General features: G+C 44.3%; 1 protein-coding gene and 3 non-coding genes across 5 annotated transcripts; 3 read left to right on the forward strand and 1 right to left on the reverse strand.

The window, feature by feature from the left end:
- Positions 1–5,564: 5,564 nt before the first annotated feature.
- On the forward strand, positions 5,565–13,056 carry LOC136612826 (ubiquitin-like protein 5). 2 transcript variants are annotated; one of them, XM_066593530.1, is made up of 5 exons: positions 5,565–5,719; positions 9,827–9,890; positions 10,187–10,270; positions 11,864–11,901; positions 12,802–13,056. In XM_066593530.1, the coding sequence occupies exons 2-5, from the start codon at positions 9,835–9,837 to the stop codon at positions 12,843–12,845; spliced, it is 222 nt and encodes a 73-aa protein (XP_066449627.1). In that variant the 5' UTR covers positions 5,565–5,719; positions 9,827–9,834; the 3' UTR covers positions 12,846–13,056. The 2 variants fall into 2 exon arrangements, with proteins under 2 accessions (XP_066449627.1, XP_066449626.1); XM_066593529.1 differs by lacking the exon at positions 5,565–5,719 and adding an exon at positions 5,945–6,091.
- Positions 13,057–24,273: 11,217 nt separating this feature from the next.
- On the forward strand, positions 24,274–24,345 carry TRNAE-UUC (transfer RNA glutamic acid (anticodon UUC)). Its single transcript has one exon. It is a non-coding gene; the product is annotated as a tRNA-Glu (tRNA).
- A 287-nt stretch (positions 24,346–24,632) lies between these two features.
- TRNAM-CAU (transfer RNA methionine (anticodon CAU)) lies at positions 24,633–24,705 on the reverse strand. The gene has a single exon. It is a non-coding gene; the product is annotated as a tRNA-Met (tRNA).
- A 211-nt stretch (positions 24,706–24,916) lies between these two features.
- On the forward strand, positions 24,917–24,988 carry TRNAE-UUC (transfer RNA glutamic acid (anticodon UUC)). Its single transcript has one exon. It is a non-coding gene; the product is annotated as a tRNA-Glu (tRNA).
- The last annotated feature ends 47,101 nt before the right edge of the window (positions 24,989–72,089 follow it).

The following is a 72,089-nucleotide window of genomic DNA, read 5'->3' on the forward strand; positions in this document are numbered from 1 at the left end:
GAGCGGCCGGATGGTGTACGCAGTCAGCGAGGACACTGAGCGGCCGGATGTTGTACGCAGTCAGTGAGGACACGGAGGGGCCGGATGTTGTACGCAGTCAGTGAGGACACGGAGGGGCCGGATGTTGTACGGAGTCAGCGAGGACACAGAGCGGCTGGATGTTATACGCAGTCAGTGGGGACACGGATTGGCCGGATGTTGTACGCAGTCAGCGAGGACACGGAGCGGCCGGATGTTGTACGCAGTCAGCGAGGACACGGAGCGGCCGGATGTTGTACGCAGTCAGCGAGGACACGGAGCGGCCGGGTGTTGTACGCAGTCAGCGAGGACACGGAGCGGCCGGATGTTGTACGCAGTCAGTGACGGTTGCTGTACTGACTCACCACACAAGAAACTGCAAATTACATGTAATTATATGGAAAAGACACATAACAACCTGCATATTAGAGAGGTCCTGGAGGAGCCGGAGGCAGCGGATAGCTATATGTGTGCGAGAGGGAAGACGTATGGAGCGCCTCAGTATATATATATCTATCTGTCTCATACCTACTTTCTGTCTGTGGATCCTAAACCTATCCATCCGCATGATTTATCTAGGAGGGTCGTACCGAACGTAATGCAGCAGTGGCCAGAACCTCTTTAATAAGGGAGGTAGGTGGCTCAGATTGCTCCTGCGGTTGGAGCGACTCTTCCTCTATACAGGCGGTCCTTGTCTTCTTTGCAGGTGAATACTAGATGCCAAGCAGAAGCAAGGTGCTGTCACTGATGGAGGGTGCCGGCTGTCCGCCATCCACAGAAGGCTACAGACCGAACAGCACACCCACAATCCATTATGTGGGAGAAACAGAAAATGGTGCCCGATCCTTAAGGTCACACAGCCCATTGTGCCGCGGCCGGCATCAGGCACTGCATTAGAATGCGCATGTGCAGGACTGGTCCCAGAATGAAAGCCGATCCCCACCATAATCTATCAGCTGGAACTAGTCACATTAGCATTTCCATGCCAAACAAGGGGCGCAGCCCATAAGTGTTACCCTCTGGGGGTATAATTTGTAATGTCTGTGCCGGTAACAGCCTGTCATGTCAGCACTCCTTTGCATAGCATAGCTCTCGCCGATATGGGCTGTATAGGCACATCAGATGTTAGGCATATGCTTCACAAAATCATCTTCTTCATATAGGGATAGTAACAACGTCTCTTGATTTATCCTAAACGGCATTAATAGATACAATAGAATGATCCGGACAAAAGGTTTATTTAGAAGGAATCGAGCAATAAATATTCAACCCCTCTGAGTAAGATATTCTTCATATCAAACGCATTGATCCATAATGGGCCGGAACAACTCAGCCGCGTGATCCAGACGCATGAACGCCAATCTGGGAAGAACAAAAACATGATAAATACATGAGATACAAAAGATATATATATACCCAATACATTTCTGGACCCCCAAATCCCAGCAACAATCCAACAATAACCCTTCAGGAAAAAAAGCAACGAATATCTAAATCTTTTCTATATAAATGGTGTGACATTGTATTCGAGGTTAAGCCCCCCCGGCTTTCATTCTGGGACCAGTCCTGCGCATGCGCATTCTGATGCGGTGCCCGATGCCGGCCGCGTCACAATGGGCTGTGTGCTGACGCCTGTGCAATGGCCAGGACTGATACTGTTGTGTCTCAGATATTAGAGATCATGCGAGGGTAATAGTCCCGCGCATGCGCAGTACACATCTATGTGCAGTTACTGGTATGGGCAGCGATATGATTGGCTGTGTGCTTGCATGTGCGCAGATGCTGCAATGTGACGCCGATATGATAGATGTCCATGATATAGGCGCACAGGGTGGGGGATAAGCTTAATTATTAACCCGAGGGAAGACGCCTGTGCCGCAACGATCCGGACCTATGACAGCCAGGGTGGTGGAGGTATGTGTGTCCTGTGTTGTCCTATTGGTGTATGCTTTATATATATATATATATATATATATATATATATGTATGTATATATATATATATATATATATATATATATATATATATATATATATATATGTTGTTACTTACTGCATGCTTGAAAAAGACCACACAGAGGCTACAGATGGTGTATGGAGGGGACCCCATTGACAAGAGCCATGTTCACAGGTGGATGAAGACGTTCACGGAAGGGAAAGCAGGTTGGAAGACAAACCACGCTGGGAGACCCCCAACTGCGACCGCGGGCACGAATCGTGGATTCAAGTGAAAGAAGCGGATACGACGGTGAACACCGGACTTTTCTCAAAGAGGATTGGAGAGTTGGGTTCAATGGGGGCACAAATGCATCGATACTAATGGAGACTGTACTGAGTAGCAAATGTGTATAGAGGAAGAGTCGCTGCAGCTACATGTGCAATATGAACGAGCCACATCAGTTAATAAAGATGTTATCAACACTTATGTATCACTCTCTATCTGGTATCACTTTATCCCATATCTGTCTTTGTACCTATTAAAGTTCTAACGACCTCTTGTCCGTGAGTGAGTTACATGTTCTGCCCCTGATCACATGATGGTGACTCATCGCAGGTCCTAAAGTATAAAACATGCAGAGCCTGACAGCAGGTGTGTGCTAACACGACCTGTGATGATGTCAGTGTCATGTGATCAGTCACTTGGGCTCTGATCTCCGCCTGTGATCACATGACGGTCACATCATTACAAGTGCTTCACTTTGAGAGATATGAGATAGACAGATATGTTTTATTAAAAATCTGCAAAGCTGGACAGAGGTGCTAACAGGCCCTGTGATGATGTCACCGTCATGTGATCAGTCACCGGATCTCAGCTCCGCCCCCTGATCACATGAGGGTGACATCATCACAGATCCAAAACAAGCAAAGGCTGATGAACAATGTATGTAGCAGAGCCGTTGGTGCCGCGTGCGCATATAGCAGAGCCGTGGGTGCCACGTGGATTGTGTGCATGTAGCAGAGCCATGGGTGTCGCGAATTGAGTGTGTGAGGCACGTGCATGTAGCAGAGCTGCGTGTGTGAGACAGATCCTACACTGCCAGCTCCTAAAACAGCCATTGTGTGCTTACAACTCCAATCACTTTCACTATATCAGTTGGTGATGCATTGTGCCACCAGAAACACTGGCACTATAATTGCCTAATAATTACTATCTATTTCATATCTACTTTCTGTATATCAGATCTATCTATCTATCTATCTATCCATCTCATATGTATCTATCCATCCATCTCATTTCTATCTCATATCTATCCCATATCTATCTATCTATCTCCTATCTATCTTTCTATCTATCTATCTTTCTATCTATCTCATATCTATCTATCTTTCTATCTATCTCATATCTATCTATCTATCTATCTATCTTTCTATCTATCTCATATCTATCTATCCATCTCATATCTATCTATCTATCTCATATCTATCTATCTTCTATCTATCTATCCCATATCTATCTATCTATCCATCTCATATCTATCTATCTGTCTATCTCCTATCTATCTATCTATCTATCTAATATCTATCTATCTATCTCATATCTATCTATTTATCTCATATCTATCTATCTATCTATCTATCTATCTCCTATCTATCTATCTATCTATCTCCTATCTATCTATCTATCTATCTAATATCTATCTATCTATCTCATATCTATCTATCTATCTATCTCCTATCTATCTATCTATCTCCTATCTATCTATCTCCTATCTATCTATCTATCTCCTATCTATCTATCTATCTATCTATCTATCTATCTATCTCATATCTATCTATCCATCTCATATCTATCTATCATCTATCTATCTCCTATCTATCTCCTATCTATCTATCTATCTATCTATCTCATATCTATCTATCTATCTATCTATCTTTCTATCTCATATCTATCTATCTATCTATCATCTATCTATCTCATATCTATCTATCTATCTCATATCTATCTATCTATCTATCTATCTATCATCTATCTATCTCAAATCTATCTATCTATCTCATATCTATCTATCTATCTATCTCCTATCTATCTATCTATCTATCTCATATCTATCTATCCATCTCATATCTATCTATCTATCTATCTATCTATCTCATATCGATCTATCTATCTATCTATCTATCATCTATCTATCTCATATCTATCTATCTATCTATCATCTATCTATCTCATATCTATCTATCTATCTATCTATCTATCTATCTATCTCATATCTATCTATCTTTCTATCTCATATCTATCTATCTTTCTATCTCATATCTATCTATCCCATATCTATCTATCCCATATCTATCTATCTATCTATCCCATATCTATCTATCTATCTATCTATCTATCTATCTATCTATGTCATATCTATCTATCTATCTCATATCTATCTATCTCATATCTATCTATCCCATATCTATCTATCTCATATCCATCTCATATCTATCTATCTATCTATCTATCTATCTATCTATCTATCTATCTATCTATCTATCTATCTATCTATCTATCTGTCTATCCATCTTTCCCAATCAATTTAAGACCCTGTCAGGTACACCGGGTGTCTATTATCAGGTACACAGGGGCAGAGTATCCGTCTCCACAACCCTTGTGTCCGACTCTGCCAGAGCTCACAGGTTTCTTGTAGATTCAGGACCCCACGGCCCAATGCCCGCTACCCTACAGATATTACATACTGAATTCACGGATGGTTTTCAACCCCGGCAGTGTGACTGGCACTACTATGGGGACACTAAGCTGGCACTACTACACGGACACTAGGCGGGCACTACTACACGGACACTAGGCGGGCACTACTACGGTGACACTTGGCTGGCACTACTACACGGACACTAGGCGGGCACTACTACGGTGACACTTGGCTGGCACTACTACACGGACACTAGGCGGGCACTACTACACGGACACTAGGCGGGCACTACTACACGGACACTAGGCTGGCACTACTATGGGGACACGAGGCTTGTGCTGCTACGGGGACACTAGGCTGGCACTGCTAGGGGACAGTAGGCTGGCACTACTACGGGGACACTGTAGCATGTAGTGTTATGGGGACCTTGTGGCTGGCACAGTTATGGGGACACCTTTGCTGCTATTACTATGGGGGGGGGGGGGGGCTGTTCTGGGGGCACTGTGGGTAACTCCTCAGGACTTTGTTATCAGAACGCTGCCATGTATACCCGGGCAATGCCAGTTAGGATTTCCCAATTATAAGTACTCAGCTTAGCCATAGCAGGCGCCCCAGTGCCCCAGTGCCCCAGCCCATAGTAACACAGCAGAGCCCCCATAACAAGAGCCTGTTCCCATTTGCTATGCTGCACTTAACAGATGAAGGTGACAGTTGGCGCCTCCTGAGGACATCACCTCGTATTCCCCTTATTCCCATCATGTCAGCTAGTATTACTGCTCCATTACAGACTGATGGACTACAAGAACCACAAGAACCTGACAGGCTGCTCTAATCTTCTCTTCTCGGCCTGTCACACCGGCGCCCTCTGGTGTCTCAGATATAAACTGCACCCACTGGAGAAATCAGCGCCCAACGGGAAGCATATTTGTGATGGGACCGCATACACAAACGGGCTGGAGAGTCTTCCGTTAATAACCATAGAGCGCGGCCTGCTCGCTTCCGCCGGAAGTCTAGTGACCATATCTTAACACTGACTGCCGTACGGCGATTCCTACTGCTGCACCGGTAAGGGGGGCTTATTATAGACCCTGCGGAGGGGTTAACCATTTGTGGGGCGGAGCACTGGCTGTAATATCCTGACAGTTTTCGGCGGGACTGCAAGTCCCAGCATGCTGCATATGTATGTAGTGAGTGACGGTGCAAGGCATGCTGGGACTGCTGCTGGGACTACAGGCTCCCGTCTGCACGCCCTTTAGGGTGTGCCTCGATGGCGTCGTTCACACCCACGTCTTGCTCTGCGGTTTGGTTGCGCCCGCGCCGCGCTCTGTTTCCCTGTTCGCGCACCCAGAGTATTCCTCGCGGTCAGCAGGGACGTGTAAATGTGCGCGGAGAGGCGTGAAATACTGCGCAGAAGGGCGGGGCTCACACGGGCGTTAGGTGCGTATTACGCTGCGCTGTATGTGCTGTGAAGCGCGGTATTCGCAGACCGTCACATACAGCGCTGCTCGCTGTTTCGCTCATATTTGCGTGTAAGCATTGTGTAATATGTGCGCAAAAAAAACTAAGCGCAGCTTGTTGTAGTTTGGCGCCAGCCGCCCATTGTTCTCTAGCGGCCCGTAGTAGGTGTGTGCGCCAAGGGAGAGCGGGAGACCTAAAGAGAAAAACGGGAAGGCTGCGCAATATAATACCGGCGCCACAGCGGTAAAACACCACGTGGGCCGCAGGGTCTGCGCGGACAGAAGACGACATCCGGGCCTCATTATGTGTCATTTAAAGTGTTGGGTATTTTATTTCGCTACACACACATGCCCGCGGGCGCGAGATGGGCAGTAAAGTATGCCGCGACACACACAAAGCAAGCATATGTTATTACGCAGCGCTCGGTGTGCGCCAATACTCCTCCTCGTCTACAGGGGGCAGTAATCCGCTGTGAGGGGATCTGATAATCCGATATTCTGGATTATGGGACCATCTTCTAAATATCACTGACAGAAAACCGCCAAGCGGGCGCCATAATACAGTAAGGGCTGCGTGCCACGCCGTGTGGGGGCAGCGCAGACCGTGACAGAGGTAACAAGATAGAAAATGGCCATAGGCTGATATAGGGGAGGGCGCGTACATGCTGAGACAGGCGGATGGGAGGAGCCACATGGTGTCGTACCACATGGTACTTGTAGTGCACCATGCAGGCCTACAGCCTATTGGTGACGCCATATTTGAATCTAGTGACCCACCCTGGCACCCCACAGGTGACCCACGCTGGCACCCTGGGCTCCCGCAGCATTCAAAGCCACACTTAATGTTACTGGTAAATACGAGGTATTATTTAAAGGGGTTTTCCCGTGAAATACGATGAATGTCCAATCATCAGGATCGGTCATCAATAGTTGATCGGCTGGCGTCCTCATAGTGGCCAGCGCTTGTAACTGCAGGCATGGAGGCTTCTGCTCCAAATACACAGAGGTCATAGTGGAAGTCTCTGCGCCGACCTCCTCATAGTGGCCAGCGCTTGTAACTGCAGGCATGACTCCCATTGATTCCAATGAGAGCCGTTCCTGCAGTTACAAGCGGCGCTGACAGCATGCACCCACTCAGCTGATTGGTTGGGGTCCCGAGCGTCGGATACCGGCCGATCAACTATTGATGACCTAACCTGATGATGGGTCATCAATAGTATTTCCACGCGAAACCCCTTTAATATTTTGGCTAAAATGCGTGAGCCCACTACCCTCATCACAGGTCCTCGCTTATTGTGGGTCCCTACACTGACATCAATCAGAATCACAGATCATACTGATATACCAACACCAGAGGGCAGTAGAGAGGTTCTAGTGATGTCTGCACTCCAAGGAGGAAGAGCAAAGTTGTGGAATTGTGGAAAATCCAGATGCCAACTATGAGAAGGCCGCCTGCCGGATGACGGGACTCCACACCGAGGGTCGGGTGTAGCAGAAGCATGTCACCCCGCCAGTTGTTAGTAGCTGGGAGAGCGTCCGTGGAAGCCCCCGGGGCTGGAGGACCTCGGTCGTGGACAGTGGAGTAGTCACAGGGTGAACAAAGAAGGGGTCACAGAGTGAGGAAAAAGTTTTCAGCGCTACTACAGTGTCCCCCCCCCCCCCCAAAAAAAAATAAGACCCTGTCTTATATTAATTTTTGCCCCAAAATAGGCGCTCGGTCTAATTTTTGGGGGATGCCGTATTTAACTTACCTAGCCAGCGCCGACAGACCATCACTTACTGGTTGTGGGGTTTATAAATCCCGCTTCCAGGAAGCGATGACTCTGATTCAGCAAGTGCTGCTCTAAGCCAATTATTGCAGTGCTCGCTGAACCAACACGACAGCTGTGATTGGCTGAGAGCAGCGCTTGCTCAACCAATCAGAATCATTGCTTCCTGTAGGCCGGATTTATGAACCCCACAACCAGGAAGTGATGTTCTGTCAACAACTGAAGAGTACAGGGTGCGTGGCGGAACTTCGGAGACCAGCTGGAGGGACCAGGACAGCGCCGGCTAGGTGAAGTGTTCTTTTTTTTTTTTTTATTGTGGTATAGCTAGGACTTAATTTCAGGGTAGGACTTATATTTCAAGCCTCCTCAAAATTATGGTAGGGCTTATTTTTGGGGTGGGTGTTATTTTTGAGGAATCACGGAGTATGAATCCAGTCTAATAAAGGACTTACTTTTATAATGATTTCCATGAAAGTAGGTCCGGTCCTGTAACGGAGCCGGGCACCTTATGATGACGGCACACGGCATGTCCATCACCTGACCATAATGTGGAGGTTTCCTGGCTTCAACACAATCCCAGTGATGGGGCGATTATTGGGTGGAGCGCAGAAACAACTCTGCGCTCCACGGGCGGGTCAGTGGGGGTTCTCGGCGCATCACAGCCGAGCGCCACGTGTCTACGTGATGACGCAACCCTCATGTAGTAGTCATTAGTGTTGCTCTCCGGCCGGGCAATAAAATCGGACTAATGTATGGTATTCATTCAGGGTTCGTATGGATCATCCCCATCTGTGGTTTTTTTTTTTTTTCTTTCCTTTTAGCAAATATCCCCAGTATTGGCTTTCTGCTTTTGAGCAAGAAAGGTGTTTTGTTCTAGGTCTGAAGCTGACCCTGATGGGGGTTTGAACCTGGGACCCCACAACTTGCAAGGCAGCAAGTTCCAATGAACCTGCAGTATAAAGTTATTGTTCTGTAACCCACATAGTAAATGCCACAGAACAACCTCCTCCCAAATGGTGGGATTCCTTTTATTTTTGGTTGTTTTTTCTCCGCCCCTTGTACAAAAAAATGTTACATAATTCATCATACAAAAACCCAAAAGTCCATTTCCCGCCGCTGACGCCTCCTGATGGGGATATAAGTTTATCATCATGTTTGACCCCATAAACTACATTATGGGGCTCAGAGGTGAGAGGACGGGGGGTCCGGGGAGCGGCGTTTCACTGGGCGCCCCATTCTAGGGTTGTCTGCGGAGTTCGCGCTTGCAAGCAGCTTGACTCTTTCTGCAAACACTTCGCCCATTCATCTCTATGGGGGGGGGGGGGGGGGGGTTCGCACGCAGAAGACAATGAGATGGGGCCCAGCGCTGGAACAAGGCACCCAGTGAGTATGAAGCACCGCTCTGCAGACTCCCCGTTCTCTCACCTCCGATCCTAATATAGTTTATGGGGTTCAAACTTGATAACAGTTTCCCTTTTAAGTAACCATCCCCACCCCCACCCTAGGGCTGGACAAACAAAGATGGACGCAACCCCTTCTCTGACTACCTGAAGCGCACTCTGCATTAGTATGCGACACCACCCCTGCTGTGATGAACCAGATCTGTCCACAATACACAGGAGGAGACCCCTGACTTCTACGGGAAACTATCTTAGTGACCTGATCAAGGAGGGGGAGGAGGTGAGCTGTGACCCTCACCTGTCACAGTGATGTTGGTGAGATGACTGCTGAGACGTTTCCTCTACAGAACAGGAAGTACCAGACTCGGGGTGAGAACTGCAGGATTTCAGGATTCTTTCACTATAGATTATGAGATGGAAATATTCAAAAATAAGGAACACCAAAAAGTATTAAAAATATCTAAACCTAAAATCTTGATTTCTACAATAAGTTGTTTTTTGATGCCGCGGTCCCTTTACATCTGGCTGACTGTGTTTTCTCTCCAGGACTCATCATGATTGAGGTTGTCTGCAACGACCGCTTAGGGAAGAAAGTGCGAGTAAAGTGCAAGTATCCTTCAGATATCCGCGCTGACAGGAGCTGATCACCCCCCGGCTGGTATCGGAGGGGGCGGATGAAACCCAGTGACCGTGGGCCGAGGAAGTCCTCCCCGGTGACTGGGCTTCCTCCTTCCCCTAGTGGTATGGTCCATCTCTCCCTGCAGAAGTAGTCCCAGGCGGCTCCTGTGGTGCAGAGAAGGCTCTGCGCTCCCCTGGATCGGTCGGGGGGTTGACCAGATATCCTCTTGTTATATCTTGGTGCGGGCGATCGTGTTTGGGTTATTTCCTTAACTCTGTGTTGTGTAGCTCAGAAGACACCATCCAAGACCTGAAGAAGCTGATAGCCGCCCAGACGGGAACACGGTGGGAGAAGATAGTCCTGAAGAAGTGGTGAGTACCTGTGACGCTTGGGGGAAAAAGAAACCCACACAATATAGGGTTAATTAGACTCCGGAAGTTCTGCTACACATTACAGTTCATAGTCTCGGCTGTAGAGGGCAGTATTTTACTGGTTAGTGCTGGTGTAGCCTGCACTGTTTAGTCTATATGGGGGCAGTTATTTGGGCAGGGCAGTTGTGGGATCACAGCAAGTATTTTGTACCGATCCTCAGTTACAGTCTGTATTATTACCCACAGCTGCATTCACAGTGTTGGAACCTTCAGAGCAAAACTCTCCCAGCATTACCTGCCTGCATTGTTCCTGCGCAAAGATTGCTGTGATTTGAGCCCTGAGAAATGTCCCCTCTCCGGCGAGCTCTGTGCACACATCTGATGTTGGGAGTACGGACTGTACCCCTCTGCTATAGGAGCTCCGCTAAGCTGTTAGGGTTATGCCTGTTAACAAGCTTGATGACTTTTTCCAATGAGAATCATCAGAATAGTGAGTGCAGCTCTGGAGTACAATCTAGACAAAGACTCAGGATAAGTAATATATGTACACAGTGACCCAATCAGCAGAATAGTGAGCGCAGCTCTGGAATATAAGACAGGCTATAACTCAGGATCAGTAATGTATGTATACAATGACCCCCACCAGCAGAATAGTGAGTGCAGCTCTGGAGTATAATACAGGATGTAACTCAGGATCAGTACAGGATAAGTAATGTATGTACAGAGTGACTCCACCAGCAGAATAGTGAGTGCAGCTCTGGAGTATAATACAGGATATAACTCAGGAGCAGTACAGGATAAGTAATGTATGTACGCAGTGACTCCACCAGCAGCAGAATAGTGAGTGCAGCTCTGGAGTATAATACAGGATGTAACTCAGGATCAGTACAGGATAAGTAATTTATGTACGCAGTGACTCCACCAGCAGAATAGTGAGTGCAGCTCTGGAGTATAATACAGGATGTAACTGAGGATCAGCACGGAAGTAATGTTTTTACAAAATGACTAAACTTTTTGTGTAGATTATATATAACTTGTAAAACGATGTTCAAATGTGGAGGCGCCTTCTAAGAAGGAGTCTGATCCTTAAAGGGATTGTACCAGAATTTCGGGTTACCCTCTCCACAGGATAAAAGATAACTTGCTGATCGGTATAGGTCTCACCACTAAGACCAACACCAATTTCAGGAATGGGACTCCCGTGTCCTGCTCTCTTCTGGCTGCCGGCTCGCTTCATTCCTCACAGCGGCGTTCACATGGGGGGAGCGCTGGTTTAGCATTCGCAGTCAGCACTCCGATCATTTCATTGTGGCTGACGGAAATACCTGAGCGGTTGCTCTTGGCTATCTCCGCAGTCCCATTGGATGCGATAGGAGCGCTAGTGCCCTTGTGCAACCAGCGATCCATCCAGGCTCCTCTCTTATACGGGATGGGGACACGACCCCACCCCGGAGACCAGCGGGGAGACCCCCACCGGTCAGCAAGTTATCGCCTGTCCTGTGGGTGGGAGTATGACTGGACCTTCTGGCACACCCCTCTTAATAAGCATGTACAATATCTAAGTTACATGTTGTGTGTGTTCTCCATTTCTAGGTACACGATATTTAAGGACCACGTTACACTTGCTGACTGTATCCTTCTTGTAGAATTCTCAGTGCCCTAATACTCTGTGACTCTATTACCGGGTGAGCAATGAATTGGGACGATGCTGTCCTCCTCCAACTTCAAGTCCAAAATGGAGCAGCCCTACTGCCTTGTTCTGCGGGCACAAAACAGGACGGAATGTAGATGCATTGAACCTGGCAAACGCCACGCAGCGGCTCCGTTGTACGTGGTTTTCAGAACCGGCGTGGTACGATCTACGGAGGGGAGTGCCATAGCTACAATGATGCTCTTTTTGCCGCACTTTGTGACCGAGCCCTAAGGCCTCATGTCCATGGGGGAAAATCAGGCCTGCGCGGATATTTCATGCGGATTTCCGCAGCGGATACACTGCAGGTCATCTAAAAATGGATTTTTTTTTCCCTTGCTGGAGATGGCGGATGATCCGCGGTGCATCCGCGCTTAAAAAATCCGCAATCCCACCTCTCAGCCTTTTCCCCACCTCCCTAATTGCTTCTAAGCTTCATATCTGCCGCGGATCCACAAATGCATTTGAATGTATCGTCAGATGCTCTGTGGATCCTAAGCTCCCATAGAGATGAATGGAGCCAGATTCTGCGTGATCCGCGGTAAAATAGAGCATGCTGCGATTTATTATCCGTGCGTGGCATCCGCAAATCATTTAAGATCAGATCCGCACGACTTAAATGAAGTGCGGACGCCCAATGCTGCTTTATGGCTGGCTATTGCTGCGGGAGACCCAATAAATAAACTCCGCCTGTGGACATTGGGCCTAATGGTTGATGTGATCACTGGGAGCCATCCGGGTATTTGCACTCATCAGTCGGCCGCGGCTCTTGAGTAATGTCTCCATCGTCCATAGCTTGTATGCATCCAAACTAAGATTTCCTTAACCGTTTCCCCTCCAGATGAGGTTCACGATGGGATGAACCTGGAGCTGTATTACCAGTAACCCGGCACTTTCTCGCTACCCCCCCGCCATCCACCACCACCACCCAGTTCTCTGTTTTATGGTGTGACACAGTCTGGAATTCGACTGCTTGGATCAGTGGAGGAATGCATCCTATCATATGCTGACCATAAGAAAGACTGCAGCCGCCATTTTGGCTTACGTTGTTTTTGGATAATTTTTTTTTTTAATAAAGATAATGTTCTGTACATAACTGAGGAGTCTTGGGTTACTGTTAAGGCCCTTTTACACACAGCTATTTTAATTGTTGCGTGTAAATGTGTGCCCATTGTGCACTTTTCATCCATCGCTGTGTTCAGTAAACTCCTTTGTCCCTGATAACAGGGACCACACGCTGAGTTCTCTGTGGGCAGCGCTGATGGGATTCTTTCAGCTGCTGTCCTGCTGGAGAACAATAGCGATGAATTTAGAGAACAGACCACCCGCTGTTCTCTAAATACATGCAAATGAAGCTAGTTAGCTACTAATGGGCTGATTAGCCCATTAGTAGTTAATGCAAAATGATCACTTAAAACTTGTCAGTTTCTGATGAATTTTGAGCGCTCCTCTGTGTGTAAATGGGGCTTTAGTCGTCTTACAACACGGATGAGTGAAGTAACATTTTAAAACCAGAGGAATACATGGAGTAGGAAGCAGTTTGGGCAACACCTGCCCTTCTTGCCCCTTATCTGTACTCAACGTGGCGCAGGGGTTGTGCAGGACTCTCATGTGGATGGCCTAGCCTTCCAGGATAGTCTATCACTTTTAGGCCTCATGTCCACGGGGAAAATCAGGCCCGCTACGGATTCTCCATGGAGAATCTGTAGCGGGTCCCTCCTGCCCCACGGACATGAGAGCTGAAAATAAGAATAAACTTACCTCTCGCCCGCTCCGGATCTTCCCTTTCTTCGGCCTGGCGGATGCGCAGGATGACGTCGGTGACGTGCCCCGCGCATGCGCCGGCCCGAAGAAAAAAAGATCCGGCCGCGACGGAGAGAAGATGGCGCCGCGGCGAAGGGAAGATCCGGAGCAGGTGAGTAAATTCCGATTTTTGTCTCCCGCGGATCCGGACGGCTTCCATAGGCTTCAACAGAAGCCCGCGGGCGCCGTCCCTGCGGGAGACCCGCATGAAAATGGAGCATGGTCCAGATTTTTTCATGCTCCATTTTTTTTTAAATCACTTTTATTGACCATCCGCGGGTATTTATCTACCCGCGGGTGGTCAATGCATCCCTATGGGGTGCGGATCCGTGGGCAGGAGAAGAGTTAAAATCTGCTGCGGATTTTAATTCTTCTTTTGCCCGTGGACATGAGGCCTAAGGGCTCATCCCCATGGGCGGACACATGCATCGTATTACGCAGTGAATAGAATCCATCGATTGCAACGGATTTATTCACAATTGCATATTTTGGACACTATTTTTGGTTGCGTGAAAAGAACGCAGCATGACCTATTTTGTCCGTTTTAAGGAGAGAAATAGGCCATAGAGGTGAGTGGGACCGCGCAAATTCATTGTGTATTTGTGCATAAAGACAATTGTGTTTTTTTTGCACATGTAATTATGCAGCACTTACACATGCACAAATAATAACAAGAAGGTCCTACATATGCCTTTAATAGGCGAGGTTCGGTCCGTGAATGCGCTGCAAATCAACTATACAACGACGTCTTCACTAATTCGACTTCTAATTAAAACAGAACTTTTAATCGTAACTTATAAAAATGTAAAAAAAACCTCAGAGAGAGAACAAATAGATGCTTCACTAGTACAATAAGCACCGCAGTCTGCCGATTGGAATTGGCCCACAAGATGGCGCTGCAGTGGAGGAGTGATTGCACAGTGCCGATCGATATGGGTCTTCCGTGCTTTTATGTTATTTTACTCTAAGGTCACTGGGGGCCATGGTGACTATTCCATCAGTAGGAGGTGGCCAGTCAGAAATATGATGCCTGCATGCCCATTCGCACCGTAGGACAAAGAAAGTGAAAACGGGTACATTTCCCTTTCCAAAAACATCTCGGCTTGTCGACTATTGAAGCGGTACGGACCACGTCTATACAAACGCTTGGTTTAGTTTATTCTGATGATCAAAGCAGAAAATAGATCAAAGAACAGGTGTGTGTGTGCCCAATCGCAGTCACTAAGTATTCTGGATCTAGCGCTACCCAGAAAGCTTTGCTGGTAAGAGAACCAAAATAATAAAATGGAGACCTAGCAGAGCCTTCAGCCTTGAAGGTAGGCTGGAGGCATATACCTATACTAAGTGCGCTACATATTCTCGGACCAACTTATGCCCATGTGAATGGGCCCTAATATTGATGGAAGTCTAATGGTCCTTTTTACACAAGCCAATTGTTGAACTCTTCGTTCGCCCGAGAATCGTCGCATGTAAAGGGGCCAGCGAACAAGCAATCGCTCACGCCAGTTTATTGGCTTGTTTATGTGAGAATAAAAATGCTTGCTGATTGGCTGCACATCTACCTGTGTGAACCGGAAGACGTGCGCCTGGTCAACTGACAGCTGTAGGGGACGAATGATCATGTCAACGATCGGTCGTCCCTACAGCACTGATGATAAGCCGGGTACACGTAGGTAACAAGTGCTGGCCAACATGTTTATTGTCGGTCCGCGGTGGCTAGCACGGGTAGATTATCGGACTATGTAAAAGGACCAAAGCTCTCGGCATCACCCTTTTATCAGGTACTTAAAGAGACCCCTTCACTATGTACCGGGTATAGCTCTGTAGTGGAAGTGGTTGCTGCTCAGACCTATTCAGTTGGATAGGAGTGAACTGCAATACCAGGCTTTGCCACTATCAAATGTATAGAGCTGTGCCTGATTAGCAATGAAGGTCTTCAATCAGCTGCTCATCGGAGATATCAGAAGTCGGACTCTCACTGATGTAACATTGATGACCTATTAAAGGGAACCTGCCAGAGCACCTTTTGATACTCTCAGTGAGGGCAACATGAAGTAGTGACAAACATGCTGAATACAGTTGACCATTTGCATAAAGAAGCTGTATGAAGAAATGAGCCCCGATTATTCATGAGGTGCCACACGCTCCGCCCACCTACCATGATCCACACTTGTTAGTATGCAGTGTAACAGCTAGAAAAGTGTCAATCACAGCGGGTGGCCGGGCAGGCAATGCCTCATGCAGAATTAGGACTCCTTTTTCGCTGGGTCTATATGTGTGTCCTGATTATTGATGAGATGCTGCCCCCCCCCTCTTGCCAGACTACCCTTTAGTGCTCTGGATCTACTAAACTTTGTCCTATAAGTGACAGACCGCTGGAATCAGCATGCCTGTCACTACTGTATGTAATGTAACGCTGAAGGTAGGAGTAAGCTAACCAGGGACAAAACCTTAGAGGGCCACTCTGGCAACAACACCTTTCTCCATGCCTGCCCTGCCCACATGACTGCCTGTCACTCTGGAAGTCTCCTCTGTATAGTAAGGGGCACTTCCATGCAGTGCAGACTCCTCCTGTCTGATGCTTATCAGGCACCATCTTGATGCTGACATTTTTTACTTTGTTTCACATCTATCCCATGATGTATCAGCACAGCATTAGCTGAGGCTATACCATTTCTGCCTACTGGGTGGGACCGCTTAATTAATATCTTTTATAGTCACATAAATAAGCTACAGACCTTAAGTATACAGTCAGGAGGATGAGCTGCGATCTCCTCTATTATACCTGTGTGACAGGAGTTGTGTGATCATTATTAGAGATGAGCGAGCGTACTCGGATAAGCACTACTCGCTCGAGTAATTGGCTTTATCCGAGTATCGCTGTGCTCGGGTCTAAAGATTCGGGTGCCGGCACGGAGCGGGGGAGCTGCAGGGGAGAGCGGGGAGGAACGGAGGTAAGATCTTTCTCTCCCTCTCTCCCGCCCGCTCTCCCCTGCTCCCCACTGCGACTCACCTGTCAGCCGCAGCGGCACCCGAATCTTTAGACCCGAGCACAGCGATACTCGGATAAAGCCAATTACTCGAGCGAGTAGTGCTTATCCGAGTACGCTCACTCATCTCTAATCATTATCAATAACTGGGATAGGGGTGCCTGTGTTCCTCTGGTGGCAGTTTATGTGGTAGGATTCATGTCATAGCATCACCCAAATTAAGAAATTGACTAGAAAGTGAATACATAACCCCAAGTAGAACTGAGATGGTGAGAATTAAGATCACATGACAGTCTGAGGAATAAGAGGCCAGGAGTTTCAGATAGAAATAAGTAAGATAACACCAGGCCACTTATGTAAAACTTGGTGGGATAGCTACATAATGAATACATTTTTTAAAAAATCACCGTCATGGCCCTTTAAATGGGGTCCAGCAGCAATACCAGGTACAGACTCAAGTGCCAGTACTGTGTCTGGATAAACCTGGAAGGAGTGCCGCTGCCCCTACATTCTGTTGTTTCATTGTTGGTATGGACTGGAAAAATACTGCTTGTCAGTCGAAACGTCGTCTGCTTGTGCACTTTTTTTAATAAAGATGGGCACTTAACCATGTGAGTACTGTGCTTTTTGGAATTTTTGATGCGGCTCTAACTACATAAGGACTTTATTACATTTTGCTAACCGGTGTGAGGCCTTTGGGTGTCCCTCCACTAATCACACATTAATGTCCTTTTATAAATATAAGTCCCTAAAGGAGTTGTCCCACTTCTAGCTGTTTTGCTGCAGGAAGCAGACAGCTCCATACATTGCACAGTGGCCTGGGTTGGTACTACAGCCTGAGTCTCGTTCACTTCAATAGGATCCAGCCTTCAATACTAACCCAAACCACTTCATAATGTATGGAACTGTCTGATTCCTGCAGCAAGAAGTGGGACAGCCCCTTTAAAGTGTATTCCAGAAGCTCCCATTTACAAATAGAGGAATGGGAAGGAAGGTCTGCAATACTATGGTGGGAACTGCAGGATACAGTAAGCTGTATATACTCATTGTCAGTAACACCCCTCCTCTAGAAGAAGTATATATATACACTCATTGTCAGTAACACCCCTCCTCTAGAAGGAGTATATATATACACTCATTGTCAGTAACATCCCTCCCCTAAAAGGAGTATATATATATATACACTCATTGTCAGTAACATCCCTCCCCTAAAAGGAGTATATATATATATACACATTGTCAGTTACATCCCTCCCCTAGAAGGAGTGTGTGTATATGTATATATATATATATATATATATATATATATATATATACACTCATTGTCAGTAACACCCCTCCTCTAGAAGGAGTATATATATATACACTCATTGTCAGTAACATCCCTCCCCTAAAAGGAGTATATATATATATATACACTCATTGTCAGTAACATCCCTCCCCTAAAAGGAGTATATATATATACACTCATTGTCAGTAACACCCCTCCTCTAGAAGGAGTATATATATACACTCATTGTCAGTAACACCCCTCCTCTAGAAGGAGTATATATACACTACCGTTCAAAAGTTTGGGGTCACATTGAAATGTCCTTATTTTTGAAGGAAAAGCACTGTACTTTTCAATGAAGATAACTTTAAACTAGTCCTAACTTTAAACAAATGCACTCTATACATTGCTAATGTGGTAAATGACTATTCTAGCTGCAAATGCCTGGTTTTTTGTGCAATATCTACAAAGGTGTATAGAGGCCCATTTCCAGCAACTATCACTCCAGTGTTCTAATGGTACAATGTGTTTGCTCATTGGCTCAGAAGGCTAATTGATGATTAGAAAACCCTTGTGCAATCATGTTCACACATCTGAAAACAGTCTAGCTCGTTACAGAAGCTACAAAACTGACCTTCCTGTGAGCAGATTGAGTTTCTGGAGCATCACATTTGTGGGGTCAATTAAACGCTCCAAATGGCCAGAAAAAGAGAACTTTCATCTGAAACTCGACAGTCTATTCTTGTTCTTAGAAATGAAGGCTATTCCATGCGAGAAATTGCTAAGAAATTGAAGATTTCCTACAACGGTGTGTACTACTCCCTTCAGAGGACAGCACAAACAGGCTCTAACCAGAGTAGAAAAAGAAGTGGGAGGCCGCGTTGCACAACTAAGCAAGAAGATAAGCACATTAGAGTCTCTAGTTTGAGAAACAGACGCCTCACAGGTACCCAACTGGCATCTTCATTAAATAGTACCCGCAAAACACCAGTGTCAACATCTACAGTGAAGAGGCGGCTGCAGGATTTTGGGCTTCAGGGCAGAGTGGCAAAGAAAAAGCCATATCTGAGACTGGCCAATAAAAGAAAAAGATTAAGATGGGCAAAAGAACACAGACATTGGACAGAGGAAGACTGGAAAAAAGTGTTGTGGACGGATGAATCCAAGTTTGAGGTGTTTGGATCACAAAGAAGAACGTTTGTGAGACGCAGAACAAATGAAAAGATGCTGGAAGAATGCCTGACGCCATCTGTTAAGCATGGTGGAGGTAATGTGATGGTCTGGGGTTGCTTTGGTGCTGGTAAGGTGGGAGATTTGTACAGGGTAAAAGGGATTCTGAATAAGGAAGGCTATCACTCCATTTTGCAACGCCATGCCATACCCAGTGGACAGCGCTTGATTGGAACCAATTTCATCCTACAACAGGACAATGACCCTAAACACACCTCCAAATGGTGCAAGAACTATTTACAGCAGAAGCAGGCAGCTGGTATTCTATCGGTAATGGAGTGGCCAGCGCAGTCACCAGATCTGAACCCCATTGAGCTGTTGTGGGAGCAGCTTGACCGTATGGTACGCCAGATGTGCCCATCCAACCAATCCAACTTGTGGGAGATGCTTCTAGAAGCGTGGGGTGCAATTTCACAAGCTTACCTCAACAAATTAACAGCTAGAATGTCAAAGGTGTGCAATGCTGTAATTGCTGCAAAAGGAGGATTCTTTGACGAAAGCAAAGTTTGATGTAAAAACAATGTTATTTCAAATACAAATCATTATTTCTAACCTTGTCAATGTCTTGACTCTATTTTCTATTCATTTCACAACGCATGGTGGTGAATAAGTGTGACTTTTCATGGAAAACACAAAATTGTTTGGGTGACCCCAAACTTTTGAACGGTAGTGTATATACACTCATTGTCAGTAACACCCCTCCTCTAGAAGGAGTATATATATATATACTCATTGTCAGTAACATCCCTCCCCTAGAAGTTGTCAGATGGAAGGAAACTTTCTCTGTGATTGTAACTCTGATATAACTGATCACAATAAATTCTCCTTTTGCTCTGATATTGTGGAGAACCGACCCCTTCGGCCTCCTGTCCACGGGCGAATTTTCACTGCGTTCCCCACGGCGATAATCCGGACGCGGGGAACGCAGTGAACGCTTTCCATAGACTTACTATGAAAAGCACATCCCCCCTGTCCACGAGCAGAGTATCATAGTGATTGTCCCCTCGTGGGAATTATATCGCAGCATGCTGCGAATGGTCACGCTTCTCCGCGGTGAGCCTATCTGTCAAATAGGCTCAGCGCAGAGAGTCATCAGCTCTCCCCTGCTTCCCGACAGCGGCTCCCGCGGCGGAGATCTGCCGCAGGATATCTCTACGTCCGTGGACAGGAGCCCTTATAGGGAGGCTCTAGTACCCTGTTGTACCGTCTCTAGCTTGGATACAAGATGTGATACAGGTGGGCATGAAGGCTCTAGTACCCTATTGGGCCGCCTCTAGCTTGGATACAAGATTTGATACGGGCGGGCATGGAGGCTCAATACCCTGTTGTACCGCCTTCAGCTTGGATACAAGATTTGATACGGCTTGGCATGGGGGTATATGGGTTCTGTATGGTATCCTGTGGCATATCGGTCCACATTTGCTGTAACTGAGGCTCTACATCCTGTAAATATGTAGGCTGATGAAGTTGGCCCCCCAGATGGTCCCATACATGTTCTGTTGGTCATAAATCTGGCGCCCGGGCAGCTATCGAAGTGTGACAATGTTGTGGGGGCTCCTGTGACCCCCTTGTGTGCGGCCGAGCATTATCCTGCTGGAAGCCGCCATGAGAGGAACACATGTGGCTGCAGGATGTCCTGAACATATCGCTGAGCTGTCATTGTCCATCGTACAACTACTGGGAGGACCGACTGTCGTACGTAAGTATGTTGTAGTTAGAGAAGCGGTGCGGCCATCTTTGTTTGTCCAGGCCTGATGAGTCGCTTTAATAGAGACCTGTTTGCTATTGTGTGGCTAAAGATACAAAGACCTATTTACAATGCAGTCTATAGTGTGAGGTCACTGGGAAGACCCTAAATGCTGTCCAGCTTTCTATCCAGCCGTGATCATATAGTGGTTAGTACTCTGCGTTGTGGCCGCAGCGAATCCGGGTCACGGCATATTTTAGTTTTCTCTATATTTTTGTCTCTAAAATGTATGTAAATCATTGAATGTATAACTGCAGCTAATATTTTTGACTCGTTCTATTGTCTGCAAACCTACACTGGGTGAGAATGGGTCAGGGGTAAATTTTGTTGGAATGAGATAACAGCAAATGCATTCACAGTATAGCGTCATCTAGTGGTTAAATCAGTGTTGGTGTAGACCATCGTTCGTCAACCTGCGGCACGGGTACCCTGGTGGGCATGTGCTGCCGCCTCCGGGTGTATGCCGGGCTGGAGAAAAAAAAATTAAAAAACAAAACCTTGGGTCTATAATTTTATGGGGTCTGTATGTATTGGGGGTCTGTATATTCAAGAAGGAACTGCTGTGGGGTCTGCATACCGGATCTGGCCGGGGTCCACATCTGTGGTGTATATCTACACCTGTTAAAATCTGCATGTCTTTACTTCAAAACTGCAAGATTAAATGGCGCATCAGAAATTAACCCCTTAATGACACAGGACGTACAGTTATGTCCTGCACGTTCAGGGTATGTATGGATTGGAAATCCCCGGTCGACCCAACTTCATACAACGCGGGTGCTGGCTGTTTTTTATAGCTGACACCTGCTTGCAACAGCTTCGATAAATCGCACTGCTTATCGGAGCTGTTAACCCTTTAAATGCCGCGTTTAAATGCCCCGACCGATGTTCTGTGGTCCCATATGCCCCCCCATGATGAGATCGCAAATCGCCGTGCGGCTGGGGACCTTCTGAAAGACCTCAGGGCTGCCATTGCAGAGTACCTGTCAAGCAATGCCATTGCATTACATCATACTACAGGAGTGATCAAATCATCGTAAGTTCTTGTCCTCTCTGGGAACTAAAAAGAAAGTAAAAATTAAAGGGGTTGTCCCGCGAAACAAAGTGGGGTTCAGCACTTCTGTATGGCCATATTAATGCACTTTGTAATATACATTGTGCATTAATTATGAGCCATACAGAAGTTATTCACTTACCTGCTCCGTTGCTAGCGTCCCCGTCTCCATGGTGCCGTCTAATTTTCAGCGTCTAATCGCCCGATTAGACGCGCTTGCGCAGTCCGGTCTTCTCCCTTCTGAATGGGGCCGCTTGTGCCAGAGAGCGGCTCCTCGTAGCTCCGCCCCGTCACATGTGCCGATTCCAGCCAATCAGGAGGCTGGAATCGGCAATGGACCGCACAGAAGACCTGCGGTCCACCGAGGGTGAAGATCCTGGCGGCCATCTTCACAAGGTAAGTAAGAAGTCACCGGAGTGCGGGGATTCGGGTAAGTACCACCCGTTTTTTTTTTTTATCCCTGCATCGGGTTTGTCTCGCGCCGAACTATTGAAAAAAAAAAAAAACCCGTTTCGGCGCGGGACAACCCCTAAGTTTAAAAAAGTTTTACTATTAAAAAACCCTTTTGCCATATTTATAATAAAAGAATCTAAATAAAAAAAAACATATCTGGTATCGCTGCGTCCAAAAAAGTCAGATTTCTGAAAGTTATGCATTATTTACCGGGCACGGTGAATGTCGTCCGCAAAAATAAAAAATAAAGAACGCCAGAATTGCACCGTTTTGGTCACTCGTCTCCAAGAAAAAATGTAATAAAAAGCAATTGAAAAGTCATAGGACTCCAAAATGGTATTAATAGAAACTACAGGACGTCCCGCAAAAAATGAGCCCTCTCACAGTTATGTTGACGGAAAATAAAAAAGTTATTTTGCGCAGAAGATGGCGGAAGAAAATAATTTAAAAAAAAATTAAATATCTTTGAAAAAAAATAAAAATAGTATAGGAAATAAAACCCCTGTATGTTTGGTATTGTAGTAATCGGACCGACCCCTAGAATAAAGTTATCAGGTCACTTTTGTGGCAGTTTGTGCGCCGTAGAAACAAGACGCACCGAAAGATGGTGGAATATCATTTTTTTCCATTTCTCTCCACTTAGAATTTTTTTAGTTTTTCAGTACATTATATGGTACATTAAATAGCACCAGTGCAAAATACGACTCGTCCCGCAAAAAACAAGCCGACATACAGCGACGGGGATGGATACATAAAGGAGTTACGATTGTTTAAAAGGGGGGAGGAAAAACCAACAATGGAAACAAAAGGGCCGCGTCCTTAAGGGGTTAAGGACTTTGTTGTGGATTTCTAACGTACAGGAGATGGAATTCCGGAACTAAAGCCGTAGAGAAAAATGCCAGAAATTCCGTAGAACACACGCCAGTTAAAAACGCAACCAAACCTGCACTAACTGACCTAATCCACACCCGCGCTGCGTCCAAATCCGTCCAGTGAGAAAGGTCTGTGAGGGGTTAATAGGCCCAGAGCAGCGGGTGCAAAAGCTCCTTAATTTTCGAAAGCGCCTCAAGCAGATCCCAAATTGCGCCACATGTAAGGTTGGCTTCACACGGACACAATTGCGCATGCCTTAGCGCAAGTTTTTTTAAACTATAAACAGGGCTTTTTTCCGCACGCGTTGGCGCACTTTTTTTTACCCGCAGGGCACTTTTTAGCGGAGGGGACACAAACGCACACCGATTAAAATGACTAATTTATCTAATTAGTTCCAGATTGTTCTTTTTCCAGAAATCAATGGGTTCTATTCTCTGCGATTGGCGCACGCAGATACGTCCGTGCGAAGCCGGCCGTAAGGGATTTCCCAGGGCAGATTTCTGGCGCACACCACTAAATTTGAAAGTGTGAAGAAGCAGATTACATCAGCCCGATCAGCGCTGTTTTGTATGTGGTGCCTACCCTCCTCTGGTTGCTATATTGGCAGTAGTACTATAGCGCCCTCTAATTTACCATTATGCAAAACAGGTTCCCAAATTTCTGCACACTTCCCCTTTAATAAGCTGCACTACTGAGGTGGATCCATTTCTAATACTTGCACACTTGTGTAGACTAGCAGGTCAGCAATCGCCCCAGCTGTCCTTTAATACTCACTAGTGCTGCCCTCCCAGCCCCACTGTCTCATTGCAGCCATCTAATTTGCTAGCATATATCATGTGACTGATCTGTGGTACACTGTCTACCAGAGGGAACATTTCGGGCACATTTGTAAGCAGTCCCATATGGTCTAGCGGTTAGGATTCCTGGTTTTCACCCAGGCGGCCCGGGTTCGACTCCCGGTATGGGAATGTAACTTTTTTTCTCAATGCATTCATTTATTTAATGTGAATGTATATGAGTGCTTTTAAATAAATAAACACAAACAGCAGCCATTTTTATATATTTTTATATACAAGAAAACATTATGTTAATTATGCCTAAATCTAAGCCAAATACGTTTTTGAGCATGCTAATCTTCTATGTATTGAACACAAAACACATTATTGAATGCCCCATCACTAATAACGTCACATAGTTGTCACTTTAGTAATTTACAAGTGTATTTCCACATACAATAAAGAATAAAAAAAATTAGTGCCCCGTGTGAGGATCGAACTCACGACCTTCAGATTATGAGACTGACGCGCTACCTACTGCGCTAACGAGGCAGCTTATCAGAGATCCTCTGTACAGGCGTTTTATGGGAACTTAGATTTAACTCTTTAGTATAGGGAGGGATCCGAACTCCTGATTATAGCAACTGCTGAACAGACCTCGGTGAATGAAAAGGAGCCTCAAAATATACTGAATAAGTCACATGACTCCTCTACCGTACAGTACATTATACCAGCAGCACTAGATGCACTGCCAAAAAGGTGCTCCCATATGGTCTAGCGGTTAGGATTCCTGGTTTTCACCCAGGCGGCCCGGGTTCGACTCCCGGTATGGGAACATACAGTTTTTCTTACTCTGCACTGCATTTTGTATTACTTTGTGACAGTAGTTTCATCAATGGGGTTACAATGTATTTTTACGCTGTAATAGGTGATTAGTGTTATAATAAAAAAGGATTTTATTGTAAGAGGTTGGAATAAATGGTGGTTAATATAGCTGCTGCTATAGGGTATAGGCAAGATCATGTGAAGTGAATGAGCACACGGCTCAGAATATTACACAGCACTGCAAGACAGAGGTCTTTGTGTATTGAACTTTTTGCATTTTTTTGCAAACTTTTGCTGCTGGAGTGGTGTGGCTTTTCTACTATTGGTACATTAAACTAAACTACTTTTTTTTTGCACGGTACAAGATTTAAAAACGGTAACTGGGCTTTCCAAAAACTTTTGACATGTCATGTGGAGAGGGGAAGGGGGGGGGGGGGGCTGAGACACTGTAGGTTTTTTTGATGCGCATAGAGGAAGCAGACGCTTCAATCACAATGCAGCCTTAGCCTTCAGGGAATTAGCAATGCTAATCTCGCATTGTGTCGCATCGCACTCGCGTGTATCTCGCACGCCATGCGATGCTTTGCCAACCCTGTTGAAAACAATTGGTGATGCGAGGGAGCGCACCAACATAGGACATGCCGCAATTTGTTTTTCAATGCAGTGCAGGAAAAAAATTGCTCCAATCAAAAGAATGGGTTTCATATTCAATGCAAGACTTTTACGTCTGGCTACGCACAAACCTGTGCAATTTTTTTGGTCATGTGAAAGCAGCTTCAGGGTGTATTCACACAGGCGTACTACGCATGTGTAATAAGCTCACCAATCAGCTGTTTGCTGGGCTTGTGCACACATGCACTGAGCTGATTTCTGCAGGGAGCAGACAGCTCTGTTCTTATTGTGGTGGCTAAGCTTGGTATTGCAGGCCAAGTTCACATTGACTTCAATGGGAGTGGTGCCTTCTATTACACTTCAAGCTCCTCATTGCAGCCAGAGACGGAAATGCAATAGATGGCATTGCTGCCACTGATTTCAATGGAAGTGAAGCCATCTATTTCACTTCCGACCTTAACCGCCAATGTAGACGTGCAACCTTGCTACAAAGACAGCAGGCCAGAGAATTAACTGATCGACAGGGATCCCAAGCAGTGAACCCCTATTGATGACCAACTCTGAGGATAGGCCATCAATACTAAATGCCCAGAATCCCCTTTTAATATTAGACACCCCTCGATTGACTCAGAATGCCCTAATAGGGTATTTGAAAGTAGATTTTTCTAAACCAGACATCCCCTTTAATAGGACCCCTTTTAGTTAGAGCAGAGAATCACTACAATTAGCGCACATGTTGTGGAAATTATGGAGTAGTTACAGTACAAGCCACGTGGAAGGGATTTCAAAAATCTGCACCAAAATCCACGTCTAACATGTGGATTGTGATGCGGATTTGAAAATGGCTTTATTTTGCATCAAAACCCACAGTTAGAGTGGCCTCGCATGGTCATATTTGTGGCCGCAATATCTGTGCACCGAATGCGCAGCGAATAGAACCCATTGAATTAAATGTGTTGCTTCACATTTCTTTTTTTTCTGTGTGCATTTAGGCTGGGTACACACAGGGCGGATTTGTTGCAATTTTGCTGTGTTTTTTCCGTTGCGGTTTTGCCGCAGCAGAACTGCTTCTGCGGCAAAACCGCTTCAAGGGTTAATTTTGTCTTGCGGAAAAATCCGCCAGCTTTTTTTCTGCAGCGCTTTTTTAATTTTTGCAGCGTATTTTGGTGCGGATTTTGCTGCGTCCATAGACGTCTATGGACAAAAAAGCGCTGCGGAAAAGACTGAAGAATGGACTTGCTGCGTCTTGAAAAAACGCGCTGCAGTTGCATTTCCGCACTGCGGCTGTGCGGAAAAAATCTGTCCTGTGAGAACAGCTTTTTGCCCAAACACATTTGTGCTGCATTGCACTGCAAACGCAGCGCTTTTGCCACAGTGCGGATATGCAACGGCAAACCGCAGCAAAACCACAGCAAATCCGCCCTGTGTGAACCCAGCCTTAGAGCGTTGGGGAAAACCCCAACATGCTCTATTTTGGTGCTCAATTGCGCATGAAAGGCCCTCATCTCCCTGAAATTACGCAATGAATTGCGCGATTTCGTGGTCTTAAACGATAACACCTGGGCCTACAAAGTCAGCCACCCTGCGTACTCTAACTGGCGGTCCCTGCAGCACAATAAAGTACAGTAAAATGCGCAGATACAAGGCCAATAGTCCACAATCGTGCGCCCTGCCTGGAACATGTACATCTCGCCTAGCGAGTGTATATACGCTTATGCCCATCTGAGACCACCATTAGAGATTCAAATTTTGACTGCACAATATTCTAGTATGTATGAAAGTGCCCTAACAAGTCAGCGTGCCATCCCTCTGCAGGCGGTTGCACATGCAGACATGAAAACCGCCTGTGTGCATGAGCTCTAAGGCTGGGTTCACACACGCTGTAATCCCGGCGAAAATCTTGCGGTTTGGCCGCAGCGAAAAACCACGAGATTTTCACCGGGAAAGCGCTGCTTCATAAACCTGTGGCACAGCCGCAGGTTTTGAAGCGGTCTGACCGCACACCTTTCCGCTGCAGCTGGTGCTCCCATAGAGGAGAGCGCGGCCGTAACGGTAAAAAAAAAAAGAATATGCTGTGGCCAGGGAATCCGCGCTGCAACGCTGGCTTCTGCCGGCTTTGCCACGACGGATTCGCCGTTACGTAGTGTTTCACGTTACTCCACTCTGAGTACGATCACTCAGCCAGTTGTGAATCCACCTAACAATTGTCTTGTCAATCCCATATTTGGTCATTTTTTCAATAAGTATGGTATGAGATACTTTGTCAAATGCTTTACTAAAGTCAAGATATACTATATCCACTGATTTTCCCTGATCAACCCAGTTGGTGATTCTGTCAAAAAGGGAAATTAGATTAGTCTGGCATGGCTTGTTTGTTACAAACCCATGCTGGCTCTGGTTAATTACTCCATTTTTATCCAAGTACTTGCATACGTGCTGTTTAATAATTTGTTCAAAGATGTTTCCCAGTATAGAAGTCAGGCTCACAGGCTTGTAGTTTCCTGGATCCACATTTTTCCCGTTCTTGAAGATAAGGTCAACATTTGACCTTTTCCAATCTTCTGGGATTTCTCCTGTTCTCCAGGAATTTTCAAAGATTATGGCGAATGGTTCAGCAATTGCCTCTGCTGCTTCCTTTAGTATCCTAGGATGTCATTCATCTGGACCTGGAGACTTAAATTCATTTAAGTTAGCTACGTGTTCCCTCACCATCTCTCTGCTTACAGATAGCCTGCATTCTTTTATTCCCCCAATAGCACAGTGTAGATCATTTGATGTTCCATCTACTTTCTGAGAGAAAACAAATACAAAATAGGAATTTAAACGTTCATCCTTCTCAACATCATTCTTAACCAATTCACCATTTTCATCGTGTGAGCATCCAATAGCATCTTTGACTTTTCTTTTGCTTTTGACATACCCACAAAATTTCTTTTTTATTGCTTTTGGCCTCTGTTGCAAGCCTCAATTCATTATTAGCTTTAGCTTTTCTGACACTTGTCCTACAGTTTCTGCAGACAGCATTATATTGGTCTTTAGTAGAGATGAGCGAGCACCAAAATGCTCGGGTGCTCGTTACTCGGGACGAAATTATCGCGATGCTCGAGGGTTCGTTTCGAGTAACGAACCCCATTGAAGTCAATGGGCGACCCGAGCATTTTTGTATTTCGCCGATGCTCGCTAAGGTTTTCATGTGTGAAAATCTGGGCAATTCAAGAAAGTGATGGGAACGACACAGCAACGGATAGGGCAGGCGAGGGGCTACATGTTGGGCTGCATCTGAAGTTCACAGGTTCCACTATTAAGCCACAATACCGGCAAGAGTGCCCCCCCCCCCCCTCCTAACAACTTTTACTTCTGAAAAGCCATCATTAGCATGGCATACCTTAGCTAAGCACCACACTACCTCCAACAAAGCATAATCACTGCCTGCATGACACTCTGCTGCCACTTCTCCTGGGTTACATGCTGCCCAACCCCCCCCCCCCCTGCACGATGCAGTGTCCACAGCGCACACCAAACTGTCCCTGCACAGCCTTCAGCTGCCCTCATGCCACGCCACACTCATGTCTATTTATAAGTGCGTCTGCCAGAGGAACCGCAGGCACACACTGCAGAGGGTTGGCACGGCTAGGCAGCGACCCTCTTTAAAAGTGGAGGAGCGATAGCCCACAATGCTGTACAGAAGCAATGAGAAATCCAATCCTGTGCCACCGCCATCAGGAGCTGCACACGTGGGCATAGCAATGGGGAACCTATGTGCCACACACTATTCATTCTGTCAAGGTGTCTGCATGCCCCAGTCAGACCGCGTTTTTTTATAAATAGTCACAGGCAGGTACAACTCCGCAATGGGAATTCCGTGTGCACCCACAGCATGGGTGGCTCCCTGGAACCCACTGGCTGTACATAAATATATCCCATTGCATTGCCCAACACAGCTGAGGTAGTAATGTCGTGCTTAATGCAGGTGGGCTTCGGCCCACACTGCATGCCCCAGTCAGACTGGGGTTCTTTAGAAGGGGAAACAGATGCATTTACAACTCCCTGTGCACCCACAGCATGGGTGGGTGCCAGGAAGCCACCGGCGGTACATAAAAATATCCCATTGCATTGCCCAACACAGCTGAGGTAGTAATGTCGTGCTTAATGCGGGTGGGCTTCGGCCCACACTGCATGCCCCAGTCAGACTGGGGTTCTTTAGAAGGGGAAACAGATGCATTTACAACTCCCTGTGCACCCACAGCATGGGTGGCTCCCTGGAACCCACCGTCGGTACATAAAAATATCCCATTGCATTACCCAACACAGCTGAGGTAGTAATGTCGTGCTTAATGCAGGTGGGCTTCGACCCACACTGCATGCCCCAGTCAGACTGGGGTTCTTTACAAGTGGACAGATGTAGTAACAACTCCCTGTGGACCCACAGCATGGGTGGGTGCCAGGAAGCCACCGGCGGTACATAAATAAATCCCATTGCATTGCCCAACACAGCTGAGGTAATGTCGTGGTTAATGCAGGTGGGCTTCGGCCCACACTGCATGCCCCAGTCAGACTGGGGTTCTTTACAAGTGGACAGATGTAGTAACAACTCCCTGTGGACCCACAGCATGGGTGGGTGCCAGGAAGCCACCTGCGGTACATAAATAAATCCCATTGCATTGCCCATCACAGCTGAGGTAATGTCGTGGTTAATGCAGGTGGGCTTCGGCCCACACTGCATGCCCCAGTCAGACTGGGGTTCTTTACAGTGGACAGATGTAGTAACAACTCCCTGTGGACCCACAGCATGGGTGGGTGCCAGGAAGCCACCGGCGGTACATAAATAAATCCCATTGCATTGCCCATCACAGCTGAGGTAATGTCGTGGTTAATGCAGGTGGGCTTCGGCTGCGTATGATTTTTTTTAAGTTCTCCACCCAGCACACACGTACCCAGAACGCTGAGGACTGTCAGAGGCAGGCCAAATAGAATTTTTTCCCTTTTTTTTTAAAGGAAAGGCCCACTGACTATATTCAATCTATAAAATATGTCTTCTGGCCCTGCCTACACAATTCTGTCCCTGTAGTATTACTGCAGGGCGCAATGCTCTGCACGGCCGATTTGGAAAAAAAAAAAAGTGCAACACTGCTAACAGCAGCCTCCACACTACTGCACACGGTTAGATGTGGCCCTAAGAAGGACCGTTGGGGTTCTTGAAGCCTACACTAACTCCTAACACTCTCCCTACAGCAGCTCCAACACGATACCACTGTCCCTGATCTCTGTCACAACGCATCTGAGGCGAGCCGCGGGAGGGGCCGATTTTTATACTCGGGTGACACCTGATCTCCCCAGCCACTCACAGCAGGGGGGTGGTATAGGGCTTGAACGATGCAGGGGGAAGTTGTAATGCCTTCCCTGTCTTTCAATTGGCCAGAAAAGCGCGCTAACGTCTCAGAGAGGAAAGTGAAAGTAACTCGAACATCGCGTGGTACTCGTTACGAGTAACGAGCATCCCGAACACCCTAATATTCGCCCGAGCATCAAGCTCGGACGAGTACGTTCGCTCATCTCTAGTCTTTAAATATTCCCCCCCCCCCTTCCATTTGATAAACATATTTTTCTTCGTCTTTAACATGTGTGCAAGTTCTGTGTTCATCCATCCTGGTCTCTTTAAATGCTTCCCATTCTTCCTTCTTTTAGGGATTGTTAATGACTGTGCTTTGAGAATCTCATTTCACAATATTCCCCAACCTTCTTGGGCATTTCTGTCCTTAAGAACATCCAGCCATTGGGTTTTCCCTACCCTCTTTATGAATTCATTGAAGTCTGCCTTTCTGAAATCCAACCTTGAGGTCTGAGTTTTCTCAGGTCTTCCTCCCCTTTTTAGCCAAAATTTAAGGATAGCATGATCACTGCCTCCTAAGGTCCCAGCCATCCTTACTTCCTCAACCATTTCCTCCCTGTTGGTAAGAATTAGGTCCAAGATAGCAGATCCCCTTGTTTTCACTTCGACCTTTTGGAAGATAAAGTTGTCAGGAAGAGCAGAGAAGAATTCGTTGGATCCATTACTTTTACCTGAGAGAGATTCCCAACAAATGTCTGGATGGGTAAAATCTCCCATGATCACTATGTCATGCTTTTTTGAGAGCTTGGCCATCTGATGTATAAAGAGTTCATCCATATCTTCTGGTTGTCCAGGTGGCCTATAGTAAATGCCTACAATGGTGTCCTTTCTGTTGTTCTCCCCTTGTATTCTTACCCAAACAGTTTCTACAGAACTCCCATGCTCTGAAGCTTGAATCTCTGTGGACATGAAGGTTTTCCTAACATACAATGCAATACCTCCTCCCCTTTTATTAGCTCTGTTTCTTATAAATAAGTTGTATCCTTCAAGCCTCGTATTCCAATCATGTGTATCATTCCACCATGTTTCCGTGATGCGTATGACATCATATTTCTCTTCCTGTGTTAGGAGCTCCAATTCTCCTTGTTTGTTTCACATACTCTGCGCATTTGTATAAAAACTTTTAGTTTGTGATTAGCGTTTCTACTTTCCTTCAGAATTTTTTGTTTTTGTTCTTTCTTTCCACTTCTAATAGCCAGGTTCTCAAATGTATTAATTAGCTGTATATTTTTACCTGGCCTTTCACTTCTCTTCCCATGTTGTTCTAGTTTAAAACTCTCCTAATGAGTGAAGCAAGGCGGCCACCAAATATACGATTACCTGTTTTGGTAAGGTGCAACCCGTCCCTAGCAAGCAGTCCATTATATTGGTAATTCACTCCATGGTCTAGAAATCCAAATCTTTGCTGACCGCGCCATCGACGTAGCCAGTAGTTCACCTCTAGAATACTATTCCATCTTCTTATTCCATGGCCATCTACTGGGAGGATGGATGAGAAGACCACCTCTGCTCCTAGTTCCTTCACCTTCTTTCCAAGGTCTTCAAGGTCTCGGCTGATAGTTGCAAGGTTCTTTTTTGCAGAGTTTGTCTCTACATGTATTAGTAGTAATGGGTGGTGTTCTGTAGGACTGAAGAGTCTTGACAGCCTATCAGACACATCTTTGATTTGTGCACCTGGAAGACGGCACACCTCTCGTGAGGTGTTAGGTCTGCAGACAGTGACCTCTGTTTCTCTCAATAGGCAATGCCCCACAACCACCACTCTCCTTTTCTTCTTCACAACAGCACTTCTTTTTCTCCATCAGGAGGACTTGGTGCGCTTACTACACATTTCTTTGTGAGTAGAGTCATTTTTTGCTGTACCTCTTTCTCCTTCTGCTGAAGAACCTGGTACCGGTTCCCAAGCAGTATGGGTGTTGGCTGACTCCTGATCCTCCTGGTTCTTTGGGTCACATGCTTTCATTCCTCTGCTTCTGCAGGTACACTTGACATTTTTTTTCTTTCAACATTTTGAAGACTTTCTTCTGCTTTGTCAAGGAAATCCTCACCTTAACACGTTCCAATGTAGCTATTCTCTCCTGAAGACTACGCACCTTTACCTCCAGTAGAGACACAAGCTTGCATTTCTGGCAGGTGAAGTTTGGCTTTTCCTCTGGTCGGTCTGTAAACATATAGGATACATTGCAGCTCACCATATGGCTCCTCTCCTTTTCCATGTTGTCAGTTGATGTCCACTTCCAAACTTCTAAAAGTCAAGAATTGTATCGAAGATACATAATCTATAAGATACTACTAAGTATACAACTTCTTTGCTCTTCCCAGAATGCACATGCAAATGATCTTCCTGCAGCTCCAATCTCTGGTCTGGCGATGTCCTCCGAGCAGCTAGATCCGGCTAATCCCCGCAATCTTCCTGCTTACAGTGATTCTTTGCTCTACCCAGCATGCACAAGGAATATGCAAATGATCTTCCTGCAGCTCCAATCATTGTCCCTTTGATGGCAGCCATAAGGCCTATTGCACAAGAACATAATTTGCTGCATGCTGGCTGCATGTGACAGTCGCACAGATTGCAGCAAGTTCGCAATGACATTGCGTACTTATGGCAGGCCGCTGATTACCATATACTATATCCAAACTAGAGGTGGTACAAAAGGGTGCTAGAACCTCTATGCCCGCCCGTGTCACATCTTGTATCCAAGCTAGAGGCGTAACAACAAGGTACTAGAGCCTCCATGCCTGCCCGTGTCTCATCTTGTATCCAAGCTAGAGGCGGTACAACAGGGTATTAGAGCCTCCATGCCCTCCCGTATCACATCTTGTATCCAAGCTAGAGGCGGTACAATAGGGTGCTAGAGCCTCCATACCTGTATGCAAAGTATGCGGTCCTTGATCAGCCGATAGAAGGTGCATACTGTGGCGCAAGATGCGCGCATGTCACACATTTAGCAGCCCAAATCCTGGATCTGAATAATCGACTGCCAACACGGAGATCCATTGACAACATGGACGGGAGTTTGGTGCTCACTGAGCAGACACTTGCTGGGGTAGAGGCAGGGGTGGACAGTAGTACGGAAGAGCAGGCAGTCAGCTGGGTGACAGATAGAAGGAGGGGTAGAGGGAAGAGAACCAGGGAGGCTAGTCCTGAACTGGCACAACCCAACAAGTTTGCAAAGTTGGCAGATGAGGGGGATGCCATTATAGAGCACTGCTGCAGCACGACACGCCCTCTGAATGCCAGGGAGATGACTGCTCCAGTGAGACGTGGACAGGGAGCGCAGGGCAGGCTAGACAGGTCCTAGTGGTGGGGGACTCAATTATAAGGGGGACAGATAGGGCAATCTGCCATAAAGACCGGGATTGACCTGGCGCTCGAGTTCGACACATTGCAGATCGGATTGACAGATTACTGGGAGGGGCTGGTGATGATCCAGCAGTCATGGTGCACATTGGCACCAATGAACAAATTAGAGGTCAATAGAGGGCCCTCAAAAATGATTTAAGGGACCTAGGATCCAAGCTTACGGCGAGGACCTCCAGGGTTGTTTTCTCGGAAATACTACCTGCACCTGAAGCCACACTAGAAAGGCAGCAGGATCTTAGGGAGGTAAACAAGTGGCCCCGGAGTTGGTGTAAGAAGGAGGGATTTGGGTTCCTGGAGAACTGGGCTGACTTTGCTGTCAGCTACAGGCTCTACCGTAGGGACGTGCTGCATCTTAATGGGGAGGGTGCAGCTGTGCTGGAGGAGAAGATGGCTAGAAGGCTGGAGGAGTGTTTAAACTAGGGACTGGGGGGAGGGAAAAAGAGAAACAAGAGGGTAGTCAGTGTAGTTAGCGACCTGGGTCCAAGTAATAGGAATGGGGGTCAAGCAGGGGATAGGGTTAGCACAGTTAGAACTGACAGAATAGCCAATAGTATTATTAGTGGCAAAATGAATTTAAAGAACAAAAATACCTAAAATTGTATGGCAACGAATGCAAGGAGTCTGATCGGTAAAGTGGGTGAGCCTGAAGTGAGAATGACTGATGAAAACTACGATATAGTTGGAATAAGGGAAACATGGCTTGATGATAAGTGCGATTGGTTGGTGAATTTACAAGGTTACAATCTCTTCAGAAGAGACCATGGAAACCAGAAAGAGGGAGGGGTATGTCTATATGTTAAATCCTACTTAATGTCAAGGCTATGGGAGCATATAGGTGTCAGGAGATAAACACGTCGAATACCTGTGGGTAGAAATACAGGGAGAAAAAATTAACAAAATTATGATAGGGGTTTTCTATAGGCCACCAAAAGCAACAGAAGAAACTGAAATCTTACTATTAAGGCAGAAAGACTGATCGCCAAAGAGAGCAAAAAAACAATCCGAAACTATTCTTCAATTATATAAACAGTAAAAGGATTTGCACTGAGAGTACTGGCCCTTTAACAAATAATGCAGAAGAAATCATAGAAGACGGTGGAGGGAAGGCAAACCTATTAAATAGTTTCTTTTCAGGTGTATTCCCGAACAAAAAGGAAATGTCACTCGAGATGCAGGGGAATAAAACGAACCCCTCGCAAAATATCTCATACCTAACGCAGGAGGAAGTGCGGAAATCGGTTAAAGAGGGTTAAAATCAACAAATTACCAGGCCCAGATGGAATACACCCAAGGGTTCTAAGGGAACTAAGTGATGTGCTGGCTGGGCCGCTATATCTAATATTTCTGGAGACTATCAAGACCAAGGTTGTACCATTGGATTGGCGCATTGCCAATGTAGTTCCAATATACAAAAAGGGGTTCAAAAGAGAGCCTGGAAACTACAGGCCGGTAAGTCTCACTTCAATAACTGAAAAAATATTCGAGGGGTTCTGAGAGATGCCATCCTGGAATACCTCAAGGAGAACAACAGAATAACTCCTCACCAGCATGGGTTCATGAGGGGGCAATCATGTCAGACCAATTTGATCAGCTTCTACGATGAAGTAAGCTCTAGGCTGGACCTGGGAGAGTCTATTGATCTCTAAAGCATTTGACACTGTGCTGCATAATAGGCTGATATACAAAATGAGACAACTCGGATTGGGTGAAAACGTGTGTATCTGGGTAAAGAACTGGCTCGGAGATAGAAAGCAGAGGGTGGCAATAAATGGTTCATACTCTGATTGGGCCATCGTCACTAGCCGGGTGCCACAGGGTTCAGTACTAGGCCCCATTCTGTTCAATATATTTATCAATGACCTGATAGACGGACTGCACAGTAAAATATCAATATTTGCAGATGACACAAAATAATACAAGATAATTAATGCAATAGAGTACAATGTGCGGCTACAAACGGACCTAGATAAGCTGGGGGCAAAAATGGCAAATGAAGTTCAATGTTGATAAATGTAAGGTTATGCACATGGGCAGGAGAAACAGATGTCACCAATATACACTAAATGGGGTACTGCTAGGGAAAAGTGACTTGGAAAAAGATCTGGGGGTACTAGTGGACTGTAGACTAAACTGGAGTAACCAATGCCAGTCAGCTGCTGCAAAAGCAAACAAAGTCTTGGTTATATTAAAAGAGGTATAGGGGGGAGGGATGAGAACATTATTCTCCCACTATATAAGGCACTAGTCAGGCCCCACATGGAATACTGTGCACAGTTCTGGACATCTGTCCTCAGGAAAGATGTTGCTGTGCTTGAGGGGGCTCAAAGAAGGGCAACTAAACTAATACATGGAATGACGGGACAGTAATACGCAGAGAGGCTAGCAAAATTAGGACTATTCAACCTGGAAAAAAGACGGCTAAGGGGCGACCAAATAACTATGTATCAATACATGAGGGGACAATACTAGGATCTCTCCCATGATCTGTTTATACCCAGGACTGTGACAGTAACAAGACGGCATCCGCTACGTCTAGAGGAAAGCTGATTTTATCACCAACACAGAAGGGGGTTCTTTACTGTAAGAGCAGTGAGACTGTGGAACTCTCTGCCTGAGGATGTGGTGATGGCAAAATCCATAGGGGAGTTTAAGAGGGGACTAGATGCCTTTCTAGAGGAGAACGATATTACAGGATATAGACATTAGGTGACCAGCAAGGTTGTTGTTCTGGGTCTTGCATCCAGGTCAGAACTATTAGAGGTTGTTCCAGGGATTATTCCGACTGCCATTATGGAGTCGGGAAATAATTTTTCACCCAAAGGGGCTAATTGGCTTCTGCCTCTTGGGGTCTTTGCCTTCCTCTGGATCAACAAGGAGGTGGAAACAGGCTGAGCAAGATGGACATTGTCTTCATTCAGCCTAACATACTATGTTACTATGTCTGCCCGTATCACATCTTGTGTCAAAGCTAGAGGCGGTGCAACAGGGTACTAGAGCCTCCATGCCTGCCTGTATCACATCTTGTATCCAAGCTAGAGGTGGTACAACAGGGTACTAGAGTGTCCATGCCTGCCTGTATCACATCTTGTATCCAAGCTAGAGGCGGTACAACAGGGTACTAGAGCCTCCATGTCCACATGTATCACAAACCTGCATTTCCACTGTGCATTTGCACATCATTTCAATGGTCCCATCTGAGCTCTTTTTTGCATGCAGTTTATTTGTGCACATAAAAACACACCAAAGCAGACTAAAAACATAGATGTAAACGATTCTCATTTGTGCAAATATGCAGTCTTTGCATGACCGAAATGTGATTGTGACCGTGTGAGCGTGCTTTAATAATGACCCCCATAGTGGCCCCAGTAGTAATAGTGCCCACCTCTCCACCAATAGGGCAGCATCCCTACAGACTTTCCACCCACCCATTCTGCAGCTGCTGACCTCTCACCTCGGTGTCTGCGTACAGGATGGCGCATGCAGACGCAGAGGGAGGAGAGGTTACTGATCACAGACCCTGCACTGCCAACGCCAGACTGAAGCTGTAGGCGGGGTGAATAGATCGCTTTTTGGGTTTGCTGCACAGCTGGCGGGCCACATAAAATGAGGTGGCGGTCCAGATTCGGCCCGCGTCTTTGTGTTTGACAAGGATGGATTATTTTTGACAATGAGTGTATATGAATTGCTCAACATGTAATTGCCTTTCATACAAACAGAGATTCTATACCAGTCACCACTGAATGCAATAAATTAGTAAGGCCACTCTCACACATCCGTTTTTTACTGCGATTACCGTAGCGTTTTGAACACCACGGTAATCACGGTACAACACTCCCATTGATGGTAACGGAGCCTTGCAGATATGTGCTCTGTTTTCCGCGTTTAGGGCACCTCATCAATGATGGGAACCTAACCCTGAAAGCGTAATCAAGGTGCTTTACCGTCAGCATGTGTGAGAGTGGCCTAAGGCTATAACCTAAAGCAGACCTGCTCACCTCAATGCCGGATTAAAGGACTTCTCTCCAGATCAGCACAGCAGGAACTCTGAGGCCGCCTGCAGACGAGCAGGTCGGATCCGGCAGCGAGAATTCTCGCCGCGCGATCCGACCCGAGCGCCTGCAGGGACGAGCGCGTACTCACCCGCGCCTGGCGGCCCCGGCTCTTTCATGTGCCGGCTGCCACGCAGCCAGCGCATGCGCAGACCGGAGCCGGCGGCCGGGTGAGTGCGTGACCCGCAGAAAATTAGGACATGCCGCGGTTTGTTTGCCGCGTGAGATTTCGCGCGGCCAAACCGCGGCCGTCTGCATAGGAGTGCGTATTTTAATGCACTCCTATGCAAACTTTCAGCGGCGGAAATCCCGCTGGAAATCCCGCGGCGGGATTTCCGCTCGTGTGCAGGCGGCCTTAGAGTAAATGACTTGAGACATAATTACCCCCCTATAATTGCACAAATGGAAATCAGGGCTGTCCCTTCTGGTTTCCTGTGTGCTATTATAGTGCTTATAATCGTTAGTATGCATTTGGAGAAGCTGATATGCTTAGAAACAATGTTACTTAAAGTAGAAAAAGAAAAAGTACAGCAAAAGTTAAGGAACGTAAAACCTTTCACATATGTAAAAAGTGTGCTGCGTTGGCCGGGAATCGAACCCGGGTCAACTGCTTGGAAGGCAGCTATGCTCACCACTATACCACCAACGCCTGCGGAAATCTGCAGCACTGAGTCACATGGTTTACTGCTATGAAGTCTGTAATCAGTGCAGAGTAACAGATCAGGCTCAGCTCCCTATAAAGAAGCTCTTATATTGTGTGGTTGGTATATACATGCTTGAGGGATGTCCATAGTATTTTATGGCAGGGAGGGAGGAATGTAGGAGATGTATCACACTATGGAGCATTTGTTGTGTGCATTGCTCGACGTCCGACAAATCCTTCTACACAGGATTATATCCCCTCACTGTAAAAACCCCAAACCTCTTCTGTTCCTCATTGCAGGTTCCCGTGGGTGACCTTGGTGGCAATATAGTGGCCCAGTACATGTTTTCCTGGCCCCCTCCATAATGTCATACATGTAATATCTTGTCTCGATGCACTGTGCAGAAAATGTCTTGATATACTGTTATGTGTATTGCACAGCTGCAGCATGTGATGGGTTAATGTCTGGTGTGAGCTGACTGTCTGCAAAAGTATCAATTTATGTCCTGTCACGTGGTATGAGATTGGTTAAAAGTGAGTGTTGAGAGCTGGAAAAGGCCCATGTCTTCAGGAGTCGGAGTCAGGAGGTCCAGCGACATAGGGGCACCTTCAGCCTTTATGTAGTGAAGCATGGAAGAGGAGGAGAGTTTTCCCGCAGTGCTTGTATTTGTCATGAAGATGGAGTGAGCTCCCGAGAGAGAGTTAACAAGCAGTGAGTAGGACTTCCTCAAGGCCCAGTGCAGAGGTACGCTTTTTTTCTTCTTCAACTGTACACACCCAAGCGTCCTGAGGTCTGGGACCGCTGGGTGGAGGTACGCATCTACAGTTGTTACACACACAGGTGTCCTGAAGTCCGGGATCGCTGTGTGGAGGTACTAATTGTCAAGTCTGTATATAGATTTCTTTCATTGTGCCTGCACTTGGAATACTGCTGATTTCTGCCTTGTACCGTTTGAAGTTAATATTCAGTAAGCTATTCCAGGCCCTGACCGTTCCCATGGACCTGAGGTACTATAACCTCATCTGTGGCTCATTTATCTCCCCACTGATGTTCATGCCGGTGGGTGCCGGAACAGTGGCATCACCCATGGCAAGCCTTTCACTTGTCCTGATATTTATTGGGCATCCCCATGCCGGGGGTGTCTGGAAGAGGCCCAGCGCTGCCCTGGCCTTGGCTGCGTGCATCCCTCTAGAAGGGAGAGTGGTAAATGTCGCTGTGACAAGTCAGCATCTTGCCCTCCTAGCTCCTCAACGTATGCCATGTGTCCAGGGTTACCCTACGGGACGCTGCAGCAATCATATATGAAATGCAAAATCAGTTTTTTTTGTGTCTTATATAAATGCACGGTTCTGGTTCGATTTGAGTGACATTTTGCATGAACATTCTTCCACACCAGACGACTAATACTGGTGGAATTAAAATTGAAAATTTACCGACTTCCCCTGTAATTTTTGTTGCCAATAGCAACCAACCACAGCTCAGCTTTCATTTCTTATACTGCTGAGGTAAAATGAAAACTGCTCTATAATTGGTTGTTATTTTTTATACTGCTGAGGTAAAATGAAAGCCGCGATGTGATGGGTTGCTATGTGCAACACAGATTTTCTTATGGACAACTTCCATAAGAGTGTGGTGCTTGGCTCACTTTTGTGGCTCACTTTGTATATTCCAGGACTGCTATTCATTAAATCACCGTACAACACACGGGTATGCAACGACCGAGCAGGGACCCAAGGAACGTACCTTGGTACGAGTGTCAGGAAGGCCTGTTTTGTCACAGTGACGCCAGTACTCCAACTGGACTCTCGGGGGTGAAATGGTGATGAAATAAATGAGTCTAGTCAGTAGTCAGTAGTATATTAGTAATAGATTTACTGACTTTGGTATTTTGCAGTATAATTGAATTCACAATTTTCCACAAAGGTACTTTGAACAGGTACCCACAGATGCAGTAGTAGGCAGGCAATTGAACATGATGAGAAATACAGTAACCTTTAACTTGATTAGAACCTGAGTTCAACGCTCTCTCCTTTACTTAACTGACTGACTTGACAGACAATCTCCCCACTAGTTGATCTAGGTGAAGGATTGATTTGAGTTTAGTGGAGTGTAGATGAGGCAGAGGGCAAAGTGGCTGTAAGGCTAATCCTGGCTTTGAGTTCATCGGGTAGCTATGACTCACTGTTAGTAGAAGGCCGCCCTCAGAAAGGCTCTCCTTCCCTCTGCTGTAGGATTCCAAGGGAATGGGTTCACACCACGCTCGACCTTGGGAGAAATCGTGCTACACTGCTGACTTCCTTCTGTACACGTACCTTCTCCTCTCTGACATGACTGACTGCAACCTCTACCCTCTCACACCTGGCTAGGTCTGCCTATCTGCTTACTCACTCCTTCTTTTATCTCCTTTGTTTCTTTCCCGCACTTTCTGAACTCCTCCCACTCTTGCATAGGGACTTGTGTTATGCCTTTCCCGCCCTTGGACTCTGCACCAGTAAGATTGAAGCTGACTATCAGCCAATAAGACACCAGCTGACATCAGAGCTAAGCTCTAGGCTTATTAGAGAGAGGGGGAGAAACAGGGTCTCTCCTACAGACGGCACCTTCTATGTCCATGGACGGCACATAGACATGTGAGACAGGACAAGTGTTGGTGTGAATGTTCTGCAGGACCTGCTGGGTGACTATAGGTATACCTCCTAATTTCTTCATAAAGCCAAAAGGCAAGAATAGGACAACTAGGTCATATGCAACTGTGGTGACAGCGTATTACGAGCTCAGATTTTGCGTACCAATTTGCCATAGGCTACCAATTACATGAGTTGCATGAAGTACAGCGCAAGAAAAATCTCTGCATGTTCTATCTTGGCATGTATATTCACCAGTGCATGGTGACTGGTATCATTGTGTACTTGCTGCATGCTGCACGCATGATTCTCGCGAATTAAACTCGTGTGAGCCTGGCCTTGTATGGAACTCAGTGCTGAGAGAGGTCAAGGATCTCCAGGGGGCGTAGCTTCCAGCTAGCACTTACAGTGCTGACAGTTTCTGGCACTTCATGCGCCACAATCGTTTGCCTTGCGCCTGATTCTTGAGCATGGCTGTGGCTCTGTCCCTCTAGTTTTGCCTGCCTTGTCTGATAGGGAGGCGGAGCTTAGTCAGGCTGAAACAGCAGCTTACCAGAGTGGCACTGACGTAAAGTGGCAAAAAAAAAAATCCACTCCCCTTGAGGAACCTTGAACTCTCTCGGCACTATGCGTTCCATACAATAGGAATTGTTGCTGTGCTACCAGCAGTGCAAGGGACAGTGAGCAGTAGGTTTTGTGGGAGCACCATCAGAAAGAGGTGCAATAGTCTGCAGAGCAACTGCTGCACCCAGAGAGGAAAAGGCAGCCTGAAGCTGAACTCCTGGATGTGAGAAGGACTGTTTGGAGGAGGCAAAGAGCGCTGTCCTGAGGGACCAGAGACTGCTGCCATCAAAGAGGGAGAGAAATTGTGCTACATCTGCAATCTGATGGGCTATCAGGAACGGCAAGGATGCAATGGAACTGTGGCAGTATCATCCTCCTGACCTTGGATTAGCTTGGGCCAGTAGTAGTGATGATTCCCACGTAACAAATTGTAAGTGGGACCGGCCTCTAACAGATAGGTGTGCATACCAGAAAGGGACTCAGTTTAATAATTAGCGGCCCTCCTATTGGAGGTAGGGTTAGCATTACAGACATGGGACTTTGTGCAGGTATCAGGTGCGCAAACTCTGTTTAAGGACTATGTTATTTAAAGGAGTAAAAGGGAAACAGCTTTCTTAAGAGACTGAGTGGGGTATTGATAGCAGAAAGTGAAGTGTTAGTCCTATAGAGATAAATTATACAACATTGTGTGATTTGTGCTTCTGTTCCATAAAACTGATCTGTTTGCAGCTTTGTTTATATTGTTTTTATGAACATTTTATTATTTCATGTTAAGGTCAAAGTATTAATCCTAAGATTTAGTTATCCGTAGTTAGTAACAGATGATTCTATGGGGGTTGGGAAATATCTCCTGCCTTTTGGGATAGCAGAACAACCCCAAAATGCAGTACTGTTCTGCTAAATTTAGGATGGTTGGGAGACATACACACGATGTTATTTCATTGTGGACGCAATGTCACTTAACTAGAGATGAGCGAGTATACTCGTTTTGAGTAATTATTCGATCGTACCCGTCGCGCGTTGCTGCGAAGACAGACATACATACATACATTCATTTTTATATATCTAGATGACGGCAGCAGCGACCACTGAGATTTTGTAGGCCGCTGCTTCCCCCTTGCAGGCTGAATAAAATAGCTGTTGTGTGGAACATCCAATTTATCCGGCTGCTGTGGCTTCTTGGGAAGATAGCCTAGTACAGGTTTGCCCACTTCCAACTCCAATGGAGACTGACTGTAAATGGCTGGCGTGCTCTAGTATTTATGGTTTCAAGCTGTACGTGTCATTGCATACAGTCTATCTATCTATCTATCTATCTATCTATCTATCTATCTATCTATCTATCTATCTGTCTATCAATCTATCTATCTATCTATCTATCTATCTATCTATCTGGGTTATTGCATACAGTCAGTCTATCTATCTATCTATCTATCTATCTATCTATCTATCTATCTATCTATCTATCTATCTATCAGGGTTATTGCATACAGTCTATCTATCTATCTATCTATGACATCAGGAAATGAGAGAATTAGATTCCGTACGTAAAATTTGAACGCTAATTCTTTGGCGCTTTGAATTGAATAATCGAGTTGGGACCCATTAACTTTTCCTATTTATGACATAATCAATGCTCGTGCCAAATTTCAAGTTTCTATGACATTGGGAAGTAGAATTGAATAATCGAGTTGGGATGAGACATAAGGCCTTGCCCATAAGCATTCCCCAACCTCCAAGAACTGAACCCACCTACCTGAATGAGATTTTGTAGGCAGCTGCTTCCCCCTTGCGGGCTGAATAAAATAGCCGTTGGGTGGAACATACAATTTATCCGGCTGCTGTGGCTTCTTAGGAAGATATCCTAGTACTTGTTTACCCACTTCCAACTCCAATGGTAATTGGCTGGCGTGCTCTAGTGGTTCCAAGCTGTACGTGTCATAATAGAGCCTTAATGACATCACAATGCAGCTTTACAGAACATGTTGGGGCATGTTCAAGGGCGTCCGATGTTGATGACATCAGTGATGACATCACAATAGCAGGTGGCTTACTTATTCGATCTACGTGGGGGGGTGATAACTTTCGACGACGCTCGCGCGCCATTTATCGTAGGATGGTTGTACTATGCCTATAATCTTCCCAGGAGTGTACTCAACAACTTCCCAAAGTTTCATGGCGATCGGATGAATGGTGTAGTAGCGCATAAAGGACAAACAGACAGACACGCAGACAGACACGCAGACAGACACGCACACAGACATACATTCAATTTTATATATATAGATGAGGAGGCGGTCGTCTGTGTAATATATTAGTATACTAGCGTACCCGTCGCGCGTTGCTGCGAAGACAGACATACATACATTCGTTGCGGCGAAGACAGACAGACATAGCTATCCAATCCAGTTATTTACACTTTGCTTGTCTGCCTGCGTGCCGTGGATTATTCTAGGGGTTTTCCCCAGCTCGCAACATTGTATCCAATAAGCGAGTTCTCCACTAAACATTGTTCTCCATGAAAGAACTGAGCGTACCTTTTTTAAAAATGACGGCAGCAGCGACCAATGAGATTTTGTAGGCCGCTGCTTCCCCCTTGCAGGCTGAATAAAATAGCCGTTGTGTTTCACCAATTTATCCGGCTGCTGTGGCTTCTTGGGAAGATAGCCTAGTACATGTTTGCCCACTTCCAACTCCAATGGAGACTGACTGTAAATGGCTGGCGTGCTCTGGTATTTATGGTTCCAAGCTGTACGTGTCATTGCATACAGTCTATCTATCTACCTATCTATCAGGGTTATTGCATACAGTCTATCTATTGATCTATCTATCTATCTATCTATCTATCTATCTATCTATCTATCTATCTATCTATCTATCAGGGTTATTGCATACAGTCTATCTATCTATCTATCTATCTATCTATCTATCTATCTATCTATCTATCTATGACATCAGGAAATGAGAGAATTAGATTCCGTACGTAAAATTTGAACGCTAATTCTTTGGCGCTTTGAATTGAATAATCGAGTTGGGACCCATTAGCTTTTCCCATTTATGACATAATCAATGCTCATGCCAAATTTCAAGTTTCTATGAGGTTGGGTGGAACATACAATTTATCTGGCTGCTGTGGCTTCTTAGGAAGATATCCTAGTACTTGTTTACCCACTTCCAACTCCAATGGTAATTGGCTGGCGTGCTCTAGTGGTTCCAAGCTGTACGTGTCATAATAGAGCCTTAATGACATCACAATGCAGCTTTATAGAACACTAGCGTACCCGTCGCGCGTTGCTGCGAAGACAGACATACATACATACATTCGTTTTTATATATCTAGATGATGGCAGCAGCGACCACTGAGGTTTTGTAGGCCGCTGCTTCCCCCTTGCAGGCTGAATAAAATAGCCGTTGCGTGGAACATCCAATTTATCCGGCTGCTGTGGCTTCTTGGGAAGATAGCCTAGTACATGTTTGCCCACTTCCAACTCCAATGGAGACTGACTGTAAATGGCTGGCGTGCTCTAGTATTTATGGTTTCAAGCTGTACGTGTCATTGCATACAGTCTATCTATCTATCTATCTATCTATCTATCTATCTATCTATCTATCTATCTATGACATCAGGAAATGAGAGAATTAGATTCCGTACGTAAAATTTGAACGGTAATTCTTTGGCGCTTTGAATTGAATAATCGAGTTGGGACCCATTAACTTTTCCTATTTATGACATAATCAATGCTCGTGCCAAATTTCAAGTTTCTATGACATTGGGAAGTGAGAGAATTAAATTCCGTACATAAAATTTGGACGCTAATTCTTTTGCGCTTAGAATTGAATAATCGAGTTGGGATGAGACATAAGGCCTTGCCCATAAGCATTCCCCAACCTCCAAGAACTGAACCTACCTACCTGAATGAGATTTTGTAGGCCGCTGCTGCCCCCTTGCGGGCTGAATAAAATAGCCGTTGGGTGGAACATACAATTTATCCGGCTGCTGTGGCTTCTTAGGAAGATATCCTAGTACTTGTTTACCCACTTCCAACTCCAATGGTAATTGGCTGGCGTGCTCTAGTGGTTCCAAGCTGTACGTGTCATAATAGAGCCTTAATGACATCACAATGCAGCTTTATAGAACATGTTGGACGCTAATTCTTTTGCGCATAGAATTGAATAATCGAGTTGGGACCCATTAGTGTTTCCTATTTATGACAAATTCAATGCCCGTGCCAAATTTCAAGTTTCTATGTGAGAAAATTACATTCCGTACGTAAAATTTGGAGGCTAATTGTTTTGCGCATAGAATCTCGAATAATGGAGTTGGGACCCATTAGCGTTTCCTATTTATGACATATTCAATGCTCGTGCCAAATTTCAAGTTTCTATGTGAGAAAATTACATTCCGTACGTAAAATTTGGACGCCAATTCTTTTGCGCCTAGAATTGAATAATCGAGTTGGGACCGATTAGCTTTTCCTATTTATGACATATTCAATGCTCGTGCCAAATTTCAAGTTTCTATGACATTGGGAAGTGAGAGAATTAAGTTGGGATGAGACATAAGGCCTTGCCCATAAGCATTCCCCAACCTCCAAGAACTGAACCCACCTACCTGAATGAGATTTTGTAGGCAGCTGCTTCCCCCTTGCGGGCTGAATAAAATAGCCGTTGGGTGGAACATACAATTTATCCGGCTGCTGTGGCTTCTTAGGAAGATATCCTAGTACTTGTTTACCCACTTCCAACTCCAATGGTAATTGGCTGGCGTGCTCCAGTATTTATGGTACCAAGCTGTACGTGTCATAATAGAGCTTTAATGACATCACAATGCAGCTTTATAGAACACTAGCGTACCCGTCGCGCGTTGCTGCGAAGACAGACATACATACATACATTCGTTTTTATATATCTAGATGATGGCAGCAGCGACCACTGAGGTTTTGTAGGCCGCTGCTTCCCCCTTGCAGGCTGAATAAAATAGCCGTTGTGTGGAACATCCAATTTATCCGGCTGCTGTGGCTTCTTGGGAAGATAGCCTAGTACATGTTTGCCCACTTCCAACTCCAATGGAGACTGACTGTAAATGGCTGGCGTGCTCTAGTATTTATGGTTTCAAGCTGTACGTGTCATTGCATACAGTCTATCTATCTATCTATCTATCTATCTATCTATCTATCTATCTATCTATCTATCTATCTATCTATCTATCTATCTATCTATCTATCAGGGTTATTGCATACAGTCTATCTATCTATCTATCTATCTATCTATCTATCTATCTATCTATCTATCTATCTATGACATCAGGAAATGAGAGAATTAGATTCCGTACGTAAAATTTGAACGCTAATTCTTTGGCGCTTTGAATTGAATAATCGAGTTGGGACCCATTAACTTTTCCTATTTATGACATAATCAATGCTCGTGCCAAATTTCAAGTTTCTATGACATTGGGAAGTGAGAGAATTAAATTCCGTACATAAAATTTGGACGCTAATTCTTTTGCGCTTAGAATTGAATAATCGAGTTGGGATGAGACATAAGGCCTTGCCCATAAGCATTCCCCAACCTCCAAGAACTGAACCTACCTACCTGAATGAGATTTTGTAGGCCGCTGCTGCCCCCTTGCGGGCTGAATAAAATAGCCGTTGGGTGGAACATACAATTTATCCGGCTGCTGTGGCTTCTTAGGAAGATATCCTAGTACTTGTTTACCCACTTCCAACTCCAATGGTAATTGGCTGGCGTGCTCTAGTGGTTCCAAGCTGTACGTGTCATAATAGAGCCTTAATGACATCACAATGCAGCTTTACAGAACATGTTGGGGCATGTTCAAGGGCGTCCGATGTTGATGACATCAGTGATGACATCACAATAGCAGGTGGCTTACTTATTCGATCTACGTGGGGGGGTGGTAACTTTCGACGACGCTCGCGCGCGCCATTTATCGTAGGATAGTTGTACTATGCCTATAATCTTCCCAGGAGTGTACTCAACAACTTCCCAAAGTTTCATGGCGATCGGATGAATGGTGTAGTAGCGCATAAAGGACAAACAGACAGACACGCAGACAGACACGCAGACAGACACGCACACAGACATACATTCAATTTTATATATATAGACTAGCGTACCCGTCGCGCGTTGCTGCGAAGACTCTCCAAATCTAGCCCACACACTTGCAGCGATTGTCCTTGTGCTCTGTTGATGGTCATTGCAAAAGCGAGTCGCACCGGAAACGGTAAACGTTTGAGTTCCAATGGCATATCTGTTGGGATAATTGGAATCCGTGGCAACAGGACATATTCCCCTTGAATTTCCCATTCAAAATTGTAGCTACGATGACATTGTTCATCATCTTTTTCACTGAAAGTCTTGTACCGTTGCAAAGTCGTGGTGGATGGATGTTTCGGAGAAGAATGATAGGTACGCCTATTTTCAATGTTAAAATATGCGGTGGCATACCTGGAAAATCGAGTGAATTCAAGAATTCCGTTGGGTAATTGACAGCTTCATCTTGATTCATCACAGTATCGATGGACTTATACGTTGTCGCTTCGCCTGGTATTCCGTTTTGAATGCTGAAATTGATGGCATTGACATCGTTGTTGGTAGCTGCTAATATAGCCCGTGCGCTGAGCCACTGATGATTTTGGTAATTCCGCGCAATATTTGGGAACACCTTTTGGATCAATTCGTCTTTGGTTGATGTCATCTTTCCAAAGTTTGTTGGCAATGTGATACATTGTGTAGATCTGTCGATAGGCATTTTCCCATTTCCAATATCCAGCAATTGTTTTGCGAAGCGTTCGGCGGATGCATCATTTTGTAGTTGAACACGCATATTGGTTTTCAAAGTCAATTTCTTTACATGTCGCCATAGAACTGACAGCCTTAATGACATCACAATGCAGCTTTATAGAACATGTTGGGGCATGTTCAAGGGCGTCCGATACGTATAATTTGGACGCGAAGACAGACAGACATACATTCGTTTTTATATATCTAGATAACAACCAATCACAGCGCAGCTTTCATGTTACCTCAGTAGTATAATATATAACAACCAATCACAGCGCAGCTTTCATGTTACCTTAGCAGTAAGAAAAATAACAACCAATCACAGCGCAACTTTTTTTCTGCCTCAGCAATATAAAAAATAGCAACCAATCACAGCGCAGCTTTCATGTTACCTCTGCGGTATTATATATAGCAACCAATCACAGCGCAGCTTTCATGTTACCTCAGTGGTATAATATATAACAACGAATCGCAGCACAGCTTTTCCTATTTATGACATAATCAATGCTCGTGCCAAATTTCAAGTTTCTATTACATCGGGAAGCGAGAAAATTCGATTCCGTACGTAAAATTTGGACGCCAATTGTTTTGCGCTTAAAATTGAATAATCGAGTTGGGACCCATTAACGTTTCCTATGTATGACATAATCAATGCTCGTGTCAAATTTCGAGTTTCTATTACATTCGGAAGCGAGAGAATTCGATTCCGTACGTAAAATTTGGACGCTAATTCTTTTGCGCATAGAATTGAAGAATCGAGTTGGGACCGATTAGCTTTTCCTATTTGTGACATATTCAATGCCCGTGCCAAATTTCAATTTTCTATGTGAGAAAATTACATTCCGTACGCAAAATTTGGACGCTAACTCTTTTGCGCATAGAATTGAATAATCGAGTTGGGACCCATTAGCTTTTCCTATTTATGACATAATCAATGCTCGTGCCAAATTTCACGTTTCTATGACACCGGAAAGTGAGAAAATTCGATTCCGTACGTAAAATTTGGACGCTAATTCTATGGCGCATAGAATTGAATAATCGAGTTGGGACCAATTAGCTTTTCCTATTTATGACATATTCAATGCCCGTGCCAAATTTCACGTTTCTATGACATTGGGAAGCGAGAAAATTAGTTTCCGTACGTAAAATTTGGACGCTAATTCTTTGGCGCTTAGAATTGAATAATCGAGTTGGGACCCATTAGCTTTTCGTATTTATGACATAATCAATACTCGTGCCAAATTTCATGTTTCTACGACATTGGGAAGTGAGAGAATTAGTGGCAGTGATGGAAATCGAACGATCTACGTGGGGGGGGGGCGTAACTTTCGACGACGCTCGCACGCGCGCCATTTATCGTAGGAAATTTGTACTATGCCTATAATCTTCCTAGGAGTGTACTTAACAACTTCTCAAAGTTTCATGGCGATCGGATGAATGGTGTAGTAGCGCATAAAGGACAAACAGACACGCAGACACGCACGCAGACAGACATACATTCAATTTTATATATATAGATGAGGAGGCGGTCGTCTGTGTAATATATTAGTATACTAGCGTACCCGTCGCGCGTTGCTGCGAAGACAGACATACATACATTCGTTGCTGCGAAGACAGACAGACATAGCTATCCAATCCAGTTATTTACACTTTGCTTGTCTGCCTGCGTGCCGTGGATTATTCTAGGGGTTTTCCCCAGCTCGCAACATTGTATCCAATAAGCGAGTTCTCCACTAAACATTGTTCTCCATAAAAGAACTGAGCGTACCTTTTTTAAAAATGACGGCAGCAGCGACCAATGAGATTTTGTAGGCCGCTGCTTCCCCCTTGCAGGCTGAATAAAATAGCCGTTGTGTTTCACCAATTTATCTGGCTGCTGTGGCTTCTTGGGAAGATAGCCTAGTACATGTTTGCCCACTTCCAACTCCAATGGAGACTGACTGTAAATGGCTGGCGTGCTCTAGTATTTATGGTTTCAAGCTGTACGTGTCATTGCATACAGTCTATCTATCTATCTATCTATCTATCTATCTATCTATCTATCTATCTATCTATCTATCTATCTATCTATCTATCTATCTATCTATCTATCTATCAGGGTTATTGCATACAGTCTATCTATCTATCTATCTATCTATCTATCTATCTATCTATCTATCTATCTATGACATCGGGAAATGAGAGAATTAGATTCCGTACGTAAAATTTGAACGCTAATTCTTTGGCGCTTTGAATTGAATAATCGAGTTGGGACCCATTACCTTTTCCTATTTATGACATAATCAATGCTCGTGCCAAATTTCAAGTTTCTATGACATTGGGAAGTGAGAGAATTAAATTCCGTACATAAAATTTGGACGCTAATTCTTTTGCGCTTAGAATTGAATAATCGAGTTGGGATGAGACATAAGGCCTTGCCCATAAGCATTCCCCAACCTCCAAGAACTGAACCTACCTACCTGAATGAGATTTTGTAGGCCGCTGCTGCCCCCTTGCGGGCTGAATAAAATAGCCGTTGGGTGGAACATACAATTTATCCGGCTGCTGTGGCTTCTTAGGAAGATATCCTAGTACTTGTTTACCCACTTCCAACTCCAATGGTAATTGGCTGGCGTGCTCTAGTGGTTCCAAGCTGTACGTGTCATAATAGAGCCTTAATGACATCACAATGCAGCTTTACAGAACATGTTGGGGCATGTTCAAGGGCGTCCGATGTTGATGACATCAGTGATGACATCACAATAGCAGGTGGCTTACTTATTCGATCTACGTGGGGGGGTGGTAACTTTCGACGACGCTCGCGCGCGCCATTTATCGTAGGATAGTTGTACTATGCCTATAATCTTCCCAGGAGTGTACTCAACAACTTCCCAAAGTTTCATGGCGATCGGATGAATGGTGTAGTAGCGCATAAAGGACAAACAGACAGACACGCAGACAGACACGCACACAGACATACATTCAATTTTATATATATAGACTAGCGTACCCGTCGCGCGTTGCTGCGAAGACTCTCCAAATCTAGCCCACACACTTGCAGCGATTGTCCTTGTGCTCTGTTGATGGTCATTGCAAAAGCGAGTCGCACCGGAAACGGTAAACGTTTGAGTTCCAATGGCATATCTGTTGGGATAATTGGAATCCGTGGCAACAGGACATCTTCCCCTTGAATTTCCCATTCAAAATTGTAGCTACGAAGACATTGTTCATCATCTTTTTCACTGAAAGTCTTGTACCGTTGCAAAGTCGTGGTGGATGGATGTTTCGGAGAAGAATGATAGGTACGCCTATTTTCAATGTTAAAATATGCGGTGGCATACCTGGAAAATCGAGTGAATTCAAGAATTCCGTTGGGTAATTGACAGCTTCATCTTGATTCATCACAGTATCGATGGACTTATACGTTGTCGCTTCGCCTGGTATTCCGTTTTGAATGCTGAAATTGATGGCATTGACATCGTTGTTGGTAGCTGCTAATATAGCCCGTGCGCTGAGCCACTGATGATTTTGGTAATTCCGCGCAATATTTGGGAACACCTTTTGGATCAATTCGTCTTTGGTTGATGTCATCTTTCCAAAGTTTGTTGGCAATGTGATACATTGTGTAGATCTGTCGATAGGCATTTTCCCATTTCCAATATCCAGCAATTGTTTTGCGAAGCGTTCGGCGGATGCATCATTTTGTAGTTGAACACGCATATTGGTTTTCAAAGTCAATTTCTTTACATGTCGCCATAGAACTGACAGCCTTAATGACATCACAATGCAGCTTTATAGAACATGTTGGGGCATGTTCAAGGGCGTCCGATACGTATAATTTGGACGCGAAGACAGACAGACATACATTCGTTTTTATATATCTAGATAACAACCAATCACAGCGCAGCTTTCATGTTACCTCAGTAGTATAATATATAACAACCAATCACAGCGCAGCTTTCATGTTACCTTAGCAGTAAGAGAAATAACAGCCAATCACAGCGCAACTTTTTTTCTGCCTCAGCAATATAAAAAATAGCAACCAATCACAGCGCAGCTTTCATGTTACCTCTGCGGTATTATATATAGCAACCAATCACAGCGCAGCTTTCATGTTACCTCAGTGGTATAATATATAACAACGAATCGCAGCACAGCTTTTCCTATTTATGACATAATCAATGCTCGTGCCAAATTTCAAGTTTCTATTACATCGGGAAGCGAGAAAATTCGATTCCGTACGTAAAATTTGGACGCCAATTGTTTTGCGCTTAAAATTGAATAATCGAGTTGGGACCCATTAACGTTTCCTATGTATGACATAATCAATGCTCGTGTCAAATTTCGAGTTTCTATTACATTCGGAAGCGAGAGAATTCGATTCCGTACGTAAAATTTGGACGCTAATTCTTTTGCGCATAGAATTGAAGAATCGAGTTGGGACCGATTAGCTTTTCCTATTTGTGACATATTCAATGCCCGTGCCAAATTTCAATTTTCTATGTGAGAAAATTACATTCCGTACGCAAAATTTGGACGCTAACTCTTTTGCGCATAGAATTGAATAATCGAATTGGGACCCATTAGCTTTTCCTATTTATGACATAATCAATGCTCGTGCCAAATTTCACGTTTCTATGACACCGGAAAGTGAGAAAATTCGATTCCGTCCGTAAAATTTGGACGCTAATTCTATGGCGCATAGAATTGAATAATCGAGTTGGGACCAATTAGCTTTTCCTATTTATGACATATTCAATGCCCGTGCCAAATTTCACGTTTCTATGACATTCGAAGCGAGAAAATTAGTTTCCGTACGTAAAATTTGGACGCTAATTCTTTGGCGCTTAGAATTGAATAATCGAGTTGGGACCCATTAGCTTTTCGTATTTATGACATAATCAATACTCGTGCCAAATTTCATGTTTCTACGACATTGGGAAGTGAGAGAATTAGTGGCAGTGATGGAAATCGAACGATCTACGTGGGGGGGGTGTAACTTTCGACGACGCTCGCACGCGCGCCATTTATCGTAGGAAATTTGTACTATGCCTATAATCTTCCTAGGAGTGTACTTAACAACTTCTCAAAGTTTCATGGCGATCGGATGAATGGTGTAGTAGCGCATAAAGGACAAACAGACACGCAGACACGCACGCAGACAGACATACATTCAATTTTATATATATAGATGAGGAGGCGGTCGTCTGTGTAATATATTAGTATACTAGCGTACCCGTCGCGCGTTGCTGCGAAGACAGACATACATACATTCGTTGCTGCGAAGACAGACAGACATAGCTATCCAATCCAGTTATTTACACTTTGCTTGTCTGCCTGCGTGCCGTGGATTATTCTAGGGGTTTTCCCCAGCTCGCAACATTGTATCCAATAAGCGAGTTCTCCACTAAACATTGTTCTCCATGAAAGAACTGAGCGTACCTTTTTTAAAAATGACGGCAGCAGCGACCAATGAGATTTTGTAGGCCGCTGCTTCCCCCTTGCAGGCTGAATAAAATAGCCGTTGTGTTTCACCAATTTATCCGGCTGCTGTGGCTTCTTGGGAAGATAGCCTAGTACATGTTTGCCCACTTCCAACTCCAATGGAGACTGACTGTAAATGGCTGGCGTGCTCTGGTATTTATGGTTCCAAGCTGTACGTGTCATTGCATACAGTCTATCTATCTATCTATCTATCTATCTATCTATCTATCTATCTATCTATCTATCTATCTATCTATCTATCTATCTATCAGGGTTATTGCATACAGTCTATCTATCTATCTATCTATCTATGACATCAGGAAATGAGAGAATTAGATTCCGTACGTAAAATTTGAACGCTAATTCTTTGGCTCTTTGAATTGAATAATCAAGTTGGGACCCATTAGCTTTTCCCATTTATGACATAATCAATGCTCATGCCAAATTTCAAGTTTCTATGACGTTGGGTGGAACATACAATTTATCCGGCTGCTGTGGCTTCTTAGGAAGATATCCTAGTACTTGTTTACCCACTTCCAACTCCAATGGTAATTGGCTGGCGTGCTCTAGTGGTTCCAAGCTGTACGTGTCATAATAGAGCCTTAATGACATCACAATGCAGCTTTATAGAACATGTTGGACGCTAATTCTTTTGCGCATAGAATTGAATAATCGAGTTGGGACCCATTAGCGTTTCCTATTTATGACATATTCAATGCCCGTGCCAAATTTCAAGTTTCTATGTGAGAAAATTACATTCCGTACGTAAAATTTGGAGGCTAATTGTTTTGCGCATAGAATCTCGAATAATGGAGTTGGGACCCATTAGCGTTTCCTATTTATGACATATTCAATGCTCGTGCCAAATTTCAAGTTTCTATGTGAGAAAATTACATTCCGTACGTAAAATTTGGACGCCAATTCTTTTGCGCCTAGAATTGAATAATCGAGTTGGGACCGATTAGCTTTTCCTATTTATGACATATTCAATGCTCGTGCCAAATTTCAAGTTTCTATGACATTGGGAAGTGAGAGAATTAAGTTGGGATGAGACATAAGGCCTTGCCCATAAGCACTCCTCAACCTCCAAGAACTGAACCTACCTACCTGAATGAGATTTTGTAGGCCGCTGCTTCCCCCTTGCGGGCTGAATAAAATAGCCGTTGGGTGGAACATACAATTTATCCGGCTGCTGTGGCTTCTTAGGAAGATATCCTAGTACTTGTTTACCCACTTCCAACTCCAATGGTAATTGGCTGGCGTGCTCCAGTATTTATGGTACCAAGCTGTACGTGTCATAATAGAGCCTTAATGACATCAGAATGCAGCTTTATAGAACACTAGCGTACCCGTCGCGCGTTGTTGCGAAGACAGACATACATACATACATTCGTTTTTATATATCTAGATGATGGCAGCAGCGACCACTGAGGTTTTGTAGGCCGCTGCTTCCCCCTTGCAGGCTGAATAAAATAGCCGTTGTGTGGAACATCCAATTTATCCGGCTGCTGTGGCTTCTTGGGAAGATAGCCTAGTACATGTTTGCCCACTTCCAACTCCAATGGAGACTGACTGTAAATGGCTGGCGTGCTCTAGTATGTATGGTTTCAAGCTGTACGTGTCATTGCATACAGTCTGTCTATCTATCTATCTATCTATCTATCTATCTATCTATCTATCTATCTATCTATCTATCTATCTATCTATCTATCTATCTATCTATCTATCTATCAGGGTTATTGCATACAGTCTATCTATCTATCTATCTATCTATCTATCTATCTATCTATCTATCTATCTATCTATCTATCTATCTATGACATCAGGAAATGAGAGAATTAGATTCCGTATGTAAAATTTGAACGGTAATTCTTTGGCGCTTTGAATTGAATAATCGAGTTGGGACCCATTAACTTTTCCTATTTATGACATAATCAATGCTCGTGCCAAATTTCAAGTTTCTATGACATTGGGAAGTGAGAGAATTAAATTCCGTACATAAAATTTGGACGCTAATTCTTTTGCGCTTAGAATTGAATAATCGAGTTGGGATGAGACATAAGGCCTTGCCCATAAGCATTCCCCAACCTCCAAGAACTGAACCTACCTACCTGAATGAGATTTTGTAGGCCGCTGCTGCCCCCTTGCGGGCTGAATAAAATAGCCGTTGGGTGGAACATACAATTTATCCGGCTGCTGTGGCTTCTTAGGAAGATATCCTAGTACTTGTTTACCCACTTCCAACTCCAATGGTAATTGGCTGGCGTGCTCTAGTGGTTCCAAGCTGTACGTGTCATAATAGAGCCTTAATGACATCACAATGCAGCTTTATAGAACATGTTGGACGCTAATTCTTTTGCGCATAGAATTGAATAATCGAGTTGGGACCCATTAGCGTTTCCTATTTATGACATATTCAATGCCCGTGCCAAATTTCAAGTTTCTATGTGAGAAAATTACATTCCGTACGTAAAATTTGGAGGCTAATTGTTTTGCGCATAGAATCTCAAATAATCGAGTTGGGACCCATTAGCTTTTCCTATTTATGACATAATCAATGCTCGTGCCAAATTTCAAGTTTCTATTACATCGTGAAGCGAGAGAATTCGATTCCGTACGTAAAATTTGGACGCTAATTCTTTTGCGCATAGAATTAGTATATGAGGAGGAGGTCGTCTGTGTAATATATTAGTATATGAGGAGGCGGTCGTCTGTGTAATATATTAGTATATGAGGAGGAGGTCGTCTGTTTAATATATTAGTATACTAGCGTACCCGTCGCGCGTTGCTGCGAAGACAGACATACATACATACTTCATTTTTATATATCTAGATGACGGCAGCAGCGACCACTGAGGTTTTGTAGGCCGCTGCTTCCCCCTTGCAGGCTGAATAAAATAGCCGTTGTGTGGAACATCCAATTTATCCGGCTGCTGTGGCTTCTTGGGAAGATAGCCTAGTACATGTTTGCCCACTTCCAACTCCAATGGAGACTGACTGTAAATGGCTGGCGTGCTCTAGTATTTATGGTTTCAAGCTGTACGTGTCATTGCATACAGTCTATCTATCTATCTATCTATCTATCTATCTATCTATCTATCTATCTATCTATCTGGGTTATTGCATACAGTCTATCTATCTATCTATCTATCTATCTATCTATCTATCTATCTGGGTTATTGCATACAGTCTATCTATCTATCTATCTATCTATCTATCTATCTATCTATCTATCTATCTATGACATCAGGAAATGAGAGAATTAGATTTTGTAGGCCGCTGCTTCCCCCTTGCGGGCTGAATAAAATAGCCGTTGGGTGGAACATACAATTTATCCGGCTGCTGTGGCTTCTTGGGAAGATAGCCTAGTACATGTTTGCCCACTTCCAACTCCAATGGAGACTGACTGTAAATGGCTGGCGTGCTCTAGTATTTATGGTTTTAAGCTGTACGTGTCATTGCATACAGTCTATCTTTTGCGCATAGAATTAGTATATGAGGAGGAGGTCGTCTGTGTAATATATTAGTATATGAGGAGGCGGTCGTCTGTGTAATATATTAGTATATGAGGAGGAGGTCGTCTGTTTAATATATTAGTATACTAGCGTACCCGTCGCGCGTTGCTGCGAAGACAGACATACATACATACTTCGTTTTTATATATCTAGATGACGGCAGCAGCGACCACTGAGGTTTTGTAGGCCGCTGCTTCCCCCTTGCAGGCTGAATAAAATAGCCGTTGTGTGGAACATCCAATTTATCCGGCTGCTGTGGCTTCTTGGGAAGACAGCCTAGTACATGTTTGCCCACTTCCAACTCCAATGGAGACTGACTGTAAATGGCTGGCGTGCTCTAGTATTTATGGTTTCAAGCTGTACGTGTCATTGCATACAGTCTATCTATCTATCTATCTATCTATCTATCTATCTATCTATTTATCTATCTATCTATCTATCTATCTATCTATCTATCTATCAGGGTTATTGCATACAGTCTATCTATCTATCTATCTATCTATCTATCTATCTATCTATCTATCTATCTATCTATGACATCAGGAAATGAGAGAATTAGATTCCGTACGTAAAATTTGAACGCTAATTCTTTGGCGCTTTGAATTGAATAATCGAGTTGGGACCCATTACCTTTTCCTATTTATGACATAATCAATGCTCGTGCCAAATTTCAAGTTTCTATGACATTGGGAAGTGAGAGAATTAAGTTGGGATGAGACATAAGGCCTTGCCCATAAGCATTCCCCAACCTCCAAGAACTGAACCTACCTACCTGAATGAGATTTAGTAGGCCGCTGCTTCCCCCTTGCGGGCTGAAAAAAATAGCCGTTGGGTGGAACATACAATTTATCCGGCTGCTGTGGCTTCTTAGGAAGATATCCTAGTACTTGTTTACCCACTTCCAACTCCAATGGTAATTGGCTGGCGTGCTCTAGTGGTTCCAAGCTGTACGTGTCATAATACAGCCTTAATGACAACACAATGCAGCTTTATAGAACATGTTGGGGCATGTTCAAGGGCGTCCGATGTTGATGACATCAGTGATGACATCACAATAGCAGGTGGCTTACTTATTCGATCTACGTGGGGGGGTGTAACTTTCGACGACACTCGCGCGCGCGCCATTTATCGTAGGATATTTGTACTATGCCTATAATCTTCCCAGGAGTGTACTTAACAACTTCCCAAAGTTTCATGGCGATCGGATGAATGGTGTAGTAGCGCATAAAGGACAAACAGACACGCAGACACGCAGACACGCAGACACGCACGCAGACAGACATACATTCAATTTTATATATATAGACTAGCGTACCCGTCGCGCGTTGCTGCGAAGACAGACATACATACATACATTCGTTTTTATATATCTAGATGACGGCAGCAGCGACCACTGAGATTTTGTAGGCCGCTGCTTCCCCCTTGCAGGCTGAATAAAATAGCCGTTGGGTGGAACATACAATTTATCCGGCTGCTGTGGCTTCTTAGGAAGATATCCTAGTACTTGTTTACCCACTTCCAACTCCAATGGTAATTGGCTGGCGTGCTCTAGTGGTTCCAAGCTGTATCTAGATGACGGCAGCAGCGACCACTGAGGTTTTGTAGGCCGCTGCTTCCCCCTTGCAGGCTGAATAAAATAGCCGTTGTGTGGAACATCCAATTAATCCGGCTGCTGTGGCTTCTTGGGAAGATATCCTAGTACTTGTTTACCCACTTCCAACTTGTTAAAGAAATTCTAAAGAAGTACACCTAGATCAGGTAAAATTGGATATAAGAGTCACTAGTGACAGCGACCTTAACCAGAACTCAGACACGACATCCGAATGTAGTCAAAGTCAGTAAGAATGCCTGGTGAGCCAGGCACCCAACTTTTATTGAGTATTAAAAGAAGGTGTGGTTAACATATAGAGAGGGGAGGCATATTCAAATGAGATATAGGTAAAACATATGGGAGTATACATTATTGGCAGGTAAATGACTTTCTCAGGCTCTAAATATCACATTTGACATAGAGACATTGGAATTCACAGATGTTGCAAAATTACACAATAATAGGATAACCCCTCCGCACTCTCATGCTCCACGCATCCTGATTCCACGATAGAAGATAATTTCATAATGCAAAAACATCCTTGTACTAATCACCATGTGTACGTGACATGCTAAATCAGCACACAGGTCATGACTAGGCCAGTGTGTTCTCATCTGAAGGCCTTAAAGGGATTTTCAGAGTGAACCAATGTCATGAACCAAACTATTTCTTTTACAATTTCCCTCCTAAAATATCTTTATAGTGGAATGATAGGATGCACCCTAGGCTAGAAGATGTAAAACAAAGCAGACCTGCTATCTTTGCTACACTCACTAGCCCTTCCTAGAGAGACCCGCCCCGAGGATGTGTGGAGATCTTCCTCCCACTCCTCTACCCCACCCCCACTGGGTCAGGCCTCTTCTTTCCCTGCTAGTCTCCTCAAGGCACACAGTAGAAGGGGTTATCACATCCCATTGCACAACATCCAAAAACGTTGATTAGATAAGAGTAAATGAGAATAAATGAGTCCGATGGAAGTCCATATAAGGAAATGTTCATGGTATGATTAAAAGTCCATATAATGCATGAGTCCTTTAAAAGGTCATTGTCCTTTGAAGGTTAGGATCCTTTAGATCACGCTGTCATATCCACAGTACATGCAATTATCAAATTTTTGCAGAGTAGGTTTTCCACACAAGGTACAAGGTGTCTTATCAGTTGTCAACACTGTCATGAGATGAGTTTCAGTTTTTAGCACACCGGGGGATTTCTTAGTGGATTTTCCTGAAAAACATTTACAATTAGTTCCCAGAATTTTTTTGATGATTACCATTACAAGCTTGATGACAATTACGAGTACTATAACACACAACACTCCTTGTAAGAATAGGCCCACTACTCCAGAAATCATGCCACCCAACCCCTTAAACCAGTTCACAGGGTTTAAGTAAGATAACCATTCGGGCCATTTGGTCTCATCGTCAGAGATAGCCTTACGGTACGACTCTTTTATCCTTCTCGCTTGTTCCAAATCATGAGTGATCCGTAATGTTCCTGCTGGATCTATGTAGTGACAACAAGATGGACCCACCACCTGGCATAACCCTCCTTGTGAGGCGGTGAGATAGTCTAGGACCACTGTGTGTTGGTTAGTGACTAGGATTAATTGTTTAGTATATTCATTTTGAACACCGAGTATGTCAAATAGTGTATCAGTGATGTTATCAAAAGCATCTCCCAAAGCCTGTTAGCGCATTCTTTATCTAATGCATGCTCATTAGACACAATTGAAATCTTGCCAATAATACAGGAAGGGAAGTAAAATATTTTCTTTTGTTCCTTTACAGAAGTAATTAAAGTTGGTAAAGGCCTTCCATCTCCTGGTTGCAGGTTATGAGTATTTTGTAATGATAATAGATCTGGAATAGAACTGAAAACATGTTTATGAATCTGCTGCAATATTTTCTACATAAAATGTCAAAACAGCATCTATTGGTCACTGAAACAGGTATAAGAGAAATATTTTAGAGAAAAATTTAAGTGCAACCTTAACAGTTTTTCCAACGTTCTGGCAGGTGCAAATGGCACAATCCTTGCGCAAACCTAGCAATAGCGTGCTGACATCCTGATGTTACTCAGCGCTGTTTACCAGACTCACCATTGCCTCTTCGAACTGATGTGTAGGTCCGTGTGAGATGGCACAGGTAACAGGGTGTCTGAACCCAACCCTTCTATAACTAAAACAGGATTACATAATGGGATCAAGAATGTGATTATAATACATAAAATCACCTTCCAACTAAAAGTTTGAACATACCTTTTTGACATTTTATAACTCTGTTATTAAATGATTGGTAACTTCTAAATGTTTCTCTCAAATGCTGCATGTTTTTCATAACAATGATACATTGCATAAACAATCAGATAATCTAATATCAAATTTATTACACCCTAGAATTTCATTTGCTAGCAACACAAAACCAATCCTGTCAAATCTGGGCTCGAGAAAAAAAACAAAAACAAAAGCAAAAATGAAAAATAAATATATAAAAATAAAACAACAAAACAGTCATATATGGAATACAAATGTCTCTTTATCTTGAGGTCTTCCTTCCGTTGTTTTTAATTACATCCCAAATATACAGGGTCTCTAATGCAGGGAAGCAGAGCAATTATTGCGTCCTTACCACTTTCCCTGGTTAGTCTGGTGTCAGTCAATCTCCTCCATTCATCATACCCATGGATGTAAGGTATTCACAGGTGACTATAGAGCCCCTTGTTCCTTGTAGATTCCACTCTTCCACATGCCCTTTGCACACCATTGGTCATCTCAGGTCTCCAGGGAGGAGCTATAATGCTTAGCCCTCCTTTGACTAGTCGCCAACTGGCAGTTAGGCACTGTTTTAAACACTTGTCAGTTCTTCAGGCTCAGTTGAATAGTCACAGCTATGGAGAGATACAGCTGGCACTTAGAGAAGATAAAAATTAAAATCACACTTGCAAAGTTCCAATCTCCTGCCAGATATAACTCAGTTCATGAATTCATTCAGTCCAAAATAACCTTGATCGCAAATAGTTCAGTCCATGATAAATTAAAACAAAAAAACAAAATCGCAGTCCTGGGTCTTGTGGTACTCTTCTTCATCCGTCCATAAAAATGGATGAAACCAGTTTCTATATGTCAGCTTTATCAATCTCTGCCCAGAGTGACCCGATTAGCTTTCTACTGCAGCAAACAAATATTTTTAATAAATATCTATTTCTATGACAGCATGAACAACGTCTATATACTTTATACATACAACTCATGAATCAGTCTTTTGAACAAACAGTAATAATTCCTTAAAATTATTCAAACATCACAAATTAAGATAATCAAGTTTAAAACACAATCTTAAGATTTATCATTATCATCTGTACATTTATAATTAGCAACTTTCATACTTTGTCAGTCTAGCCTTTTCAGAGTTCTTCCCTCATACCCTCCTTTTCGGGGGAGGGACCCACTGTACACTCCCTCTCTCCACATCATCCAGCTCCACCCCTTTGAGTCCAGCCAGTTGTTTTAGATCGTTAAACCTCAAATGCAAAAATATGGATGATCAGAGCACACCTCAATACCTCATTATACTTGCATTGATAGGACTTCACACATTCGTACTCATTAGATTTACAGGACAGTTCTTAGAAACCAACAGCTGGATACAAGTATCATCAGCAGAACCTCCACTAAATGATTTTTTTTTTTTTAAAGGTTTTGTATGTTATAGCAAGCAAAATCTATTAACTCCCACTTCTTATTAGATTCAATTAAACTAGAACGTATGTCCTGTTTACATATTATCGATCAGCCGGCTAGGGAGGGAGTACTATAGCCAAACATCGCTCCTATGTCTGGCTTCTACATGGTGGGCAATTGCCCTTCATGCAACCCATCGCTCCACAGCTGTAACGCCCTTCTTTGGCTGTGGACGGGATGTGAATGTATCGCAGCCCTTGTGATTCAGCTCAGTAGGATTTTCACGTATCTTAAATTGCATATATACATTATATATGTATCTTTTATATTACTAGTTTTTCCGTTAAATAGAATGCCCCCCTTCACCCCTTCCACAATGTCTGCATTTGCATTCTATGGAGGAACAGAGGTTAATTTTCTGAGTATTCCAAAATGTTAAACCGCTGCATACTCACTCACTTAAGTACACATCATATAGTCATGAATTTCTACTTAACATTCCTGTCCAGGTGCAAATTCCCTTCATCTCCATACCTGCTCTCATGTATTTTTGCCTGATATACCACCCATACCAGATCCCATCATGAACTTTCCCTGATCAGTTTTTCCCTGATCCCATCACATCGTGGATATTCTCTGATCGGTCATGGGTCCCATAGCAACTGTCAAAAGTAGCGAACTTTGTCTTCAGTATTTGCTATGTAAAATCTGTTTACCAAAATGACACCTGGCCGCGGGTTGCGATCCTTTGGCACTCTGTCATTACCCCTGGCTAGTGTCCCACACATTACAGTAGCCAGTTTAATCCAGGCAACCAAATATAGACCAGCAGATTTTGGAGAGGAACTTGCACTTGTAACCCTTAAACATATACTCACGTAAGTGATTGTGTAGTATTTCTAGCAATACTGTACACCCACTGAAAACACAAGAACATAGTCATGATATAATGCTTGCACGTATGCCAAGCAATTAAAGGAGCTTCAGTTTTCTATTCAATTAAGGTTACAGTGTAGACACATCAGTCCGTAACGAACCGTCCTCATGAAAACTTTAAAATTACATAACCAGTAAAAAAAAACATTACGTTACTGATTTATATAGACACGAACCACAAAGCATTCACCCAAAGCTCACATTGCAAAACTGTACTCACACTTATACAGGCGAAAGTAACATCCAAACATCAACCAGCACACAAGTAAAATTCCTTTTAGAGTAGTAGGAGAATACAAACATACAGTTATGAACATAAAAACTTATACAGTGAATAACCACCGTATATTATCAAATTAAAACATTACCAAACATAATAAAGACAGTTAAAGAGGAGATTGCATGATGAAATATTTGCTACGTACTTGGCACAGAGCCAACAGACTATCAGCTATGTACCTACAATCGCAGTACAGACACACAAATAACAAACCATTCACAGCAGAAAACTAAATCCAGTCATATTCCATCATATTTCATACTCCTATACCTAAAGGTAACAGATCCATCAGACAGACGTACATTCTCTTATTGCATAGCATACTTCATTGTACATTATTAAAACATCTAGTTTTACTTTAACTTTCCGTAGTGTAACATAGTAATATTTCACTAGTGTTAACAACAAAACTCTTAGCGGCATGTCACATAGCATTCTCTCCCCCCTCATAAACATCACTACATACATCCATTTAACCGCTCCACCTTACCACTACTCTGTGAGTGGCATGGAGTATGGAATGCCTGCTCTATTCCCAAGGCCTTTGTCACCTCTTGACATACTCCAGAAGTAAAGTGTATACCTCTGTCATTCTCAATCACCTCTGGTATTCCATACTGACACACACTAGGACATATTCATAGGTCCCACTTTTAGGAAACTGGATGAAATTATTCTGCAATCGCTGAAAATTAGCGCCTGGCATTAAGGTCAGGACTGCCAGCTTTTGGCAATTTGGCCTTCCGCCCATCACACCCATAGCAATCCAACAGGGAGAGCCAGTCCCGTCTTCAGATATCTAGCTATGTGCAAAACCTTGTGTCTCGCAACTGTCAGTAAGCGGCTATCCCAGAGCCCAGTTACATATACCTACACTCTATCGGTAGCCAAAAACTGTAGAGTCGTATTGAAACCATGAGTAAGGGAAGCGTGCAAAGCGTAAAAACACAACCACAAGTGAAAATCTATGCATCAATACCAGAATCTCTCTCTGAAGCGTTAATATTATTTTTACATTCAAGCTCATCTTCTGTAATTGTGCAGAAAAGAATAAAGCAGTCTTCTGGGGAATAAGAGCTGTCTCACATGGATGTTGCATATCAATAATCATACTGTAATACTGCACAACATTAATATAAAACAATACACGATGTAGCAGAGCTGAATAACGACACAGGAAGGCGAGGAAGCAGTAGGGATAGGAAAAGTTAAAGCATGAATACAAGGCAGGAAATGATATGTTGCAGAGCTATTGCTGTGCTGCTTATAGTAAGACAAAGAAAGACAAACAAACAGAAAGATAATTTTACCTGATAGGGAGCAAGTTTAGAAATGCTGAAGCTGTACACCTGACACTGACACCGCAGACGACCCCCTCTCTGTGGAGAAGTCAAGAGAAATCTCTTGCCCCGGGGAACTGCTTCATCCAAGAGAAGAAGGCCGCTGCTTCCCGTTCAGTAAAAAGAGTGTAAAGGTATAGCATCTCGCTGGGGCCTCCAAAACTGTTAAAGAAATTCTAAAGAAGTACACCTAGATCAGGTAAAATTGGATATAAGAGTCACTAGTGACAGCGACCTTAACCAGAACTCAGACACGACATCCGAATGTAGTCAAAGTCAGTAAGAATGCCTGGTGAGCCAGGCACCCAACTTTTATTGAGTATTAAAAGAAGGTGTGGTTAACATATAGAGAGGGGAGGCATATTCAAATGAGATATAGGTAAAACATATGGGAGTATACATTATTGGCAGGTACGCAGACACGCACGCAGACAGACATACATTCAATTTTATATATATAGACTAGCGTACCCGTCGCGCGTTGCTGCGAAGACAGACATACATACATACATTCGTTTTTATATATCTAGATGACGGCAGCAGCGACCACTGAGATTTTGTAGGCCGCTGCTTCCCCCTTGCAGGCTGAATAAAATAGCCGTTGGGTGGAACATACAATTTATCCGGCTGCTGTGGCTTCTTAGGAAGATATCCTAGTACTTGTTTACCCACTTCCAACTCCAATGGTAATTGGCTGGCGTGCTCTAGTGGTTCCAAGCTGTATCTAGATGACGGCAGCAGCGACCACTGAGGTTTTGTAGGCCGCTGCTTCCCCCTTGCAGGCTGAATAAAATAGCCGTTGTGTGGAACATCCAATTAATCCGGCTGCTGTGGCTTCTTGGGAAGATATCCTAGTACTTGTTTACCCACTTCCAACTCCAATGGAGACTGACTGTAAATGGCTGGCGTGCTCTAGTATTTATGGTTTCAAGCTGTACGTGTCATTGCATACAGTCTATCTATCTATCTATCTATCTATCTATCTGGGTTATTGCATACAGTCTATCTATCTATCTATCTATCTATCTATCTATCTATCTATGACATCAGGAAATGAGAGAATTAGATTTTGTAGGCCGCTGCTTCCCCCTTGCGGGCTGAATAAAATAGCCGTTGGGTGGAACATACAATTTATCCGGCTGCTGTGGCTTCTTAGGAAGATATCCTAGTACTTGTTTACCCACTTCCAAATCCAATGGTAATTGGCTGGCGTGCTCTAGTGGTTCCAAGCTGTTCGTGTCATAATAGAGCCTTAATGACATCACAATGCAGCTTTATAGAACATGTCGGGGCATGTTCAAGGGCGTCCGAAGTTGATGACATCAGTGATGACATCACAATAGCAGGTGGCTTACTTATTCGATCTACGTGGGGGGGTGGTAACTTTCGACGACGCTCGCGCGCGCGCCATTCATCGTAGGATAGTTGTACTATGCCTATAATCTTCCAAGGAGTGTACTCAACAACTTCCCAAAGTTTCATGGCGATCGGATGAATGGTGTAGTAGCGCATAAAGGACAAACAGACAGACACGCAGACAGACACGCACAGACATACATTCAATTTTATATATATAGATGAGGAGGCGGTCGTCTGTGTAATATATTAGTATACTAGCGTACCCGTCGCGCGTTGCTGCGAAGACAGACATACATACATACATTCGTTTTTATATATCTAGATGATGGCAGCAGCGACCACTGAGATTTTGTAGGCCACTGCTTCCCCCTTGCAGGCTGAATAAAATAGCCGTTGTGTGGAACATCCAATTTATCCGGCTGCTGTGGCTTCTTGGGAAGATAGCCTAGTACATGTTTGCCCACTTCCAACTCCAATGGAGACTGACTGTAAATGGCTGGCGTGCTCTAGTATTTATGGTTTCAAGCTGTACGTGTCATTGCATACAGTCTATCTTTTGCGCATAGAATTAGTATATGAGGAGGCGGTCGTCTCTGTAATATATTAGTATATGAGGAGGCGGTCGTCTGTGTAATATATTAGTATATGAGGAGGAGGTCGTCTGTTTAATATATTAGTATACTAGCGTACCCGTCGCGCGTTGCTGCGAAGACAGACATACATACATACTTCGTTTTTATATATCTAGATGACGGCAGCAGCGACCACTGAGGTTTTGTAGGCCGCTGCTTCCCCCTTGCAGGCTGAATAAAATAGCCGTTGTGTGGAACATCCAATTTATCCGGCTGCTGTGGCTTCTTGGGAAGACAGCCTAGTACATGTTTGCCCACTTCCAACTCCAATGGAGACTGACTGTAAATGGCTGGCGTGCTCTAGTATTTATGGTTTCAAGCTGTACGTGTCATTGCATACAGTCTATCTATCTATCTATCTATCTATTTATCTATCTATCTATCTATCTATCTATCTATCTATCTATCTATCTATCTATCTATCAGGGTTATTGCATACAGTCTATCTATCTATCTATCTATCTATCTATGACATCAGGAAATGAGAGAATTAGATTCCGTACGTAAAATTTGAACGCTAATTCTTTGGCGCTTTGAATTGAATAATCGAGTTGGGACCCATTACCTTTTCCTATTTATGACATAATCAATGCTCGTGCCAAATTTCAAGTTTCTATGACATTGGGAAGTGAGAGAATTAAGTTGGGATGAGACATAAGGCCTTGCCCATAAGCATTCCCCAACCTCCAAGAACTGAACCTACCTACCTGAATGAGATTTAGTAGGCCGCTGCTTCCCCCTTGCGGGCTGAAAAAAATAGCCGTTGGGTGGAACATACAATTTATCCGGCTGCTGTGGATTCTTAGGAAGATATCCTAGTACTTGTTTACCCACTTCAAACTCCAATGGTAATTGGCTGGCGTGCTCTAGTGGTTCCAAGCTGTACGTGTCATAATACAGCCTTAATGACAACACAATGCAGCTTTATAGAACATGTTGGGGCATGTTCAAGGGCGTCCGATGTTGATGACATCAGTGATGACATCACAATAGCAGGTGGCTTACTTATTCGATCTACGTGGGGGGGTGTAACTTTCGACGACACTCGCGCGCGCGCCATTTATCGTAGGATATTTGTACTATGCCTATAATCTTCCCAGGAGTGTACTTAACAACTTCCCAAAGTTTCATGGCGATCGGATGAATGGTGTAGTAGCGCATAAAGGACAAACAGACACGCAGACACGCAGACACGCAGACACGCAGACACGCAGACACGCAGACACGCAGACACGCAGACACGCAGACACGCAGACACGCACGCAGACAGACATACATTCAATTTTATATATATAGACTAGCGTACCCGTCGCGCGTTGCTGCGAAGACAGACATACATACATACATTCGTTTTTATATATCTAGATGACGGCAGCAGCGACCACTGAGGTTTTGTAGGCCGCTGCTTCCCCCTTGCAGGCTGAATAAAATAGCCGTTGTGTGGAACATCCAATTTATCCGGCTGCTGTGGCTTCTTGGGAAGATAGCCTAGTACATGTTTGCCCACTTCCAACTCCAATGGAGACTGACTGTAAATGGCTGGCGTGCTCTAGTATGTATGGTTTCAAGCTGTACGTGTCATTGCATACAGTCTATCTATCTATCTATCTATCTATCTATCTATCTATCTATCTATCTATCTATCTATCAGGGTTATTGCATACAGTCTATCTATCTATCTATGACATCAGGAAATGAGAGAATTAGATTCCGTACGTAAAATTTGAACGCTAATTCTTTGGCGCTTTGAATTGAATAATCGAGTTGGGACCCATTACCTTTTCCTATTTATGACATAATCAATGCTCGTGCCAAATTTCAAGTTTCTATGACATTGGGAAGTGAGAGAATTAAGTTGGGATGAGACATAAGGCCTTGCCCATAAGCATTCCCCAACCTCCAAGAACTGAACCTACCTACCTGAATGAGATTTAGTAGGCCGCTGCTTCCCCCTTGCGGGCTGAATAAAATAGCCGTTGGGTGGAACATACAATTTATCCGGCTGCTGTGGCTTCTTAGGAAGATATCCTAGTACTTGTTTACCCACTTCCAACTCCAATGGTAATTGGCTGGCGTGCTCTAGTGGTTCCAAGCTGTACGTGTCATAATAGAGCCTTAATGACATCACAATGCAGCTTTATAGAACATGTTGGGGCATGTTCAAGGGCGTCCGATGTTGATGACATCAGTGATGACATCACAATAGCAGGTGGCTTACTTATTCGATCTATGTGGGGGGGGGGGGTGTAACTTTCGACGACGCTCGCGCGCGCGCCATTTATCGTAGGATGTTTGTACTATGCCTATAATCTTCCCAGGAGTGTACTTAACAACTTCCCAAAGTTTCATGGCGATGGGATGAATGGTGTAGTAGCGCATAAAGGACAAACAGACAAACAGACACACAGACACGCACGCAGACAGACATACATTCAATTTTATATATAGACTAGCGTACCCGTCGCGCGTTGCTGCGAAGACAGACATACATACATACTTCGTTTTTATATATCTAGTTGACGGCAGCAGCGACCACTGAGGTTTTGTAGGCCGCTGCTTCCCCCTTGCAGGCTGAATAAAATAGCCGTTGTGTGGAACATCCAATTTATCCGGCTGCTGTGGCTTCTTGGGAAGATAGCCTAGTACATGTTTGCCCACTTCCAACTCCAATGGAGACTGACTGTAAATGGCTGGCGTGCTCTAGTATTTATGGTTTCAAGCTGTACGTGTCATTGCATACAGTCTATCTATCTATCTATCTATCTATCTATCTATCTATCTGGGTTATTGCATACAGTCTATCTATCTATCTATCTATCTATCTATCTATCTATCTATGACATCAGGAAATAAGAGAATTAGATTTTGTAGGCCGCTGCTTCCCCCTTGCGGGCTGAATAAAATAGCCGTTGGGTGGAACATACAATTTATCCGGCTGGTGTGGCTTCTTAGGAAGATATCCTAGTACTTGTTTACCCACTTCCAACTCCAATGGTAATTGGCTGGCGTGCTCTAGTGGTTCCAAGCTGTATCTAGATGACGGCAGCAGCGACCACTGAGGTTTTGTAGGCCGCTGCTTCCCCCTTGCAGGCTGAATAAAATAGCCGTTGTGTGGAACATCCAATTTATCCGGCTGCTGTGGCTTCTTGGGAAGATAGCCTAGTACATGTTTGCCCACTTCCAACTCCAATGGAGACTGACTGTAAATGGCTGGCGTGCTCTAGTATTTATGGTTTCAAGCTGTACGTGTCATTGCATACAGTCTATCTATCTATCTATCTATCTATCTATCTATCTATCTGGGTTATTGCATACAGTCTATCTATCTATCTATCTATGACATCAGGAAATGAGAGAATTAGATTTTGTAGGCCGCTGCTTCCCCCTTGCGGGCTGAATAAAATAGCCGTTGGGTGGAACATACAATTTATCCGGCTGCTGTGGCTTCTTAGGAAGATATCCTAGTACTTGTTTACCCACTTCCAACTCCAATGGTAATTGGCTGGCGTGCTCTAGTGGTTCCAAGCTGTACGTGTCATAATACAGCCTTAATGACATCACAATGCAGCTTTATAGAACATGTTGGGGCATGTTCAAGGGCGTCCGATGTTGATGACATCAGTGATGACATCACAATAGCAGGTGGCTTACTTATTCGATCTACGTGGGGGGGTGGTAACTTTCGACGACGCTCGCGCGCGCGCCATTTATCGTAGGATAGTTGTACTATGCCTATAATCTTCCCAGGAGTGTACTCAACAACTTCCCAAAGTTTCATGGCGATCGGATGAATGGTGTAGTAGCGCATAAAGGACAAACAGACAGACACGCACGCACACACGCACACAGACATACATTCAATTTTATATATATAGAAGACTAGCTGATATACCCGGCTTCGCCCGAGTTAATTTGGTACTGGTGTTTATCTGGTGTTCACACGGAAAATCTTTTTTTTTTTAAAATTCGTTTTATTTTAAGAAAACTGAAGCATTGTAGAATACAGAATACAAAGAATTTTGTTAGTTGTATCGTCGTTCATACATATATTTCCATTGTATTTAAATCCATATAACTTATTGCTGTATTCCTAGAATAACTTGACAACAATAAACTTTATAACTTTTTCAAACGGTTCTGCTCTGGTTTGTTTCGGTCTTAATAGAGGAACTGTGGTACAGGTCTACTGACACTTATCTGAGGGGGGGGGGTGTAAGTCGGGATTCGGGGCTATTCCATTTGTAGGGTAGAGTGGGAGTCAATCCATAT

Source organism: Eleutherodactylus coqui, chromosome 2 (genome assembly GCF_035609145.1).
Source record: "Eleutherodactylus coqui strain aEleCoq1 chromosome 2, aEleCoq1.hap1, whole genome shotgun sequence".
Classification (NCBI taxonomy): Eukaryota; Metazoa; Chordata; class Amphibia; order Anura; family Eleutherodactylidae; genus Eleutherodactylus; species Eleutherodactylus coqui.

Coding starts and splice junctions, on each gene's coding strand:
- LOC136612826 (XM_066593529.1), top strand. CDS start 6,034: ATGTGCGCGGAGAGGCGTGAAATACTGCGCAGAAGGGCGGGGCTCACA. Junction 9,891..10,186: donor AAAGTGCGAGTAAAGTGCAA/GTATCCTTCAGA, acceptor TGTGTTGTGTAG/CTCAGAAGACACCATCCAAG. Junction 11,902..12,801: donor CCACGTTACACTTGCTGACT/GTATCCTTCTTG, acceptor TTTCCCCTCCAG/ATGAGGTTCACGATGGGATG.